General features: G+C 49.3%; 3 protein-coding genes across 4 annotated transcripts in view; 1 reads left to right on the top strand and 2 right to left on the bottom strand.

Moving 5' to 3' along the window:
• The first annotated feature begins 5682 nt into the window (after window positions 1-5682).
• LOC144945115 (protein RCC2 homolog) lies at window positions 5683-29193 on the top strand. 2 transcript variants are annotated; one of them, XM_078873382.1, is made up of 12 exons: window positions 5683-6164; window positions 11487-11580; window positions 13435-13578; window positions 15445-15576; window positions 16600-16688; window positions 21399-21513; window positions 23558-23724; window positions 24695-24875; window positions 25258-25363; window positions 25747-25810; window positions 26716-26793; window positions 28295-29193. In XM_078873382.1, exons 1-12 carry the CDS (start codon window positions 5796-5798, stop codon window positions 28397-28399), a joined length of 1644 nt encoding a protein of 547 aa, XP_078729508.1. In that variant the 5' UTR covers window positions 5683-5795; the 3' UTR covers window positions 28400-29193. The 2 variants fall into 2 exon arrangements, with proteins under 2 accessions (XP_078729508.1, XP_078729507.1); XM_078873381.1 differs by having other exon boundaries at window positions 25738-25810.
• Window positions 29194-30915: 1722 nt separating this feature from the next.
• LOC144945151 (chymotrypsin-like elastase family member 2A) lies at window positions 30916-57401 on the bottom strand. Its single transcript, XM_078873436.1, has 10 exons — window positions 57345-57401; window positions 40879-40966; window positions 39273-39367; window positions 38156-38218; window positions 37813-37910; window positions 37237-37362; window positions 36253-36389; window positions 33764-33909; window positions 33122-33291; window positions 30916-31021 (listed from the first exon to the last, which is right to left on the bottom strand). The coding sequence occupies exons 1-10, from the start codon at window positions 57399-57401 to the stop codon at window positions 30916-30918; spliced, it is 1086 nt and encodes a 361-aa protein (XP_078729562.1).
• A 3637-nt stretch (window positions 57402-61038) lies between these two features.
• LOC144945179 (chymotrypsin-like elastase family member 2A) overlaps window positions 61039-65652 on the bottom strand; it is a 7224-nt gene continuing 2610 nt past the window's right edge. Inside the window, exons 4-8 of the mRNA XM_078873473.1 lie at window positions 64664-64789; window positions 63547-63683; window positions 63054-63199; window positions 62249-62401; window positions 61039-61095 (exon numbers count right to left, since the gene is read on the bottom strand). Of these exons, the coding sequence (XP_078729599.1) occupies window positions 61039-61095; window positions 62249-62401; window positions 63054-63199; window positions 63547-63683; window positions 64664-64789 (619 nt within the window). The remainder of the gene's footprint in view (window positions 61096-62248; window positions 62402-63053; window positions 63200-63546; window positions 63684-64663; window positions 64790-65652) is intronic.

Raw genomic sequence — 65652 nt, 5'->3', positions numbered from 1 at the left:
TCTTTGCTCTCAGGATCGCAACATAGCCACCTGGGCACAAGTCTGACTCGACCTACTAAATCACAAGTAACATCCACAATAAGGAAAGTTGCAGGCTTCGTTGCTAACTAGGCCTCGTATTTACCACAACAACTTAACGGTACCATAAAGGCATTTACATCACTATAACGGTCATTCCAACATTACAACAGCATTGCCAATATTATAAGAATATAAACAAACTTACAAACAATGCTTCTCAAAGTCCCACGATGGACAACTGCGTCTGGCTTCACTGAGACGCGATGTTTGCCGACATCTTGACTTATCTGTGTAATGGCCGACGCCCGCGTGGTTCAGTGGAAATCTAAAATCGTAACTTCCTGGTCACGTGACCAAAATTTGCATCAAAAACAGGAAATTCCTGTGTACATACGCCCCCCCCCATCTGCCGTGAGGCAAAACTCCTGCCGTGAGGCAGAACAAAGACGCTGTCTTTCCGACAGCTCTGTTCTTCACCTGAGGACGGGTGGCTGATTGCGTTCCCTTCTACGTGACTTTACCGAAAGAACCAAGAATACTAAAATACATGTTTGACTGGATCTATGAATACATCTATGACTAGGTTTGGACAGTACAGTACTTGCTTTTTGAGCAAAACAATGAATGATGCAATCTGAACCTGATATTGCATCATACATGAAATGAATTGCATCATGTTATTCCGAAAAGTCATGGATGATGCAATCATAACTCGGCTTTTACATCCCTCTGCTGAACAAATTACCCTATATCAGCTCTAGAAATCATACAGTGTCGTGCTCTCTTATTTGTAAGTGTTTGATTTTGCAAAGGGACACATTTATGTTTAGCCAAAGTGAGCAGAGATGCCTCGTACTTGTGTAAACAAAGCAGGTAACTTCTGCTATGTTTGTGGTGAAGTGACTTTTGCATCATAAAAGCGTAGTAGAACCACTATGGTTAAGAAATCCTATCACCTTTATTTTGGCTGCAAAATTGGAGATCAGGACAAGATGTGGGCCCCACACATATGCTGCAACACTTGTGCAACAAATCTTCGCCAGTGGTTGAAAAGGAAATCTATGCCTTTTGCAGTGCCAATAATATGGAGAGAGCCAACAGATCATATTAGCAATTGTTACCTCTGTATGGTGCCTCCAGTTGGGAAAGGTGTGTCAAGAAGAAAAAGTGGAATGTGTATTATCCAAACATTCCATCAGCTATAAGCCCAGTACCCCACGGAGAAGGACTGGCGGTTCCTGATGCACCAGAATCATTATCACTTGAGCCAGAAGAGGAAAATGATGAAACTCCTAGTGCTGAACCATCAAGGTCACATGACCCAGAATTTCTCCCATCCTCCTCCTCTGAACCCCACCACATAACACAAGGTGAACTGAAAGACCTTGTCAGGGATTTGGAACTACCCAAGAGTAAGGCAGAGCTGTTGGGCTCCAGACTACAGCAGTGGAATCTACTGGCAGGTGTTAGGGTTTCCATGTTCCGTGATCATCAAAAGGATCTTGTTCCATTCTTCTTCATGGAGGGTAATCTTGTAGCCTGCAACAACATCGATTGTGTGATGGCAGCCCTCAACATCCATCATGATCCAGATGAGTGGAGGCTGTTCATTGATGTTTTGCCACATAATGGCAATGTTTTGCCATCAATACCAGTTGGTCATGCAGTCCATATGAAAGAAACCTATGACATGAAACAACTTTTGAGGGACATAAACTATGACCAACATCAGTGGCAGCTTTGTGGCGATTTGAAGGTCGTTGCTCTCTTGCTTGGTCTGCAGACTGGATACACAAAGTACTGCTGTTTTATCTGCGAATGGGATAGTCATGCGAGAGATTCCCACTACATCAATATAGAATGGCCACTCCGACAGTCATTGGAGCCTGGGAGGAAAAGTGTTCAGCATCCACCACTTGTTGAATCAAGGAAGATTTTGTTACCACCCTTACACATCAAGCTGGGTCTGATGAAGAACTCTGTCAAAGCCATGGACAAAACACAAGCAGCTTCCAAGTACCTCCGTGGAAAATTTCCAAGTTTAAGTGAAGCTAAGATAAAGGAAGGTGTCTTTGTTGGTCCTCAGATTTGTGAACCTTTTCGAGATTATGCATTTGACAGCGCACTGTGTGGCAAGGAAAAGACGGCATGGAAAGCCTTCCAGTTAGTGGCAACACATTTTCTCGGAAACAACAAAACAGACAACTACAGGGAGTTGGTGGAAAACCTCCTCAAGGCATACAAAAGCCTCGGTTGCAATATGTCACTAAAGATACATTTTTTGCACTCTCATCTAGATTTTTTCCCACCGAACTGCAGAACAGTGAGCAACGAGCATGGCGAGCGATGTCACCAGGACATTGTAACAATGGAAAAAAGCTATCTGTGGAAATGGAGCCCATCAATGCTTGCAGACTATTGCTGGACTGTGACAAGAGATGCTCCATTTAATGAATACAAGAGACAAGCCAAGAAGGGGCGAGTAAACACTGAATAAGGACTAAACTATATAATAGTTGTTTGCATTTTGTTTAATAATACATTGTATTTATATCACTCTTTTGCTGATTTTTTTAAGTATTACATGAACAGGAGACCTGTTATCATGTAAAGCAATCATAAACACATGAAATGACCTAGGTTTACAATTTATTAGAAACTCTATCTACACAATATACATAGACGTAAAATGTAAACGTTAATATCTTGGGAACAGTAGCCATTCAGTTGTTTTAATTGTCATATTTGAATTCAGCACATCAAAATCCATAACAAACAACAGATTTCATCTCTGAAGCAGACGACGTCTAAAATAATTGTCGACCAGTGTTATGTAACTAGCTCGGCACACTGGTGTGTTGGAGAGTAAACCCGCAAAATTGACAATTCCAGTAGTGTGACGTTTGGCTGGCCAGCTGTATCGGGTGGCGGCGGGTTTACGACACATATTTACGCGATCTCATACGCAACAAAAATACCTTTACTATGGATATTGGTCGATAAAGCCTGCTTACGGTACCGCTACGTGTTAGACCAACACGCGGCATTGTTGGACAAAGAGTGCCCCCTGCTGTTATAACGCTGGCATGCCACAGAACGACTGGAGTCGGGACCACTCGTGGCTTGGTGGATGGAGTTACGCATCTAAAAGTTACATCATTAATAATAATAATTGTTTCAAGCGTCATTCGTGCAATTGCATCTCACAGCGCTCTGCAGCATCAATTAGCCGGTCCATTACGCAGATGATACAAAACAAACCCCCAACCGCTGAGATCACAAACTAAAACGGTGAATATGTTAAATAACGAGACGCGTGTCTCCGTTTGTTTCCACCCACACAGTAAATATAAAGGAGTTTTCTTTTTACTCATCCTGTCAGCCACACCGCCCTCTCTGTATGATTTTTCATTTTTGGCAGCATTGGCTTGTTAATACAGTCCAGGTAAACTCTGGACTCTAATATAGATTTGGAGCTTTCGTGACTGCAGGAATCCATACTCTTTGGTTATTTCGGTAAAGTCATGTAGGTAGAAATAAAATAAAAGAATGCTTTATTTTATTTCTACCTACGTGACTTTACCGAAAAAAACAAAGACTGGACTCCAGTTTCGACTTTCAGCGTCTCATGGGCAGTCAGGCTGCACGATGATTGGACACTAGATTTGGTTTAGGGTTGAACTAGTAACCGTCCTCCCCTATGAACATATGGCAGTGTCACAGGCATTCGTTTCAGCAAATCTGACTCTGCTGATGTTCAATTGTGTGTATGTGTGTTGTAGCAGATACAGGTAAGGCCGCACTAAGCTATGGATATCTTTTTAGAAGCAATTTGGCTACAAATGATAGCTCAACGAAGTGGCTTATCGTCACGTGGAAATGTACAGCAGCCAAACACTCTAAACGCGTGATGTTGATTACTAAATGTGGAGGGGGAAACTGGAGGACCCGGAGAAAATCCACGCGACCACGGGGAGAACTTGCAAACTCCAAATATACAACAGCAGGCGTCAGGGTCGGGATGGAACCCACGACCTCCTGTATACCACGTAAGGTAGTTAACATCTCCTAGCCACCGTGATGATGAAAGAGACACGCAAACTCCAAATATACAGCAGCAGGCATCAGGGTCGGTATCGAACCCACGTCCTCCTGCATACCAGGCGAGGTAGTTAACATCTCATAGCCACCGTGATGATGATAAGAGACCACGCAAACCCCAAATATGCAGCAGCAGGCGTCAGGGTCGGGATCGAACCCACGTCCTCCTGTGTACCAGGCGAGGTAGTTAACATATCATAGCCACCGTGTTGATGATGAGAGAGGAGAGAGACGCAAACTCCAAATATACAGCAGCAGGCGTCAGGGTCGGGATCGAACCCACGACATTCTGTATACCAGGTGAGGTAGTTAACATCTCCTAGCCACCGTGATGATGAGAGAGACAAGCAAACTCCAAATATACAGCAGCAGGCATAAGGGTCGGGATCGAACCGACGACATCCTGGGTACCTGGCGAGGTAGTTAACATCTCCTAGCCACCGTGAAGATGAGAGAAACACGAAAACTCCAAATATACAACAGCAGGCGTCAGGGTCGGGATCGAGCCCATGACATCCTGGGTGCCAGGCGAGGTAGTTAACATCTCATAGCCACCGTGATGATGATGAGAGAGAGACACGCAAACTCCAAATATACAGCAGTAGGCGTCAGGGTCGGGATCGACCCCACGACATCCTGTGTACCAGGCGAGGTAGTTAACATCTCCTACCCACCGTGATGATGATGAGAAAGAGACACGCAAACTCCAAATATAAAGCAGCAGGCGTCAGGGTCGGGATCGAACCCACGACATCCTGGGTGCCAGGCGAGGTAGTTAACGTCTCAGAGCCACCGTGACTTGTGTAAGTTTGCTGGCCAAGCATTATCAGGCAAAAGCCTCCTTAAAACATCATTCTTGGACTCAGTTGAAGCTCTCTCTCTCTCCCTTCAGGATCTTCACTCATTGTGTAGCTCTGTTGGTTCAAACCACTGCTTGTCGTGAGGGTTATATTTGACCATGACCCCGCAGGTCAATGTGGATTCGGCGAGGGCGTAGAGCATAGCAGTACGGTACAACAATGTGCATGCAGTATTGGTTTTTATCCGGTCTCAATTCCTAGCTGAGCTTTAACAGAGCTTCTGACGAGATATAGTTTGTTCATAGATAGGTATAGTTAGGTGTCATCCATGTTACTGCTGTTCAACTACTCAAACAGCATTATTATTATAATGTATACAATACGATAACGAAGTGTGTTCGGTTTAATGGCAAGTCTGATTTTTTTTGAAAACATTAAAGCAAACAAAAAACACGTTAACGGTATGAGGACATTTGTTTTTAGTCAATGTTGTCTATTTAGCTGCATTTGTTTAAGGCGGCAAAGTCTGCACCGGTTTCGACCTCCGCGTGTCTCATCAGCGGTGTTAAGATGATGCCGCTGCCGCCGCTGCGTGACACTGCGAGTGGCCACGCTGGGCCTTGGGAGAAGGGAGGGGAGAGAGAGAGAGTAAATAATAAAATAACTCTTTACAGAGGGGGGGAAAAACCCTTAAAATAAAAATATTAATAAACATAGAGAGACAAACCTTCCTCTCTCACTCACTGCAGCAGACACGGACACACAACCCCCCCTAGAGTGATAAAGTGTTCCACGGCGGATAATACTTCACTACGATCGGGCATTGTATCATCATCAGCATCATCATCAGCAGCAGCAGCGGCTGCAACCGACATGCCGAGACGAAAATCATCAGCAAAGGATGACGACGACGATGAAGATGATGATGCTTTGGAAGAAGAGGATGATGATGATGTTGGTGATGGCGAGGAGGACGACGACGTTGATGGTGACGATGACGATTCGATCATCCGCCGGGGCGTGAAGCGAGCCCGGCGAGACGACGGGCGAGCGAGCGGCAGCGGCGGCGTCATCATCGTCACCTCGTCATCATCGTCACCGACACCACAGCCACCATCATCACCACCCGCACCACCATCGTCGTCCTCATCATCATCACCATCGACATCATCATCAGCAGCAGCAGCGGCGGCGGTGGCGGAGCGGACGGCAGCCAACGTCGTCGTCGGCAGCAGCAGCAGCGTGAGTAGCGAGACGCCTCCAACTTGACACAGACGCAGGAGGGGACGATGATGATGGGAGCCCCGGGGGGGGGGGGGGGACAAAGGGACCGGCAAAGACAAAGGACGACTTGGCGACCCCCTTTGTGTAATCCACTGCTGGATGAATACCCTTTACCCCCCCTACCACCCCCCACCTACCCCCCCAGGTCAGAGACAAAGATCTCTCCCCCCCCCAATAACAGACTGTTGGGGCAAGCGCTGTGCGGCAGGGAGGGTGGTTCAGCAACTACGCCCGGCCGCCTTTGTCTTCCCGGCGGCGATGCTTACACACCGCCGCACCAGGCTACTAATTTTGAGGCTAAGCCGACCTAGTGGGGGGTGGCCCAGGACGGGTTCGCTTGGGGTTGTCGGTGGCCGTGAGCGGGAATCGAACTCGGGAACCGCTGCCCAGCGGGTGTCGTCGTGGGCGCAGCGCGCTAACCTCTGCGCCCCCCCCACCACTCCCCCCCCACCACCACTCCCCCCCCCCCACCACCACTCCCCCCCCCCACCACCACTCCCCCCCCCCACCACCACTCCCCCCCACCACCACTCCCCCCCCCACCACCACTCCCCCCCCACCACCACTCCCCCCCCATCCCACCACCCCCACAACCCCCCCCCACACCCCCCCCACCAAACCCCCCCACCCCCCCCCCACCAAACCCCCCCACCACACCCCCCCCCACAAACCCCCCCACCACCACCCCCCCACCACTACTCCCCCCCCACCACCCCCTCCCCACCACCACCACTCCCCCCCCCCTTCAATGTAAAGTCCGAGTGAGGAGCTGACAGAAGAGTTGTGTACACACACACGAGGTTTGTGGAGTGAGGGAAGCTAGCGGAGAGGCAAGAGAGATGTAAAACTACGTTTTGTTCATTTGACCAGGTAAGGCCCCAAATCAGTTGCGTGGTGGCCCTATTTTTAAGATGCGAGCTGGCTATCGCAAATGATAGCCCCCAACAAAGTGGGATTGTCGTCATGTGGACAGTTATAGCAGTCAAATACTCTAAGCGCGTGTTGTTGATTACTGAATGTGGAGGGAAAATCCGGAGGACCGGGAGATAAATCCACACGACCAGGGGAAGAGACACTGAAAACTCCAAATATACAGCAGGCGTCAGGGTTGGGATCGAAACCCACGACCTCCTACATACCAGGCGAGGTAGTCAACATCTCATAGCCACCGTGATGATGATGATGAGAGAGAGACACGCAAACTCCAAATATACAACAGGCATCGTCAGGGTTGGGATCAAACCCACGACCCCCTGTATACCCGGCGAGGGAGTTTTCCCTGCACATTTAGTAATCAACATCACGCGTTTTTGAGTATTTGGCTGATGTAAATGAATGTCCACAGGAATGTCCACAGGATGATAATGCGCTCCTTTGAGAGCCAGGTCGCTCCTTGGCTGGTAAAAAATACAAATAGTGTAGTAGTTTAGATAAGACCTAAGTGCAGTGAAATGAGAGAGATAGCGCGGTGTGGAAGAACAATTGTTGGCGTCGTGTGTGCCTAATACAGGTTTATTTGGGGTTAGATTTCGCGTAAATATGTAAATGTGTCGTTAAACCCGCCACCACCCGACACAGCCAATTAGAAAGATTTGTCACGTAAACAGAACGTGCCAATTCGTTACTCGCACAGCAACGCCGGTTGTGTGTTGGAGAGCTTTGTTAATGTGACAACCCTAACTCATTGTTTGTGTCGGGTGGCGGCGGATTTAACGACACATTTTTAGTTACGCGATCTAACACCCCCCCCAAAACAAACTTTGTTACGGATATCGCTGTCTCGTTATGCCTATTTGAATTTGTTTGTGAGATTGTATTACATTATACTGGTAGGAACCTCCTGGTTACACCAGCCCACAGGGGATTATTGTGTCCGTCCGTCGTGCATCAAAAAATGTGAGGGGTGGGGCTGGGTGGAGAGGGAAGGGTGGGGGGGGGCTGGGTGGGGAGGGAGGGTGGGGAGGGGCTGGGTGGGGGGTGGGAGGGATGGGGCTGGGTGGGGAGGGGCTGGTCACCCCGTGGTGCCCTTATAAAACTCAACGTTTAACCTACTCACGCCGGTTTGTGCCCGCCCTCACAGTCGGCCATATTTGCGGAATACACCACGCCGCCGTTGACCCTGGCCATTGACCGAGCAACCCAACGTTCCTACCAGCTCCCTCCGCAGGAGGAATGTGTTCATCCCACTCCTCTCTCTCTTTATTCGCGAATCCTGGGGCCCCTTTTGCAGCGACTTTCGTGACTTATTTTTGTTCTCTTCGCTTTGTGCCCAGCACCGCCACCCCGAGCACTTTTTCCCGACATCCGAACGACGCAGACGTCAGTAGACACTGTGAACAGGTTTCTAAAGTCTCTCATCTGCGTTGCTTTACTGATTCACTCGGACCGGAGACTTTGCAAAGCTTGTGCGCAGCGGAGGGCAGCGCCGTGTAAGTGCACATATCGGTGAAGTATGGTCACATAATACCACCACCACCACCACCACGCATACAACCACGACGATGGGCGTGGGCGGCCTTCATCCAGCAGTTGATTGATCATGTCTGATGATTCACAGTCTACAATACAGTCTATATACAGTGTACAATACAGTCTATATATATAAAACAGTGTACAATGGAGTCTATATAACAGTGTACAATACAGTCTATATACAGCATACAATACAGTCTATATAACAATACAGTCTATATACAGTGTACAATACAGTCTATATAACAATACAGTCTATATAACAGTACAGTCTATATACATATAACTGTACAATACAGTCTATATAACAGTACAGTCTATATATATAACAGTGTACAATGCAGTCTATATAACAATACAGTCTATATACAGTGTACAATACAGTCTATATAACAATACAGTCTATATAACAGTACAGTCTATATATATATAACTGTACAATACAGTCTATAAGTTAACCACCGCCAAAAGACAGTAATGACACGTAAATGTTGTATTTTTTACAAAACGATCGCTTACGATTCGTTAATGTTTGATATTTGATTCGTAGTGCGTTTAAATTGTATAAAGTTATATGAATAAATACCGCGCGTTGCTATGGTGACGGTACAGTACACTGTACAGCCTCGATATGCATTTGTTCGGGACAATAGCGACACGGACCACGCACACTTACACTAAATTAACGTCTATTTTCTTTAAAGATATCTAAATTAACATTTTTCTCACACAAAATTACAACTGTACGCAGTGCCGAGCGCGCAGTGTTGAGTACAGTGGTGGTGCATGGGGCCAGCGTTGCCGCGGGGGGTTTTGGCCTTTGCAGGTTATAAACTTAGCAAGCTGCTAAGTTTATAACCTCGCGGTTGCTATTGTGTTTGTCTTCTCTGCAAGTTTGTCTATTTTAATGTGTTTCGTTTGATTTCCCCGTGGTGCAAAGACGACACCGCCACGACCGTGTTCGCGTGCCATCTTGCCACTGTATGTGGGCATTGCCACCCGTCTCGTATTTTGCGGGACGCTTCTAAGCGTTCCCATTACTTTTAAGTAGGAACCCACTGGTTCCACCAGCCCACAGGGGATTATTGTGTCCGTCCGTCGTGCAGGGAGGGGCTGGGTGGGGAGGGAGGGGCTGGGTGGGAGGGTGGGGCTGGGTGGGGGGGCTGGGTGGGGAGGGGCTGGTCACCCCGTGGTGCCCTTATAAAACTCAACGTTTAACCTACTCACGCCGGCTTGTGCTCGCCCTCACAGTCGGGCATATTTGCGGAATACACCACGCCGCCGTTGACCCTGGCCATTGACCGAGCAACCCGACGTTCCTACCAGCTCCCTCCGCAGGAGGAATGTGTTCTACTGTGATGCTGGTGTACCATTGCCATACTTCACCACGCTGGGTGTCCCATGCACGCACATTCTTATAGGCTACCTTAATATTAAAAATATATATATAAGATGCGACGTTTTGGGAAATAGGCCTTGTGCAGCACTGCCAACGCTACGTGTTGGCAACGGAGGGCAGTGAATGAAAGTCCACTGCTTTACTTGTTGTACTGTACGTCTTTATACACCGACGCGTCTGTAGGCTCGCATCCAGCAGTGGATTGTCATAGGGATGTCAAGTCTACAGGTAGTGTGTGTACTCCAACGCATTTCATTGTGAAGCTCCTCGCTGAGGCTCACGGCTCGTTTTCAGCAAAGGTTTGTGCATTTTGGGCGCCCGAGTAGGTGCATTTTAAATAATTTTTCATCAGTTAAAACCTCTGTGACAGCAGGCGTGGGTGAAGTATGTCCAAACAGCCTCCACGAGTGGCACGGTGTGGGGGAGGAATGAATCCAGCAGTGGATTGACAACGGGCCCACAAACGTAAACAATTCCCAGTCTCTGACCTGACCATTAATGGGTGACCGGGGAGAGAGACAGGGGATAGACACCCAGACCTAGGGCTAATAAAGCCACGAGGTTAGTATTGCTGCTAAGTGTCTCTGACCTGGTCATTATTAAGCAGTATGCTCGACCTCAAAGACAGCTTCAAAATAAATATATCCAACCCATAAAGCCAAAAATACATTTGGGTTGTTTAAATAACATAAAGCGGGCATTGTCATGTTAACTCTTTGTAATCTTCATAACAATAATGATCTTGATTTGAAGCTTTAATGACTGCAGGAATTCATACTCTCTGGTTCTTTCGGTAAAGTCACGTAGATAGAAAAAATAAAAAGAACACGACGTTTTGGTGCCAACAAGCTCAATCATTGGAAGGACGTGATAAACCACGTCAAGTTTTAACTGCTGGGATTTTCACTCACCCACCCGTGCTGTTTTCGTTTACTAATTCAAGCTCATTGACATGCTAATTTATCCAGCCCCCACCCGTCCCTGCACGCCACAACCCCCCCCTCCCGTGCCTATATAAAGCCACAACAGCAGATCATTATTTCTCACCTGATGACGGACGCTTGTGTTGCGACCGAAACGTCGTGTTCTTTTATTATTTTTTCTTCTATCTACGTGACTTTACCGAAAGAACCAGAGAGTAACAATAATGATGTGGTGATTTATATAGCGTTGTCGTCCATTCCGTGCAAATTGCATCTCGCAGTTGCTGGGGAACCGCAGGCAAGCTGTAAGGCAGCAGCCAGGCGGTAACCTGGCGCTATCAACAACTGCCCAAGTTCTGCAGTGCTCTTTTTATCAAGATGTTTTCAGGCAATATTTGGAAAAGTTCATGCTTTTTTCCACCTTTGCTCGTGCTACTTCACGAATCGGCCCCATCGTTGTGTGCATTGTCTCCTTTGATCCTGCAGAGTCTCGAAGGTGCAAAGTTCAGGGGGCAGCTGCTGATATGCGGAGCCACCAACTGGGATCTGGTTGGGCGGCGGGAAGTGCCTAAGCAACAAGGTCTCCCAGATGCTCCCCCCCTCACCTTCACCCCTCCCCCCCAAAACCAACCACACTTTCACATGTGCTTCTCCATTTCCACTAATGGGGGGCTCTTGTTCACTGCAAGGGACTGGAAAAATCCCTCTTCCTTAAATGTATCAAAAACCGCGGGAAGGCAGCTGTGCCAACTGTACTTGTGAGTCCTAACGAGAGCGAAACCAGTCTACAGTTGTCTTTGTTTCACTGCTGCTGACTGGAATGGACACATTTTTTCAACTCATTTGGTCGGTGATGTAAAACCACAAAATGGTCACACATTCAGTTATTTTGAGCCGGTGGTCTAGGCTCTAGAGCCTTTGCACATTGAATGTTGCACACCTCTGTGTGTTGTTAAATAGACACATTTAAGTGTGTGTCTGTGTGTGCTGGCGAGGAGCTGGTGCATCTGCCAGTCATCTCAGTCAACCCATGGCACCTGCTGGGTCTGTCCCGTGACCCCCTGTCACGTGGCCTCACAGTGCACGTGGCCTGGCACAGGCACCGTGGTGACATTACCGTCACTAAGTGGCGAATGGCGTGTGTTGGTATATTGGTGTTGGTGCGAGGAGCTGGTAACCCTGCCACGTTAAATTCAGTGACCAACGGACTAGGGAGAGAAAATCTTAATTCAAAATAAGCATGCACCTGATACCCCGAGGCGACGAGCTTCCATCGTATTCCCCGGCCCAACCCCAATCGGTGGAGCAGGAGACTGACACCACATTCTCGGGGAGCCACCAGAAGCAATAGGCAATTGCTAGAGCAGGCCACATGGAATTTCAGATTGCTCGCTGGTGAGGAGAGGTCGTGTTCTTCCTCTGTTGGGAGCTAGATTGTTACTGCCTAGACTTCTGTGGGAGGCAAGGAGGTCTGGTGGATTGGTTCTGACTAATAGAATAACACAAGAGGTGAATAGTCCTCTACACAGGGCAAAATGCAATGCAGCAACAGTGAGTAGCTCTTCTGAATAAAATAATGAGGATAACAGAGTTTGGTGTTGGGATATGGGAGGCTGTGAGTCCTGAGCCAATGCAGACTTCCTTCCCCATCAACAGGAGGTGAGCAATGGTGGTCAATAAATCTTTATTATTACGTGCCAATATCGCCCTCAATAAAGTAGGCATCGGTGCACATTACAGCAGAAATGGAACGGTCCAGGGGCACTAGATGAATATTTGAAGAGGGATGAATCAGATGCCTTCTATGACCTCTTGTCCCAGGTGTTGGCTAAAGTGGCCCTTCGGAATACAGTCATCTTATTAGGTGACTTTAATGCTCGACCGGGTCATGACACGAGCACTAGGGGTGAGATTGATTGCAAGGCATGGGTCAGATCAGTTCAACGATAATGTTAGCAGGCTGATAGATTTCTGTGCAGTCCATGGGCTTGTAAGGGCTAACATATTGTGTAATTGGATGTATGTTGGATCACACCAAGAAAAAACTACTGGACTGTGTAGTGGCTCATGGCCAACAGCGGCGAATATTTGAACCGGTGCTGGGCCTTCCCTGGGTCGACTCAGCCTTAAATGAATAACTGGTGTGGTGTGTAAGCATCAGCACTGGGGAGACAAAGGTGGTCCGGCATGGTGTTGGTCACACCATCCCCTCAAGTGCCGTGCCAGCCTTCAGAGGTGTTTGCCGCTAACAGCTCTCGCCCCAACAGCCCGTTAAAGGTGACACAGAGGATTTTTTACTTTGTTATGTATACGAATGTTTGTGTCTGTATCTATGTGTATTATACGAGTGTCTGTGCGTGCTTCAGCATGTTTTCCTCTGTGTCTGCGAGTATATAGCTGTATTGTCTCTCTGTTTACATCTTGGTCTTTGCAGCTGCATTCCGGAATTTGGGCCAGAACCTGTGGGCCCCTCACCGCTACGGAAGTCTCCGTGACATTGCTGTGAGCCGTGTCATCACGGGCCCGTGTGCAGCTCACAGCCTCCTCATCTCCACACGAGGGCTCGTGTACAGTTGGGGTGACGAGCACACGTGTGACATACACAAAGACAAAGATCCCTCCCGTATAGCCTTCACAGACTGTTGGGGCAAGTGCTGTTAGCGAGCACCTATAATGGCCGGCACAGCAACCGAGGGGGGTGGGTTGCTAGCAACATGCACGAAGGCCTTTGTCTCCCGAGTGGCGATGTTTACACACCGCACCAGGTACTCAATTGAGGCTGAGTCGACCTATAGGAGACCCAGTACTGGTTCAGATAATCATCACTGGTGTTGGCCATGAGCAGGAATCAAATTCGGGTCACTGTGTTCGTAGTGCAGTACGCTAACCACTACACACACACACTTGTACAGTTATAGATATTCACAAATGCACACGGATACAAAGGCACTTTTACGCACAGACTTATAAAACATAATGCACTGCATGCATGCAGGCGCACATGCATTGTTGGGATGAGTCTTGGATGAAAACATTTCTAATTTCGCAATTACGAGACAATTAAAGATATTTTTCATAACATCATTTTGCATTCATGTAAAATGTCTTTGTACTAACAACAGTGACATCACCTTTACTAAAAAAAAGCACAAAAGTGGCGGAATATTAGTGACGTCACTTCAGGTTTCTCAGATCAATCTGAATCGATGTAAAATTTTATATCTAGGCCTTATTTTGAATTTTGTTTATATTCACAGTAGTCTCTCGATTATCAATGCTAATGTCGGAGAGGATGGATACAGATAATTCAACATCGTGGATAATCAAAAATATAAATTTTCCGTGGATTTCTATGCCAAAAAAACACTAACATAGGTAAAGTTAATAAAATACTCTTTCTATTTATAACAAATACGAACGATCGATGGACCGATCAATGCGCGTGCACAGTAATAACACTTTCCTGCTCCCGCACAGAAGACTCGGCCCATTAAGTGGATGACAGCAGCAGAACCATGCCAATCAGGATCACGTAGATTTCGGATTAACCGGAGCAACATATTTGGTCAGTTGAAGCACTTGACTTGTAATACACGTTTCCTAGAATAACAATGTATAACTTTTTAGATTATTAATTTGGGCTTAAGGGAAAATCCACGAGTTATTCATTTATGTCAAAATTTCAGGTGCGCGGTTAATCAGCAAATCGGATAAACCGCATGCGGATAATCGAGAGTCTACTTTATATAAAAAAAAAATCAGGAGCAAATTCCTAGTAATAATAGTGAAATACTTCAAATCTTATTATGATTACACTTATTTAGCCAGGAAAGCCTCACTCAGTCTGAATACTTGTTCAAGAGGGTCCTGCCAAGTTTTACGCAGATGGGGATAATGATGTTTGCTGTGTAATCCTAATTGAGTAATTTTCCGGTATTTTGTTCAATATTGGGATGTTTCGTCAGCAATGGGTTACATTGTATGTTATTTTAGCCACTCCAACAGCCTGTGTGTCTTTAGAGAAGGACCTTTGTCTATTTTGTGTGTGTGTGCGCACGCATCTAAGTGCTCACTAACAGCACTCACCCCAACAGTATGTTAAAGGTTTTAGGGGGGATCTTGTGTGCCCCATGGGGGAGCGGTAGTGTAGCGATTAACACACTGCACTATGCATCTGGTAACCTGAGTTCTGTTCCCGTTCAAGACCAATACCAGTGCAGAATATTTTAACTGGTTCAGGGCCTCCCCTAGGTCACCTCAGCCTAAAATAAGTATCTGGTACGGTAGGTAAACATGAGCACTGGGGAGACAAAGGCAGTCGGGCACGGTACTAGCCACCAACCCCCTTGTGCACCATGCCAGCCTTCATAGGTGCTCGCTAACAGCACTTGTCCCCAACAGCCTGTTAAAGCTATACGGGGGATCTCTGTATTTACCTTTGCAGGGCGGGGAGAGAAAGGGCAGCTGGGTCACGGAGACACATGTCGTGTGGACGTCCCTCGAATCATCGACACGCTCAAGGAGTGCGTGATCGTAGACGGGGCTTGTGGGAGGAGTCACACGCTGTGTCTCACAGGTGAGCTCACCTGTGCTTTCACATCCTCACCCCCTCATCTGTGAGTGCAGTTAAAAGCCAACGGATCCCTGTCAGGTTAGTCACGTGTCCCTGTCGTGCGGCAGGTCACCCGCTGGTAACATTGCTGGTATCTCTTGCGGTAACAACCATTGAATTGTTACACGCCCACCCTCCCCTCCGACCCCGCCCCTGGTTGTGAAACTCCCCACTGGTGCTCCCCCCTCTGCCCCCCTCTCTCTGCCCCCCCAGCTATGGAATTCCTCACTGGTGCCCCCCCCCTCTCTGCCCCCTCACCCCCCCAGCTGTGGAACTCCCTACCGTCAACCCATACGGTTTACCCCTTATTTTTGTACAGGGAAATTGAGTTTTCAGGTCCATTCTGCATACAGCTGTTTCAATACGGGCAAAGAAAAATCGATCTTAAAAGTAAATTTTTTGTGTTTCTCCCTTGTCATGGGACTTTGTAGGACGAATGTTGACATTTATAAGGGCACGGGGTAACCAATAAGGTCTGAGTTGGTCTGTAAAAAGGGGTTGTCAGGTATGCTCCTAAGTCCCAACTAAAAACAAATTTTAAAGAAATAAAAAAGATTCCTTATATTTGGCATTGCACCTCTCTGGCCCAATTTCTATTCCCACCAAATTCGTTATTATCTTCGTCCTTTTCACGCACGGCAACTTGACACATTGTGAAAGACGCCCGATAAAGTGCATACTATGATTTTTACGCTGCCGGGTGGACAAAGAAAGACAAAAAAAAAATAGAAACTTGCCCCATTGGTCAACTGCCGTGCCGAGAGATTAAACCACACTGGCTACATATCGATTAATTGCAAGTCCAGCTTTCTGACCATTTCTTCACTGTGGCAGCATCTCCTCTTTCCTGAGTAATTATCACACGAAAAAACCCTTGAGATGTTCTGCATGGGAGGCACTGTATTTATAGTAAATGGTGATGCTAATGCTGGTGATGACGACAACGATGATGATGGTGATGATAATGATCCGTTGGCGTGACCTCAGACACGGGGACCGTGTATGCGTTTGGAGAAAACCGTCTTGGGCAGCTGGGTCTGGGAAACCAAACGGATGCCGTGCCAAGCCCAACGCAGGTAACGTCAGCACTTTACAAGTGTGTGCTTGCGTGCGTGTTTTGGCACATGCCCAACCACCACATGCCTAAGGAGCTTCTGTTTGACCAGATAGAGGGAGCTAAACGGGCACGACACGGGCTAGAGAAGAGATGGACTGATGCGGTATGGGAGGATGTGGAGCTGAGTGGACTTGCTGTCAAGATCGGCCTCGATGGAGGAGGCTCGTAAAGGACGCTGCTGGGCAGTTGGAGGCAGTCGCCCTCTAACAATAACGGAGGGCAGAGAAGTGATGCTCACAACAACGAGAGGAATTTCGGGTGGCTAAAACGCAGCAAGTTGGCACAGTAGGGGGCACAGCTGGTGCATCTGCCTGTCATCTCAGTCAGTCAACCCACGGCACCTGGGTCTGTTCCGTGACCTCCTGTTAGCGAGCCTTGGACACTTCACATGGCTTCAAAGTGCACCTGGCTTGATACAGGTGCCGTGGTAACGTCACCGCCACTTAGAGGCGAATGGTGGCTGTTGTTGGCACAGTGGGGAGTACAGTTGGTGCATCCGTTGTGCCATCTCAGTAAATCCATAACACCGGGATCTGTCCCGTGACCTCCTGGATCTGTCTCCTGCCAGGAAGCCTTCCACGCTAGACGTGGCCTTGAAGTGCATGTAGCCTGGCACAAGCGCCGTGGTGAAATCACCGCCACTTGGTGGGAAATGGTGTTGTATATTATTATTATTAATAATAGATTTTTGGCTGATGCCACGCAATAATCTGACTAAATTGTGTAGTAAAGACCCTCCACCACCCTACGCGGCCAAGAAAATGTAATTGTCGAGTGTACAAATGTTTAGTATGCCAATTATTATCGTTTCAGATCACCGGCAAGTTTAATAACATTCTCACAGGCAAATGTAGTAATCGGGTATGAGGTGTCATTTAAAACTGCACTGGTCATAATTAGGACAAGATCCAGGATTGTATTGTGACTTCCTGGCTTCTGACTTCCTGGATTCTGGGTGGTGGAGTGTTCTTAATGACACAAATATGGCAAGACACAAATATGGCCTAGTGCAAAAATATATTCTAAAACTGCACATTGTTTCATGTTTTCCACTCTTGACTTATTCTGACTTCCCAGGCCCTGTCACAGTGAGGCTTGATGTACTTGATCTTTACAATGTACTACTATTTAAACACATTCCTGCGGAGGGAGCAGGTAGGAACGTTGGGTTGCTCGGTCAATGGCCAGGGTCAACGGCGGCGTGGTGTATTCCGCAAATATGGCCGACTGTGAGGGCGGGCACAAGCCAGCGTGAGTAGGTTAAACGTTGAGTTTTATAAGGGCACCACGGGGTGACCAGCCCCTCCCCACCCAGCCCCACCCCTCCCACCCCCCACCCAGCCCCACCCTCCCCACCCAGCTCCTCCCCACCCTCCCCACCCAGCTCCTCCCCACCCTCCCCACCCAGCCCCTCCCCACCCTCCCCTCCCCACCCAGCCCCACCCCTCCCAGCCCCACCCTCCCCACCCAGCTCCTCCCCACCCTCCCCACCCAGCTCCTCCCCACCCTCCCCACCCAGCCCCTCCCCACCCTCCCCTCCTCACCCAGCCCCACCCTCCCCACCCAGCCCCTCCCCACCCTCCCCTCCCCACCCAGCCCCTCCCTGCACGACGGACGGACACATAATCCCCTGTGGGCTGGTGTAACCAGAGGTTCCTACCAGTACTATTGAGTATATTACCATGTAAAGCCCACTGCGCAGTATAGCTCTTTTTCAGAAGTGACCTGGTCACAAAAGATAGCTCAACGAAGTGGCATATAATGTAGAAACTTATAGCAGCTACATTTCTTGAAACGCACGTTGATTTTAAATGTGGAGGGGAAAATCAGAACGCCTAAAGAAAAATCCACATCACCATAGGGAGAACATGCAAACTCCAAATATATAGCGGGCATCAGGGTCGGGATCAAACCCACGACCTCCTGTATACCAGGCGAGGTAATTAACATCTAGCCACTGTGGCGCCCTGTATTGATAATATGAGTAGAGAGATGCAGTGGGTTCGATCCCGACCCTGACGATCCCCACCCTGTTTCTCTTTCTCCCTGTGGTCACTTGGATTTTTCTCCAGGTCCTCTGGTTTTTCCTCCCACATTTAGAATCGATATGCCTTTAGAGCAGTGGTTCTTAACCTGGGTTCGATCGAACCCCAGGGGTTCGGTGAGTCAGTCTCAGGGGTTCGGCGGAGGTTAAGACACACACCCGACTCATATGATTCGTGATGACACGTCCGGCTTGGCCATCATTGGCTGCAAGTGATCACGCTACATCGCTTGGCCTATCTGTGCTGCAGGGAATTTGGTGCGCTCGGTAGTCGACTTGTGACTGTCGTGATGGTACGTCGTGTGATGTTTCTTAATATTTTAATCCCTTCATACTAACTATGTCGAGCAAAAAAAAGAAAGTGGTCGAACGAATATGTACAATATGGATTCACATATATAACGGAACGTGATGGGAGTCAGCGTCTTAACTGCATGATTGGCAATGCCAAGTTGAGCAATTCTAGTCTAGCACCGGCAAAACTAAGGGAACACTTCCTTAAGCTGCATGGAGGTGGGGAATACAAGAACACAACGCTCGCTGAATTCAAGGTAAAGAGAGCCAGATTCGATGAAAAGGCTACTCTGCCTGTTCTCGGCTTTGTACCCATCAACAAACCGATCCTCACAGCATCGTACAAAGTTGCTTACCTGATCGCAAAGCAGGGCAAACCACACACCATTGGTGAAACACTCATAAAACCAGCTGTGTTGAAGATGGCGAATATCATGCTGGGAAAAGCGGCTAAAGTTAAGTTATCCCAAATTCCTCTTTCAAATTACACCATCAGCGACAGAATAGAGGACATGAGCAAAGACATCTTGGCTCAAGTAGTTGCAGATCTGATTTCAAGCCTGGCAAAATTCAGCCTGCAACTCGATGAGACCACAGACGTTTCCAATCTAAGCCAGCTTGCTGTATTCGTGCGCTATGTGAAAGACGACGTGATAAAGATTTTTTATTTTGTAAGCCTCTTACAACAACAACTAAGGCAGCCGATGTGAAGAAACTTGTGGATGACTTCTTCAAAGACAACAATCTTTCGTGGGATATGGTTTCTGCAGTTTGTTCGGACGGAGCTCCAGTCATGCTGGGAAGAAAGTCTGGTTTTGGTGCGCTATTGAAAGCCGATGCACCACACATCATTGTTACGCATTGTATTAAAAATTGTAGTGGAATGCGTGAACTATGTGCGAAATAGTGCTCTGAGGCACCGCATCTTCAGTGAGCTGTGTAAATAAATGGGCTCTGAATTCGAGGTACTTCTGTACCATTCTAACGTTCAATGGTTATCCCGGGGACAGGTGCTGAATCGTGTTTTTGCCATGCATGTGGAATTAGCCCTGTTTTTGCAAGAGCACCAACATTGTCATGCAGATTGCTTCCAAAATTCTGAGTTCATTCTCATTTTAGCGTACATGGCTGATATCTTCGCAGCTCTCAATCATCTCAATCAGCAGATGCAGGGCGGTGGAGTCAACATCATTGAAGCGGAAGAAAACCTGAAGGCTTTTCAAAAAAAGCTACCGTTATGGAAACGACGAACAGAGAACGATGACTTCGCAAACTTTCCCCTGCTGGACGACTATGTAAGTAAGATTGAAGATGTATCTGAAATCGGAGACATTTCTGTACCCGCGGAACTGAAGCAAGCAATTGCCACGCACTTAGATGAGCTTGCAAAGTCTCTCGACGGATACTTCCCTACAAGAGAGTCATATCCAGCATGGGTGAGACAGCCGTTCACGTTTAGTGTTGAGACAGCAGATGTCAATGATGAATACCTCGACGAAATCATTGAAATTCAGCAGAGCCAGGTTCAACAGCAACTCTTCAGAACAACAACGCTCTCAACGTTTTGGTGCCAACAAATGGTAACGTACCCTGTTATTACTAAGAAAGCCCTGGAGATTTTCATACCGTTTGTTACAACATATCTTTGCGAACAATACTTTTCGAGGATGCTGGACATAAAAACGAAGAAAAGGAACAGACTTTTTTGCGAAAATGACATGAGAGTGGCACTTTCCAAGGTGAAGCCGTGCATTTCTGAACTGAAAGGCAACAGCAGAAGTCACACTGATTTGCAGTAAGTATTCATTATTTTGTTTTTGTGTGAAAATCATGTTTTGCTGGTTTTGTTCTTTGAACACAGTGATGTTGATGCACGGTTCATTTTATGCACCAGTAAAACATATACCTATGTTTTGAATTTTAAAAAATCATATTTTATTTTTCCAATTAAGAAGGGTTCGGTGAATGCGCATATGAAACTGGTGGGGTTCAGTACCTCCAACAAGGTTAAGAACCACTGCTTTAGAGTATGTTGATTCTGAAATATACAGGCGTCAGGGTTAGAATTGAACCCACAACTTCCTGTATACCATCTATGCCACCGTGGCGCCCTTAAACGTCGTGTATAATTTCTAAGTTGGGTTGTTGTTATTTTTCTATACATTAAGAAGCTGTTAAAGTGCGTGTGACAAGGTCCCATCCGTGAACAATACAGGAAAATGATTGTTAGACAATGGGTGCGGACGGTTAACTTCCTTTCCCCTGCCACTCATCCCCCTGCGTCTCCCCGCCCCCCCTACCCACCCCCCCCCTGGCCCCCGCCGCGTGCAGATAGTCTACAGCGGGAGGCAGGTTGTGAAGGTGGCTTGCGGTGCGGAGTTTAGCGTCTTCATCGACTGCGACGGGAATCTCTTCTCCTTCGGCTGCCCAGAGTACGGACAGCTCGGTACGGCCACGCCACAAGTGGGGATCATTGCGGCACTCCCTGGGCTCTTACAGGCAGCTCAGTTCACTTCAGTTTATTTTGAAGTACCCTGTGAACTAAGAAGCTCTCGTTGAATCGGGTATCATCAGCAAAAATCGGTTCCCTGCCACGCATAAGATAATGGTCGCAAGGAAAATGGCAATAAAAACAAATACGTGAGAAAAAAATGGCAAAAAATCACGTAACGTAGCATCCTACCAACATTCTTAATTTGGGAGCTTTCGTGACTGCAGGAATTATTCTTTGGTTCTTTTCGGTGATGTCTGTCTGCTTGTATGCCGGTCTATAGTTTTCTAGTTAGTTTTTTGTTGCTATTTCTTTTATGCCTGATGATGATTGCTTGTGTTGCAATCGAAACGTCGTAATGTGTTGTTTTATTTTGATTTATTATTTTATTTTTAGACGTGACTTAACCGAAAAGAACCAAAGAATCCTACCAACATGCCAACCGAGACGCTGCGGTTGTAACGGTTATCACGCCGGACTTACGATCCAGAGATCACCGGTTCAGGTGTAAACGATGCCGCAAAGTTTATGCAAATCCTCAACCCCTCAATCCCCCAACGCCTCTATCCACCTGCAATGGGCCCACCACCTTTAGGCGGTGGCGGTAGTGGGGTAAAGCGTGGGGCACTCCCAGCCTCTTACAAGACGCGTGGCCAGCGTGGAAGAGTAGGCCAAAACACCCTCTCGAGTGGCTGTTTATAGTTGCTTCTTAGTGTGGAGGCCCCTACTAACAGCAGTGCTCCACCTTTATATGTGTACGTGGAGGTCAGCCTATGACCGTATCACTCGGGATGCAGTCAATCTCGTCAGATTCTCAGAAGCTAAGCCGGCTTGAGCCTGGATAGGGCTTGGATGAGCGATTACAATGAACGCAACTGGTGGATTTTTTTTCTTCCCAGGGGGCGTAAAATCTGTTGTTGCATTATACTTCTACGCTATCACGTCTATGTTGACTTCACCTACCTGCACTGACCAGCGCAGTGAAGTATGGTCAAATTGTTCCCACGTCACGTGTGGCCCTCATCCAGCAGTGGCTTTATAAAGCACTGTGAGTGTAAATGTACACATGGTACAGTGCCAAAATGTCACTCAAAGTAATTAAGTGCCTGAATATATCAATGTCTTCATACTGTGCGTGTGTGTTACCGATGGTTGGAGCGGTAGTGTAGCAGTTAGCGTGCTGCACTACGAACCCGGCAACCCGAGTCCAATCCCGCTCACGGCCAACACCAGTGATGATTATCTGAACCGGTCCTGGGCCTCCCCTAGGTCGACTCAGCCTCAAATGAGTACCTGGTGCGATGTGTAAAACATTTCCACTAGTTAGACAAAGGCGGCCGAGCGTGGTGCTGGCCACCTAACCCCTCGTGTGCCGTTTTGGCCTCTATAGGTGCTCGCAAACAGCACTTGCCCCAACAGCCTGTTAAGGCTAAATGGGGAATCTTTGTCTTTGTTACCGATGGTTGGAGCGGTGGTGCAGTGGTTAGTGCACTGCACTTTTTCCTGAGTTCGATTCCTGACCACGGCTAATATCAGTGGCCAATGACATCTCAACTTGTCTTGGGCCTCCCCAACGCGGTGGTGAGATGATGACTCCCTCACCCGGTATGCAGGAGGTCGTGGGTTCGTTCCCGACCCTGACATCTGTATATTTGTTGTTTGCATGTTCTCCCCATGGTCATGTAGATTTTTCTCCGGGTCCTCCGTTTTTTCCCTCCACTTTTAGAAACAATTGTTTTTAGTATTTTTGGCTACTAGAAATTTCCACGTGATGATAAGCCACTTCGTTGAGCTATCATTTGTGGTCAGGTGAAAAAGAGCGATATTGCTCGGGGGACCTAGCCTGGAAATATGAAACATAGTTTAATTGTTTTAGATCAACTCAGCCTCATCATGAACCTGGCCACACCATTCCATATTTCTTAGGTACTCGATAAATATAACTCGGCCCTACAGCGGTGCTCGTGGTTTCAAGAGGGATCTTCGTCTCTGTGTTCAGGCCACAACACAGATGGGCGCTACATCGTGCGGGCGCAGAGGATAGAGTTTGTGTGCGAGCTCGCTCCGCGTCGACTGGCGAGATTCATCGAGAAAACGCGCGATGGGCAGGTGCTCACTGTGCGGGGGGTGGTGGTACGAGACGTGGCATGTGGGGCCAACCATACGGTACGTGTGTGTGTGCGTGCCCGCTCACGGCCAACACTGGTAACGATTATTTGAATTGGTCCTGGGCCTTCCCTAGGACGACTCAGCCTCAAATGAGTACATGGTGCGGTGTGTAAACTTCGTCACTGGGCAGACAAAGGCGGTTGGGCGTGGTGCTGGCCAACCACCACCTCGTGTACCGTGCCGGCCTTCAAAGGTGCTCGCTACAGCACTTTCCCCCAACATTCTGTTAAGGCTATACAGGGAATCTTTATGTGCATGATTTACCAGTTCATGGCCAGCTCAGATTTGGCAGTGGAGGTGTCACATCAAATAATTCGAGCAGCAGTGTCTATTCATCGGTTGTCTAACGCTGTGTGGCAGCTGCTGCCTGGCTTGTCGCTCGACACGAAGCTTCGGGTCTTCTCGGCCACAGTCATGCCCTCCCTTCTCTATGCTTGCGAGACGCAGACCCCTTTACAGAAACATCTGTGCCGGTTTGAAACATTCAGGGCAGGCTTGCCTACGATCCATCCTGGGTGTAACCAGGGTGTAACCAGGATGGATTGTGTGAGGAGCTCACAGATCCTTGAAAGGTCTTGACACTGTCTCATCAGTGAGCTCCTCCAGCAAGCGAGGACACATTGGCTTGGTCATGTAGCCCGCATGCCCAGTCACAGCATTTCCTAAGCAGCTTCTGTTTTGCTGGATAGAGATGGCAAAACGGTTTTGGCATGGGCAAGAGAGCTGGGCTGATGCGGTATGGGACATTTTGGAGCTGATTGCACTTGCCGATGACCGGCACCAGTGGTGTTCAGAGTGGCCACCGTGGAGGAGGCTCACGAAATATGTCACGAGGCAGTTGGAGGCATTCTCCCTCTAGCAACGAAAGAGGATGGAGGTTGCGATCTGCTAACATAGCATACACACTTGTTGTACTGAGACCAATAGAGGTCGACCCTAATGCATGCACGCGCACGCGTACGCGCAGATCGCGCTGGACACGCGGGGCCGTGTGTTCACGTGGGGTTTCGGAGGCTACGGCCGCCTGGGCCACGCCGAGCAGAAGGACGAGCTGCTCCCACGTCTCGTCAAACTGCTCGACCGGCCGGCGCCCGCGGTCAACTCGGTGCGCGCCGGCTACTCCTGCACCTTCGCCATCAACGTCGTCGGTGAGCGCTGGCGGTTTGACGGCCGCGGCGGCAGTAACGGCGGTCGCAGTGGTTTCCCATGCGCCATCCCGCCGGCTGAGTGTCTTCGCGCTCGCCGGTCGTCCTTGAGTGATGACGGTTGACGGTCCAGGACACCGGTGGTTTTACGGCGACTATTCTGAGCATTTAAATAATGGTTCTGAACTACCGTGTTAAACGATGATCATTCTGAACAAAGGTCGTACTGTGCAGTCCTGAACAATTCTGAATGACGGATCTGAAGAAAAGCACTTCTGTACTCCCGTTACCCTTAATGATGATTCCGGTGAATGATTTTGAATAGCGGCGGTGGTGAACTGCGATGGTTGTTAAACCGTCTCACGCTTGTGAACACTGCCTGCAGGAACGCTTTACTTCTGGGGCTCCACCAACACGTCGCGTGACCCGACCATGTACCCCAAGGCCGTCCACGACCTGTGTGGCACCCACGTGCGCAGCCTCGCATGCGGGTGAGGCTCACTCGCCCGTCTGCTCGCTCGATCGCTTGTTCCACACACTCGCTCGCTCGAGCAACCAACTTGCTCAACTACTCCCTCGTTTGCTCACTCACTAAACAACATCACTCAATTGCCTACTCCCCCGGCCCCCGTTACCCAATCACCCGCAGAAAATGGATCGCACGCATCGTCACTAAATGGCGTGCTCGCTGATTCACTCGCTGAAACGTTCGCTCCGTCCAAAAACCTCACGCGCAATCTTTCGCTCGCTCGCTCAAACAGCGTGTGCACACACACATGAACACCTGTACATGCTTGCCTGTGCGTGCATACCTGTGCGTGCTTGCCTGTGCGTGCTTGCCTCTGTCCGTGTGTCTGTGCATCAGTAAAAGCAGCATCCTCATCACATCAGATGACAGCACCATGAGCTGGGGCCCATGGCCAACGTACGGAGAATTGGTGAGGCCCTTCCCACCATGTAAAATGTGCACACACACACGCACGTATACACAAATTGCTCCATTGAGATTACGCGCGATAATCATTGCCAGACCAATACCAATTTGCAGCCCCGGTGCCGAGTCACCTAAAGCCCACAAAGGGGCAGCTGCCACTAGGGGGGTGCCACCCTTTTGAAATGCGTTGAGACGGTGAAGTCACTCGTTGCATGTGAAGCGTTCTGAGATGCTCCAGCATCTCATCACTACGTACGGCCCTTTTAGTCAGTCCACTCCTGGATGAGCGCCTTCCCTTGTCCCTGTGGATCGCGGAGGGTTACTTTATCACAATTCAGTGTGGGTTGGTGGACGTGGGGAGCGTGGGGCCGGAAGCATGTAAGTACAGTACCGCTCTCAGCTGCCCACCAACATAGTTCAGCAAGCCACCTGTGGCACGCTGTTTGTTTTTTTGTGGTCGTCCGTGTGAGCGCATCCAAAAGACGTGGAGACTCGGACCCAAGCTCTTATTTGAGCCGGGCACGGCCCTATTGAGCCCAAGCATGACCACAGCCCAAGGCCTGCGACTGCAGTTGCTAGGAAACGGCGCAACTCTCTTCGGACGACGACCCGGGTTCCTTAGCATCCACCTGCGTGGCAGACGGCGCGCGTTATTTTTACGGTTTCTACGCGCGTTTGCAGGTAATAGCCGGGGGTGGCCAGCCGGATTCGAATCGCGAAGCTCCGCGCCAAGCGGCGAACCGCGCCACCACTACGCTAGGCTGCCCACCGTAAGCGAGTGAATCTAAGGGCGGCATTTCCTGCTCCTGCGGGCTGGCGCAGGAGCACGCTTGCTCCCGTAGCGGCCACAGCGTCTGCGTTTCGCTCCCTCGTTACCCCGCTTGTTGGTTTCTGTTGTGTTGTGCGCAGGGCTACGGCGAGGGAAAGCAACGCTCCTCCTCCGTGCCCCAGGAGCTCAAGAAGCTGAGTGGCATCCACATTCACGAGGTGACTCCCCTCACAGCTCATGGCTACAACACTGGCAGGCATGCGATGACAACAATACCGCTTACCTCTTCTCTCTTATCACCCACTCTCTTCCTCTGCCCTCCATTCTTTGCTGCCCCTCCGCTATAATTCCATGGTCCTGGTACAGATGGGCCAATATAACAGTGAATCGAACCCATGCTCTTCTTTGCTGCGAGCGTTGCCGCTGCGCTGCCGCCCCGCCCCTGGAACACGACACGACACATCCACCGCTAGGCCTTTTTGACAATCCGTTGCTGGATGGGGGCCTCCCCATGTCGTCGTGAAGGGGTCGTGGGGGGGGATCTGACCACACTTTACCACGCTGGTCAGTGCGGGGTTGGTAAAGGCGTGGAGCAAAGCTGCGTGAGCATAGAAGTACAGTACAACGATGATTTTTATCTGTACTGCCTTCTGCTGTAGTCGCGTAGGCTATAGCAACCTGTTGTGCACAGTGGTCACCCATCCAAGCGCTATCCAGGCGCAAAACCTGCTTAGCTTCGAAGATCTGACAACCATAGCATTTCAGGTAAATTGGAATATGATTGGAGATGCACATTCAGGCAATTGTTAATGTATACTTTCCAACTAAAATTGAGAGCATTCATGCATTAGCTCTGTCCATAATAACTCTGGTAAAGATGGTCCAATATAATTGAAACTCCAGGACAGTGTTTTTCATTGCAAGGCCTGCGGGCCACTGGCGGCCTTTAGTGTGGCCCTTCTGACAAATACACAAATAGTGAAAACAACCCCCCCCCATCATCATCGTGCTGCTGTCAAACCCTCAATGGTTTCAAATAATGTGTGTAGCGGACCTCACACTGATGATGTCTTATTGGCGAAAGTGGCCCCCTCCCCGCCTCTGAACATTAGTGAAGAACACCGCTCTAGCATAACGTTGTGTTGCCTTTTAGGGTGCTACCCTATAGAAAACTGGGCCAGATTAATCTAACGGTTGACCTAAAAACAGCGTCGGCGCCCCAGTTTTGTCGCCTCTGCTGCCCTCCTGCTCGACCCTGCCGCCCTCCCCTCCCAATGACGTCATTACTCTCGCGAAGGAGTTTTCCGTGAACGTCGCGCGACCTCGCCCGGTTTGTTGCACAGCTGTCAACCCATACGGTTTACCTGGATTCTTGTACAGGGAAATTGAGTGTACATCCGTTTCATACAGACGTTTCAATACGGGAAAAAAAAATTGTTGTTGTCGGTTTGTGTTTCTCCCTTTTGATGGGACTTTGTAGGATGAACGTTGAGATTTCTAAGGGCACGGGGTGACCAATGAGGTCTGAATTGGTCTGTAATAATGTATGGCACTAATAAGGGGTCAACAGGTATGATGGTGCGACGTCACCGGCCGCTGATTAAACGATGCCCCAAGGATGGGAAAAACGCATTTGGAGAGAGAGAGGCCAGCCGCGGAAGCCGTGAAATGTTACAGGATTTCCTCCCCCCCCCCCGGTCCTCGTTTTGTGCGGTGCAGGTGGCGATGGGATTTGCGCACTCCCTGCTCTTGGCGCGGGACGAATCGGAGGAAGACAAAGCTCTTGTCCATCAGATCCCAGAGTACTGCCCCCGTGCCCTTTGATGAAGTCTGCCACTAGCACGCCGGTGTTACTGTCGGGGAAAAGATGTCCCGACTGTTGAGGTGGCTGGGTGGCTCAGCGGTGCAGAGCGCTGAGCTGGAACCGCTGACAATCCTCTGGGTACAGAATCCAGGTGACAGCCGCCTGTGATTTAGCCGGGTTCTCAGGTGCAGTGAGTTTGGTGGTCTCAGTTCCGGTCACCAACGAGTGCACACACGCACACAAAACAACATCGCCATGAAAATGAGCTTTGACACTCCATTTAGCTTAATTACGGCTCTGAGAATGAAAATATCGGTTTGGCTCTCTTGTGACAAACATTGGCCTCAAAGGCAGAGTGAGTGGGAAATTGCTATCCCATCTACTGTGTGGACCAGAGGCCACTGAAGGGATCTCAGAGGAAGCTCGGTGATATCTGCTTCCGTGGGCTGTTTTTAAACACGAATGGACGCACTGCTCTGCGTCTCATTGACGCGATGCGGATAGCGCAACCGGGGATAAAATCGGGGAAGATTTTCCCCTAAAAAGAAAGTGATCTCACTGTTTGCCGCTTCGAGGTCAAGAAGCTGTCACAGGCAGTGGCCCACCTATACCATCACACAGAGCTGTCACTTCCTTTTCACAGTTCCCACATCTGCTGCACAGGTGATACACCATCTGGAAGGTCTGCCTCTATAGTACCACCACCCGGCTTTGTCTCCCACCCGTCACGACGTCGATGTGTCCTTTGAGGGCCGCTGTTACAGTCTCGTGTACAGCCCATTTGTCGCTCCACTGCTGGACCCCCCCCCCCCCCAGGACATTTACGCCGGTAGGTGGGGCGCTGTGTCTTTCGGCTTTGATGAGCGTTGGGATAAAGCAGGTGGGGGGAGGAGGAGTCAAATTTCGTCAGGGCCTAAGTGGGCTTTCACGCGATGTTGATTCTTTCATGGCCCGGTATAAGTGATGCAACAAAATATATTCGTCGATGGAGCGACGGTGATTTTTTTTTAACGATTGTAGTCGACGATGACCGCCGATGAGCAGACGAGAATCATTGTGCGTGACGACGGCAGCGAGGCCAAAGCGCGACCGAGCGTCGTGACGAGACGGGACGGGACTCGCGGAGTCCGAATGAACGTGTAAGCGGGCCGAGATGGTTGAGTAGCGTCGCCCTAGATGAGAGACTCCGTGCACTGAGGAGACCAAACTCTCTATGACCGTATGGTATAGACGAACGTTCACCGAGTTAATCGATTGGCTGAACTGATGATTTTAATGGGAGGGCTGGAATTGCTCGCCCCTTACCCCCATATTGAAGAACTAAGAGTGTTTGACTGAATGTTTTGAGTTGACTAGACCCAAAGAATGACAGGTAACTCACAATCTTAAGACTTTCTCTAAAACTCCAAAAGGCTACCTTTGACTAGTCCAAAACTATGACCAAAATGACATGTTAAAAAAAGTTAACACTGTTAGCACAGTGGATTGACAAAAGCGGCTGTACATTCACAATAAACAAACATGTTAACAAACAAAAATATCTAATTTGTGCTGTGCTTTAATGACCAGGACACATGGGGTTATTTAATGTATTGGTCAACAAATCACATAGGGTTATTTAACTCTTTTATCAAATGTTTAAACGGACTTATATTAACATGAATGCGTACATGAATTGTCTTTTGAAATTAATCTCGGACTTGTTCAAAGACTGCTGGTGTAATCTTCTTGGTTCTTTCGGTAAAGTCACGTAGAAGGGAAGTAATAAAATAAAACATAATAAAACAATTCTCACGACGTTTCGGCTACAACGCAAGCAGCCGTCTTCAGGTGAATAAGACACTGCCAAGCTTGGAGCTTATATATAAGCTGGGTTGGAGGTGGAAGAAGAGCGCCTTGACAAAACAATGTGCATATCAAGAGGAATTTAGCATATTCATGGGAAATGCGTAGGAGGTGGGCGGGGGGGTTTCAAAGTCATTATGCCCATGCATTATGCAGGATTAGCAGCATCAAAGGGAGAGAGTAGCGGGTAGCATTAACAAGGCGCTCTTCTTCCACCTCCAACCCAGCTTATATATAAGCTCCAAGCTTGGCAGTGTCTCATTCTTCACCTGAAGACGGCTGCTTGCGTTGTAGCCGAAACGTCGTGAGCATTATTTTATTATGTTTAAGTTTTATTATTTTATTACTTCCCTTCTACGTGACTTTACCGAAAGAACCAAGAAGATGAATCCCTGCAGTCACGAAAGCTTTAAATCGAAATGTAAATGCTGGTGTAATCTTTGAACATTCATCAATGGTGTTTTCGTCTCAATTCATTCAGGGTTCTTGATCGAGTTTTGTACGCAACGTGTATGAGGTGTCCCCCACAGGAAGCATACAAATAAATATTAATGATGATAGCTAAAAACGTTAACTTAAACGATAAACAAAGAAGGCGTTTTAATGCCAGTGTTGAAATAAATTAAACAACCCTGTTTCCTGACTTTTGGGCTACCCCTGTACATCAATTGCTGACGCAAATTCAAGAGGGTTACTGCCACGTGGACCTTTGGCGGTTGAGCCGGAGAAAACTCTCCCGACGCCTTTTCCCGGTGCCGCACCGTGCGTTGTTCGGCACGAGGAAGAAGTTCACCTGCCTGGCGTGTGGAACGGAACGTCGGACATCGCGCCGTGCAGGGTGCAAGCGTGAAAACGCCCCTCCCCGCCACACGGCTGAGGGAAGCTGAACCGTAGGGATTGCTGCGGTCAATAATACATCGATGCCGCTGTGCTTTTGCCATTTTTGTTTTGAAAGTCTTCGGCCGTATCCCCACAGTTTGATTTGAGTTCATCGATGGCCTTCACCCAAGCAAGAGAACCGTTAAGAGATGCACCGTTCCCCCCCTTTTGCAAGGGGGGGGGCGACCCTCGGTGGGTGTAGTCGCAGTGTCAAGTCAAAATCCAAAGCTACGGTGCCTGCAAGTAAACCGCGAGGCGACTTGGTGACCTCGTCACTCGGGTTGACAAGAGTGGCACTGCCTTGTCGGAAGTCAACAGACAATTCTCCTTTAAAGGAGGAATGGACGAGATCCACTCTGCTTCTGAAAACACAATTGAGTGAATAACAAATCTAAAATGGCATTTAATCTGCTGCTATTAATCCATAATAAAGAAGAAGTCAACACTGCTTTTAAGTTTGTTCCAGGTGAGAACTCAGAGACCAGGATGGGAAGTTTCATTTGCCAGAGTGACCGGGGGCCCATGAGTGTGCCAGTAGGGGGAAGATGATTGCTGCTACTGTGTAATCCCAATTGAATCATTTAAGGTGTCATTTTCGAATTTGGAAAAAATGTCCAATGGAGCCCTGTGTGTGTACGCAAGTGTACGCTGTCACTTTAACCGCTCCCGTAAACAACTGGTTGTAATAAAGCAGCCACACATGCAATTACATTTTCAGAGATTCATTTTTAATGAGTAAATTCAGAAAGAATAATCACCGGCTTTCGCTTCACCTCCGCTAATGAGATGTTAATGAGAGGTCATAACGAAAGCACGCCCGGCGATGATGAAGAGGGAGTGGGGATGAGTGGACTTCGGTGGGGAGGACAGGGGAGGGGTTCGTGGGAGCCCCCCCCACCCCCTTCTGTTTCCCCCATCTCCAACGCCTTCACCCGCCACTGGCGTCTGCTTAGACACGGTTGATACCCATGATCTGGAAGAGGGTTGGGGAGAGGGTCACGAGGGCAAAAGTGAGATCCTTCAAGCGTTTGGCAGGGGTGATCGCCGGCAACCGACCGATTGTCACGCACATGTAAATCTCAATCGTAGTGTCGCCAAGTCAACGCCCGACCTCAAGGGTCTGATGGACCAACCATCACCACAGTCTGGTTTTTGGGTCGTCCCCTCTTGTTATGCAGTCCACATTATTATGTATTACGCTTGTTTACCCAGGGAAGATTCACCAAGCCTCAAGATTAATTTTCAGTGGGGTCCTGACTTATTTTAGCATTCGGGGGAATATGCTGCTGCTACTGTGTGTCGCCCCATTGAGTAATTTACAGGTCGCATGTCATCTTTATAGCGATGGGAGGAAACAGGAGAACCCCAAGGAAAGCGATGCGAAACAAGGGGAGAACTCGCAAACTCCAGATGGAAAGGCGCTCAGTTTGGGAATCGAACCCAAGCCCTTCTTACTATGAGATACGAGCGTTAACCATTGTGCACCACACTGCCCTCTCTGACACGACAAATCGCACTGCTTGCTGCTTGTCATTTTTGCCGCCCAATATCCATGTCCTTCGAGGGCTGCTCTTTCCGTCTCACCACCAAGACTGGATTTAGGGGTTTCCCCCTTGGCAGAACGGGACCAAGGTAACAGTTGGATCACTGGGCTCAGTGTTAATTCCTGAGGCTGAGACGCCAGACTAGGGCATATTGAATGCTGCTCGGATTAATCTTCAGTGCCAGACAGGCTTCTAGAGGTAGATCAGGGGCGCCTGTGTTGTTCCTGGGGCTCAGGTGTTAATGCCAGAGGCCCCCTGCCGTCCCAACCAATCCCTACGTTATATCAATTGTCGCATCCCTCCGGCACTCGCACCAGCAATTACGTTTGACTCACGATCCGTTTTCTCCTGCGGCGGCATTTACGATCGCAAGACGACCGCAGCCCCACCGGAGTTGCGACAAATCTTAAAGGCGACTGCCGGGTGGGGATGGGGGAGCGGGTGGGCGGGTTTGTGCCCAAGTTCTCCCAGTACCCTCCCGTTGAACTCACGCTGTTGATCCAGTCGTTGAACGCCGACACGCGGGTGAACACGGTGGGCTTGCGGATGTAGTTGCAGCCCATAGAAGACACGTAGCTGGTGATGCCGTGCACCTCCCACTTGCCGGCAGAGTTGATGCAGTTCAGGGGGCCGCCAGAGTCGCCCTGAAGTTGGCCCGAAGGCAAGAGAAACGGAACGGGTGAGAGAATGAGAATTGTCCCGGCGGCCAGTTGACGTGGCGATTGATCGTAGCGAATGGTGGAGTGATGTTGTTGGCGATGAGAAAAAGGTAGCGATGTTGATCGTACGTTAATGCAGCCATGGGTTTAGTTTGTTTAAACAGATGGTAAACTCAAGTGGCCCGAATATGGTCTCATTTGCATGAGCAGCCTGCGTGTGAGAGAGATTAACTCGATGTCAATTGGCTTTTATTCATTCGCATATGAATTCGTACTGATTATTGATGCACCCGTATTTTGTTCTTAATATGTATTCAATCCGGGGGGGGGGGGGGTGGGGGGCTTTAGCTACTTGGGGACCCTAAGCTTTTGCTTGGTTTTTCTCACGATTCTCTCCATCACCGACCACCGACTGTGCGAAGGGTAATTCAAGGTGCCCCCCGCCTCTTCTCCTTACGTTGCACCCAGAGTCGTATCCGTCTCCTCCGGCGCAGACCATGGTAGTCTTGGCGTTGGTCGACCACCAGTTAGACTGGCTGCAGGTGGCGTGGTCCACCACGGGAAGGTTGGCCTGCTGCAGGGCATCAGGCAGGGCGCCTCCAGCTTTGGGTCACAGCAGAGGTGGGAAGGATAGAGGGGGGATACAAAGAGGGCAGGGGAGGGGAAAGTGAAGTCAATTTTCATTTTGTTTATGAATGTGGCGCCTTTCTGGCACAAATCTGCCACTCTAATCGCCATCAGAAAGGGAATACAATACTAAACTAAACTTTTTTTTATTTTACCAGGTAAGGCGCACTAAGCTATATAAGCAATTTTTCAGCAACGACCTGGCCACAAATGATAGCTCAACGAAATGGCTCATCATGTGGGAATTTATATCAGCGAAATACTCTGAACACGTTGATTGGAAATGTGGAGGGGAAAACCAGATTACCCGGAAGAAAATGCACGCGACCACGGGTAGAGAGAGATAAAGATAGAAACACGCAAACTTCAAATTTACAGCAGCAGCAGGCGTCAGGGTCGGGATCGAACCCACAACATCCTGCACACCAGACGAGGTAGTCAACATCTCACCACCCCTTAAGGCAAGTCCGTCAACACGTTAGTGGTGAGCTCCGTTACGTTGCTACGTTACGTTAATATGTTACGCTGCTACATTATCGTTGCTACGTTATCGTTGCTACGTTATCATTGCTACATTATCGTTGCTATGTTACGTTGCTAGGTTACCGTTGCTGCATTATCGTTGCTATGTTACGTTGCTAGGTTATTGTTGCTACATTATCGTTGCTATGTTACGTTGCTAGGTTACCGTTGCTACATTATCGTTGCTATGTTACGTTGCTGGGATATTGCGGCTACATTATCGTTGCTATGTTACGTTGCTAGGTTATCGTTGCTACGTTATGTTGATATGTTATCGTTGCGACATTATCGTTGCTACGTTATATTGCTACATTATCGTTGGTACTTTACGTTGCTACGTTATCGTTGCGACATTATCGTTGCTATATTACGTTGCTAGGTTACCGTTGCTACGTTATCGTTGCTATGTTACGTTGCTAGGTTATTGTTGCTACGTTACGTTGCTAGGTTACTTATGATGAAATTGTCGTTGCTTGACGCGTATTTTGCACTTTAAGGAATTCATCTGCTGCGTTATTCGAGACAAATTTGGTTGCCGTGTGAATTTCCACGCGATGGGAAGCCACTTAACACCTTGGGGGCTATCATTTGTGATAGCCGGGTCAGTAGAGCCTTATCCGGTAACATAAACTAGTTTAGTTCAAAGAACTCCCGGTAGTTTATATTTGTCGCCACCGATGTGTGGACTGAGACGAGCTGAATCGAGCAGCTTCCCCCCATTGCTGCAACTGCCGCGCCCCGGAGATCGAACTGTCGACAGCTGAAGTGTAAGCCTTGTGTGTGTGTGTGCTGACCAGTAACAACTCTACCGGCACATTTACCTCAACGTTGCGACGGGAGTGCAGAAAGATGAAGTTGTATTGTAACTGTACTGTACTTTCTATGGTTCCACGTCGGATTGCTCCCTCGCACTCCTTAACCAACTCGCTTTGACCAGCGTGGTGAAGTATGGTCAAATAGAAGCCCCCCCCCCTCCCTCATCCAGCAGTGGATTGACAAATACGGCTGTACCTTAATAAACATACAGTATATAAACTAAACATCGACTTATGCTGTGCTTTAAGACTCTAGCTATCTTTTCAACAATTAGAACTTAATTAAACAAAACAGTTTTTGTTTACTTACAAAGGCAAAATCATATTTTACATGTATTCATCACCTGCCATGGGAATGTGGAATTCACCTCACAAATCTTGCTTAACTGCCGCGCCTGGAGATCGAACAGTGAACGCCTTGTGAGTAATCATCATTGAGTATTGTGCACGTGGTATCGGCACTATTCGTTCTAATCGTGCGAGGGCGATCGTCAACCAAGCAAGGCGCCGCTGCGTGTCACGGACACAATCTGCGCTAGTTTGACTGCAGGGGACGATGCTGCTGCTGTGGTCTAGCCTAGGGTACCCCCAGTGGCAGCTGTCCCTGTGTGTGGCACAAGGACGATCATCGCACAGAGGAAGGCGCCGCTGTGTGTCACACAGTCCGCAGGAGTTTGCAGGGAGGGAACGATGTTTCTGCTGTGTGTGAGACCCCTATTGAGTGACTTCCGTTGTCATTTTTCAAATTTTGGTAAATGCAGAACTGTGACGCCACCCGGCGCGCAGTCGTCCACTCTTTTCAAATGACGGCTCTTTTAAAGGTCCGCTGTGAGTGCAGCAGACGGCGCGGAGTGGTATTACTTTAACAGTCAATATGCAACACCGCAGTAATAGCCAACACGGCCCGCCGCCGTGGTCGAACCGCGATACCTCTGTAAACCGCTCGGCCCTTAATAGGTGCTCGCAAGAGACACGCACGTACTGGAGAGACGGCCCCAGCCCGTGATGTAGCAGGGGTAGTTGTGGGACAGCACCACGCCCGCGGGGGGCAGGCAGGACGGCTGCACCTTGTTGCTCAGGACCACGGGCTGTGCCAGGCGGATCAGAGCGATGTCATTCCTGGTGAGAAGGTCACAGTCGGAGGTCACGGTGAGAAGTTACGGTGAGAAGGTCACGGTCAGAAGGTCACGGTGAGAGGTCACAGTGAGAGGTCACGTTGGGAGGGTCACGGTAAGAGGGTCATGGTGATAATGTCACGGTGAGAGGTCATGGTGAGAGGTCACAGTGAGAGGTCACGTTGGGAGGGTCACGGTAAGAGGGTCACGGTGAGAAGTCACGGTGAGAGGTCACGTTCAAGGGGTTACAGTGAGATGAGGTACATTTCGATCTAAGGTTTATGGTAAGATCTTGTGGATAGACGTGGCGAGTGACGCGGGTCAGAGGTTATGATTATATATAAATTAATATATATTGTTATGCTTATTTAGCAAAGACTAAAAATACGAATCTCAAGACTCCTTTTCAGTACGGTCCTGCCAAGTTTGTTTTTGGTTATGCAGTAAGGGGGAGGGGGGTGATTTTGCTGCCATTTGTAACCCCAATTGAGTAATTTTATGGTAATTTTTCAGCACTGGGATGTTTGTGTTTATTGTTGCGCTATGCAGTACTTTACAGGAGGAGAACAGCACACGCCTGGCCTACTTTTTAAAATAACGTAACGAGGATCTTGAACGTGGCGTTTGCCCGATGGATACGCCCCGGTGTTATTAACTGGGGCATCCCGCTGATCTTTGAACCGCGATCCTACCACTCAGTAGTGTCACCGCCCAATTAAGTGACACAAACCTGGCTCATAAACCGAGTAGCTGAGAACCTGATATAGCCCATGACCGATTGATTAACCGGCTGAGTGACTGCCTTGTTACTATCAAAACTGGTCGAGTGACTGACAGGTCGAGGGACTCACCCGCCAGCCACGTTGTTGTTGTTCCAACCGGGGTGAACGGTGATCTGGTCCACGCTGTGGAACTCATCTCCGCCCTCCTCCACCGACAGGAGGTGCTCTCCCACAGCCACGCGGTACGTACGTGAGCTGGCACCGACAAACACAGACGGATACACGCGGACACTTATGGACACGTGCAGATGGGGGTTATATCTGTTTAGATGGTGGTCGTGGTAATGGGATGATGATGATGGTGATATTAATTAAGTGACGTGTGTATACAAGGACACATGGACAATTATGGGCGTGTTGAGATGGTGGTGATATCTGCTACATACCAGTGGTGATGATTCGATGATGGTGAAATTATAAAATGGTGGGGGTGGTGGTGTTGAAATGATGGTAGTGGTGATAATGAGGAGGAGGTGGTGGTGATGAGGTGGTGTGGAACTCAAGAGAAGCAGTGATGATGAGATGTTGATGCAGGTGATGATCATGAGATGGTGACGAAATGATGATGAGGTGGTGAGATGTTGATTCTGGTGATGATGAGGTGGTGGTGATGATAGGTTGTAATGAGGTAGTGGTGGAACTCACGAGATGCAGTGGGCCGCCGTGAGCACCCACTGGGGGTCGATCAGGGTCCCGCCGCACGTGTGGTACCAGGACCCGCTAGACAGGTACTGCAGGGAGATCTACAGCAGCCACAACAGCCACAACCACCACATCAACCACAGCAACCACAACAACCACATCAACCAACACAACCGTAATCTCATCAAAGGACACCAACAAAACACACCACAAAATCAACCACAACCACTTCATCTACAACGACACTATCACACACACATGACAGATCTCTGCTGGCACAGCACATATTTCCGTGGTAGGCTCTGGTCTGTGCGTCTCGTTTCTCAAACGAGCATTTGCCTCTCACCGTTGGTGACCTTGACCCAGAGATGCGTAATGGTCCGCTCCCCTTGGCTAAGACAACTTGTCTCTGTGTCGGACGTTAAAGCACTGCCCTGCCCTGCTTGCAAGCTCCGTGTCCTGACACCTCAAAGTTTAAGGAAGATGGCAACTCCCTTGTGGCCACACAGCTTTGGCTTGCATAATACATGTGTTTGTTTGGGTTAGATCGCGTAAATATATCAATGTTTAATTCATCCCGCCACCACCCGACACAGCCAATTAGTAAGGGGTTTGTCACGTGAACAGAACATGCCAATTCGTCACTAGTACATCACAACGGTGTGTTGGAGAGCCAAGCCACAACAGCAGGCTTGAAGCTAGCGAAACGTCGTACTCAGATTGTAAATGGTGTGGCTTTGCTCTCCAACACACCTGTGTGCTGTACTAGTAACGAATTGGCACGTTCTGTTTACGTAACAAACCTTACTAAGTGGCTGTGCCGGGTGGTGATGGGTTTAACGACACATTTATATATTTACGCGATCTAACCCAAATAAACCTGTATTATGGGTGATATTGGTCACGAAAGCCTCCATCGTGTTGGACTTTAGCGATGGCTTGTGCTGCGTCCCACGTTGTCTGACGCGAGGAAACTAGTCTTGGGGATAAATGGCCCGCACTGCATGGTGGATCACGGAACACGTTCCAACGTGCGTTAATTATCCCTGGAGGTGTTTAATTATACATTATATCATTATACATTTTCCTGGAGGTGTTGATTAGCGAGCGCGGAAGCCAGTGATAGGTGGTAGCTGTGGGGCCCAAACCATGTTCTCATATTTGCAAATACTGTAGTCCCTTTTAGCACTTTTTAAAATATTCTCATTCACAATGCTTAGAGCTTGTCCCATGTTCTAAAATGTCTCCCCATACTTCCCCGTCTATTCCGATGTCCTGCCCTATCTCTCCGTGTGTCCCCACATCTCACCGTGACAACAGGATAGGACACGCAGCCTTGGTACTTCTGAACAAGGTAAAACAACGACGAGATTTTTTTTTGGGATGGCCTCTTCGTTTAAACTGCGAAACGCGAATCGGAACGAACAGTGGGGGCTCGCGGAGCCATGGCACGAGACACGCACCTGCCAAGGCCAGCTGTTGGGCTTCGCCTCCACCCCGTTGACCACGCGGCTCTCGATGGGGGGGTAACTGGGCACCCCGCAGCCCTGGGCGGTCGCTGTGCAGAGACACGCAGGGGACGCGGTTAGACATGGAGAGACGCATGGGGAGACACGCGGAGTCGTGGGGCAACATGGGGGAGACACGCGGGGGACGCGGTTAGACATGGAGAGACGCATGGGGAGACACGAGGAGTCGTGGGGCAACATGGGGGAGACACCGGGACGTGGTTATACATGAAGAGACGCATGGGGAGACACGAGGAGTCGTGGGGCAACATGGGGGAGACACGCGGGGGACGCGGTTAGACATGGAGAGACGCATGGGGAGACACGAAGAGTCGTGGGGCAACATGGGGGAGACACCGGGACGTGGTTAGACATGAAGAGACGCATGGGGAGACACGAGGAGTCGTGGGGCAACATGGGGGAGACACGCGGGGGACGCGGTTAGACATGGAGAGACGCATGGGGAGACACGAGGAGTCGTGGGGCAACATGGGGGAGACACGCGGGGGACGCGGTTAGACATGGAGATACGCATGGGGAGACACGAGGAGTCGTGGGGCAACATGGGGGAGACACTGGGAGGTGGTTAGACATGGAGAGACGACACGCGGGGAGACGCGCGGCGAGACACGAGGAGTCGTGGGGCAACATGGGGGAGACGCGGGAAGTTGCGATGGACCATGGAACACGTGGATGTTCGCAAGAGATACCGAGGGAACATGGGTCGTTGAGACACGTGGACACGTGGAACGATGTGGCAGGACATGGGGAATAGATGAGAAAGCATTGGAGCATGCGGCATGGAGATATGTGAATAAAATTGAGGGCCATGGAGAGGCGTGCGCAGACAAAGAAGAACACGAAACACAGGGAGAGACGTGGAGAGACATGGGGACGAATGGAAAGACATGAGGGGAAATAGGAATGCATGTGGAGGCATGAGGAGACACGCTGCAACAAGCAACACGGACCATAAGGAGACGGGAGACGTGAGAAGAAACGAGAGTACACATGGGGAGACAAGGGGAGGGAATCCTGCAGGATGCGGGCAGACATGAGACAGAGGACACAACGAGAGTGAGACACGGGAATGATGATGATGATAATGATGATTTAGGAACGTTGAGAATTACGAAAATAATTATGTTGCTTCTGTAGATGGTGATGTTTCGGATTATACAGATGCAGATAATTATTTTCGATTTAAAGCTTTCGTGACTGCAGGGAATCATCTTCTTGGTTCTTTCTGTAAAGTCACGTAGAAAGGAAAGACAGACGCTTTCCGACAGACCTGTTCTTCACCTGAGGACGGCTGCTTGCGTTGTGGCCGAAACGTCGTGAGAATTGTATTTTATTATGTTTTATTTTTATTATTTTATTATTTCCCTTCTACGTGACTTTACTGAAAGAACCAAGAAGACAGATAATTATCGCTAATGTTTGAAGAATAATGATGAACAATATGTTTATTGGTGATGATGAGAATGGTGATGCAGGCGAGATGTTTCTCATTGTCCAGACAGATGATCATGTCGATGATGACGATGATGGTGACACTCACCCTGCACCAGGAGGAACACGGAGGCAATGAGGGCGAACATCTTGTCCAAGTCTCGTCTCAAGTCGGTGAGTTCCTCCTCATCCAGGGCCTTCTTATAGAACCCCGGGGTGGGGGGGGGGGGGCGTTGGGAGAGGAGGGAGGGCATCATCAATATCCCCTCCCAAACCCCCTTGATCCCCACTATCACGCGAGATCATCGATAAGGGCGACCATGAAATTATCGATTAAGGCCAGGATGACATTGATTGGCTGGCGGCGGGGATCGGTTTGGTTCACGAGATGGTGCTGTCTGCCTCCAAAATGTTGTCCATATGGTCCTAATGGGTTATGTGTGTGTATGTATAAAAAGTCAAAAGAGCCTGCCCGTATCGCTTTTAACAGACTGTTAGGGCAAGTACTGTTAGCGAGAACCTATGACGGCACACGAGGGGGTGGGTGGCTAACACCATGCCTGGCCACCTTTGTCTCCTCAGTGATTATATTTATACACCACATCATGTACTCATTTGAGGCTGAGTCGACCTAAGGAAGGCCCCTGACCGGTTCAGATAATCGTCACCGGTGTTGGCCATGAGCGGGAATCGAACTTGGGCCGCCGGGTTCATGGAGCAGTGCACTAACCGCTGAACTACCGCTCTCCATACACACAACGCGCGCGCGCGTGTGCGCACATATGCTCAAACACTCTCTGACTCATTACATCTCACTGAGGTTCGCTGCACTGAACAAAATAGTTCTGCGGTTCAGTTTGCAAGTGCAAGTGCGTGTTTCAAGTCAATGTTAAATAAATACATAATGCTTAAAAAAATTTAACACCAATATGGGACTATTGTTTTTAATGAAAAAAGAACATATAATACACTGTAACATGATAAAATGTAATGTTAATAGCGTAAAAAGGCAAAGAGTCTCCACTTGTTCGCCATCATTGTCAACACACGCCTGGAATATTCTCCAGGTGGCTTCCAGAGCCCGGAGGCACATTTCTCCTGGTATCGTTGCAAATTCTCAGAAGTGTTAACATTTTATGAAGCACCCTGTATATGTTTCATGGAAGCTGGTTCGTAAGTGCGGTTGTTCGTAAATCGAGCACTGCCTGTATACATATGGTGTTTTGCGCAACTGCGCGACCAACCCAGCAAATATTTGAACTAGTCGTGGGCCTCTCCTTGGCCGACTCGGGCTTAAAATGTATATGTGTATGTACGTTGAACTTCTTTCGCACCGTACATAGCTGACCACGCTAATCGGAGGTGACAGGAAAAAATGAATACCTGGTGCGGTGTGAAAACATGAGCACTGGTGAGACAAAGGCGGGCCGGATGTGGTGCAGGCCACCCACCGCCTCGTGTACCGTGATGGTGTTCATCGGTGCTCGCACACAGTACTTTCCCAAACAGTTTGTTAAGGCTGCACGGGGGATCTTTGTCTTTATGCATATGCATAGGGAGCGGTTGTGTAGTGGTTAGCACACTGCGTCACAAACTCTGACCCCATTTCTAATTCCCAGCTCTTAATGTTCACACAAACTTTGACACCTTATACATTACTATAACCTTTACTAAAACCCTTTGTGTAACCCTAACACTAACCACAACTTATTCTAGTCTTCACCATATCCTAAACCCTAACCCTCAAACCCTAGCAACTCAAACTCTGCATTTTTCATTAACCCCAACCCCAACTATTATCCTAACCATAGCCCTGACTAATCCCATCGCCAGCCTCGAACCCCTACCTCATTTGACCCTCGCGTCCGTCTTGCGCCTGCTGTTCACGTTCCCATGAGTGTTCCGTGACCTCTCCATGGATGAGATGATAACGGAGGCAGAAATAGGGTTTAGGTCTCCCTCTTTGTGCCCTCCGCACACACCTGTACCATGCACAGGTGTGCCAATCAATAACGAGATGAGTGATAAAGCAATCTGTATGAAAAAATAAGAATAGGTTGTACCCTTTATGGCAATAAAACAGATGTTCAAACACAAAACACAAATCTTTTTCCAGGAATCAAAAAGTTTATATTTGGTGCTTTATTTCCAGAAAGGGTAAAACCTATTATTATTTTTTCATACTTTGATACTGGGAAAAAATGTCACATTTTTGTAAGCAATGTGTATCGACCTTAACTAAAGTGTGCATATCTCTGTTTGTGTGTGTTACGGGAGCTGTGAGCCAGATCAGCTCAATAACAACGGCAGGATGCTGCTAGACTTATGTGCAATCAATGGGCTTGTAATTGCCAACGCGCTGTTCCAGCATCGGCGCATCCACACAACATTGTATACTAATGTGATTTAAATAGCACTTTAACCAAGGCGCTTTCCAGAGAATTAAGAATAGCACAACGTATGAATGTAGTGGTGGAGATGAGGTGAATGAAATAGATGAGGGGAAGCAATGGGGGCGAATCGGTGATGATGCGTGAATTCGTTGAAAGCGAAATTGAAGACCCTAAACAATGATGAGTGGATTCAATGAATGGGGAATGAGTGAGAGCCGTAAAATGAGAATGTAAAGAGGGTACATGAATCGTGGTGGTTATGAGGGGGAGATTAATGGATCGTGGGTTGAGTTATGGAACAATAAGTGAGTATTCATTGAGTGGAAACGAATGAGCGAATGTGACTGTTTAATGTGGAGAAGTTTGCTCCAGTGTATCTTACTTGCACCCCTGGTCCAAGCAAGAACATCTGCTGGACTAGTTCGTAATGGACCAATGGATGCAGGCCCATGTCCTTGACACCAGGACCTACCATGGAGCTGATCTGCCCACTGACCATCGGCTTGTTATCTGTAAAATGTGCCTACCATTCTTCCACTGCGATGGTGGGTGTCTAATTATGATCCCAATCAAACCCACAGTAGTCTGATAATATTATCAGCAAGCTGATGACAGTTGCAAGCGAGAATTTCATCATTGTTTGCAACTGGGGTTGGCATCGTCCTGATTCCGAGGGGAAATGGGTGAGGTTCAGGGCTGTGGCTCATGCAGGTGCAATGGCTGGATTAGGTACGTGGTCTAGACGCTGGCTGGCAGAGGGGGTATTCCGGCTAACTGAGAAAAAGCGACAGGCCCACTCTGAATGCCAACCGTATGGCATATCAGAGAATGAGGAGGCCTACCACAGCCTTCAGTCTGAGGTCTGAAGAACTGGGTGGCGCTGCAAGGATGATTGGTGGATGCGGGTTGCTGAGGAGATTGAATCTGCCTCAGTAAGTCGACTATCCTATGGGAACCTCATTTGCCAGTAAAAATATGATAATTGGTTCTTTACCCTTCTATCTGGCAACAAAACTGACACCTTTTTACAAGGAGTCATGTTTGCATAGACCGCAATACCTGCAGTCATAATACAAACAAAGAACATAACTCTGATAATGTGCACTGTCCTTAAAGTTGATTGATCCACACCCGAGACAGCTTTCCTTAGAGCCTAGTCTCATATGGGTTGGACCAGATGACGCCAAAAGGCGCACAACTCAAAGACAATGCACCATCAGAGTATGAGAGCTCGGGGCAAGCATCTACACTATGGGAACCTCATTTGCCAGTAAAAATATGATAATTGGTCCTTTACCCTTCTATCTGGCAACAAAACTGACACCTTTTTACAAGGAGTCATGTTTGCATAGACCGCAATACCTGCAGTCATAATACAATCAACTTTAAGGACAGTGCACATTATCAGAGTTATGTTCTTTGTTTGTATTATGACTGCAGGTATTGCGGTCTATGCAAACATGACTCCTTGTAAAAAGGTGTCAGTTTTGTTGCCAGATAGAAGGGTAAAGAACCAATTATCATATTTTTACTGGCAAATGAGGTTCCCATAGTGTAGATGCTTGCCCCGAGCTCTCATACTCTGATGGTGCATTGTCTTTGAGTTGTGCGCCTTTTGGCGTCATCTGGTCCAACCCATATGAGACTAGGCTCTAAGGAAAGCTGTCTCGGGTGTGGATCAATCAACTTTAAGGACAGTGCACATTATCAGAGTTATGTTCTTTGTTTGTATTATGACTGCAGGTATTGCGGTCTATGCAAACATGACTCCTTGTAAAAAGGTGTCAGTTTTGTTGCCAGATAGAAGGGTAAAGAACCAATTATCATATTTTTACTGGCAAATGAGGTTCCCATAGTGTAGATGCTTGCCCCGAGCTCTCATACTCTGATGGTGCATTGTCTTTGAGTTGTGCGCCTTTTGGCGTCATCTGGTCCAACCCATATGAGACTAGGCTCTAAGGAAAGCTGTCTCGGGTGTGGATCAATCAACTTTAAGGACAGTGCACATTATCAGAGTTATGTTCTTTGTTTGTATTATGACTGCAGGTATTGCGGTCTATGCAAACATGACTCCTTGTAAAAAGGTGTCAGTTTTGTTGCCAGATAGAAGGGTAAAGAACCAATTATCAAGTCGACTATCATTAATAATTTTAATGCCATCAAAAAATGTACTTGCAGTGCCACACCGATTACCATCCGTAGGGAAAAGAAAGGTGATCCGATCTCTGAACCCCAGCAACAAGTTTGCAGTTTCGCTGACTTGCTTTGAGGTCTTGGGTGAGGTGAAATCCCTCCACTCAGATAACACTGAGGCAAGGTCAGGATGATCCTTCTGGAGCTGCGGTGCCTCAAATATTGGAAGTAGTCAAACCCTGTCAGTGGCTGGTTGAGGTGCCATCTGTTGAGGATGTATAGATCTAGAGTCGTAGACCTGGAAAAACGCTGGCCAGAATTGATGTCCCAAGTGAACTGCTGAGAGAGGGTGGCGTTTGTGCGCAGGCTGCCCTATATGACATCATTACAACAGTCTAGACCAGTGGATCGGTTCCGCAGGTTTGAAAGGATGACTTAATGGTCACCCTCTTTGAGAAGGGGGACCGCACAGGTTGTAACAACTACAGGGGCACCTTCCTCCTCTGTGTGCCAGGAAATGTTCTGGCAAGGATTGTTTAACATCACCTTGCCAAGCACCTGCCTGGGTATTTTGTGTCATCAAACACTCCACCCCCTCAATACGCCATTGTTGTTGGGGCAGTTACGGAGAAAGGGGAGAAGTTAATAATTCCTGGACAGTGTACTTATGACCAGCTCTGGTTTGACAGCAGAGGTCTCACTTCGAATCAGTCGGGCGCCATTATCTTTTCATCGACTGCGTAACGCTGCTGTGTGGAAGCTACCTGTCACTTCACACGAAGCTTTGGGTCTTCTTGGCCACAGTAATGTGTTCCCTTCTCCATGTGTTTATGGTGAACTTATTTTCCCTAATGGAACATCTGCGCAGGTTGGAAACGTCCAGCCTTTCCTGCCAACGATCCATCCTGAGTTTAACCAGGCTGGATTGTGTGAGAAACTCACAAATCCCTGAAATATCTGGATACAGTCCATCAACAGGTAGCCCACATGCCCAGTCACCGCAAGCCTAAACAGCTGTTGTTTGGCCGGATAGAGGATGATAAACGGGTGCAGCACAGGCTACAGAAGAGATGGACTGATGAAGTACAGGAGGAAATTAAGCTGAGTGGACTTGCCAAAGACTGGTACCAGCGGTGTCAAGATTGGCCTCAGTGGAGGAGGCACATGAAGGACGCTACTGGACTGTTTTAGGAAGTCGCCCTCCAACAACAGCGAAGGATAGAGGAGCAAAGCTCACAAAAACGAGTGGAATGCCGAGCGGCTTTAACACAGCAAGATGGCACAGCAGGGACCACAGGGCATTAATCTGTCGGTCATCTCAGCCAGTCCACTCATAACACCTGGGTCTGTTCCATGACCTCCTGATAGCAGCATCCTTCGACACTTCACGTGGCCTCAAAGTGTACTTAGCCTGGCACAAGTGCCGTGGTGACATCACCACCGAGCGGTGGTGACCTCTGGCGAATGGTGGCTGTTGTTGTACGAGTGAGTCAGTGTGTACGTTCCCCACCTGTTCTGCTGTGTGAGAGTACACCGCAACCGCTCATGGGGAGCCAGTGACACAGTGGATAAGCATAATGCGCGATAAACCCGGCGACACAAGTTCAATTCCCGCTCACGGCCAACACCAGTAACGTTTATTTGAAACAGTGTTGGGCCTTTCCTAGGTTGGCTGAGCCTCAAATTAGTATTTGGTCTGGTGTGTAAACATCGCCATGAGAGAGACCAAGGTGGCCTGCAGGTCATGGTGCTGGTTACCGACCCTCTCGTGTGCCGTGCCGGCCTTCATAGGTGCTCTCAAACAGCACTTGCCCCAAAAGTCTATTTGGGCTCTACGGAGCATCTTTGTTTTGAGAGTACGGTTTCCGAGTTTGGGAGTGGGCAGAGAAGCGACGCACAGAAGAACGAGCTGAGTGCCGGGCGGCTAAAACATAGGAAGTTGGCACAATAGGGGGTACAGGTGGTGCATCTGGCAGTTATCTCGGTCAGTCAACCCTTGGCACCTGGGTCTACCAGCGAACATTCGACACTTCACGTTGCCTAAAAGAGCACATAGCTTGGCACAAGCGTCACCGCCACTTAGTGGCGAATGGTGATTGTTGTTGAGCGTTTATGTAGGACTCGTACTGACGCGACAGCTTCTTTGTCTTTCTCGGTTCTTTATTAACACGTATAGTTCACATCTTTTCCGTCGGCATCACACAATGTCCCTCCATTCTCTTCAACGCAAAAACTCCCCATCAACATCACTCAATGTCCCTCCGTTCGCTCGCTCCGCTGGCTTCGCTCGCTCTCCCTCTGCTCCTGTCCTCCAGCGACCTCCCTCTCTGCTCTCTCTCTCTCTCTCCATCTCGGTCGCTCTTTGTTCTCTCTGCCGTCTCACTCCGTCGTAGCTTCTCCACCAAGGTCCATTACTCCGCTGCTACCCTACTATGTCTTCTCTTTGTCCACTGCTACCGTACACTATCACTCTCTGTCCACTGCTACCTTATACTATACTCTATTGTCCACTGCTACGGTATACTATACTCTCTTGTCTGCTGCTCCGTCTCTTCCTCTATCTGTCTCTTGTCCCAGGCACCAAACAACTCCCGTTTCTCACCATTGGAACCTCATTTGCCACCCTTCTATCTGGCCACAAAACTGACACTTTTTTTACAAGGAGTCATGTTTACATAGACCACGATAATGTGCACTGTCCTTGAAGTTGATTGGTCCACACCCGAGACAGCTTTCCTTAGAGCCTAGTCTCACATGGGCTGGACCAGATGATGCCAAAAGGCGCACAACTCAAAGACAATGCACCATCAGAGTATGAGAGCTCGGGGTAAGCATTTACACCATTGGAACCTCATTTTCCAGTAAAACATATGATAATTGTTTTTTTAACCTTCTATCTGGCAACAAAACTGACACCTTTTTTTACAAGGAGTCATGTTTACATAGACCACAATACCTGCAGTCATAATGCAAACAAAAAACATAACTCTGATAATGTGCACTGTCCTTGAAGTTGATTGGTCCATGTCTTGCCTCACGGCAGATGTGGAGCGTGTGTTCACAGGAAGTTCCTGTTTTTTTATGCTAATGTTGGTCACGTGACCAGGAAGTGACGATGTTAGATTTCCACTGTACCACGCGGGCGTCGGCCATTACAGAGATAAGTCAAGATGGCGGCACGCATCGCATCTCAGTGAGACCACAGCCGCACTTGTCCATTGTGGGAGCTTAAGAAGCATTATCTGTAAGTTGTTTATATTCCTATAATATTGGAAATGCTGTTGTAATGTTGGAATGACCGTTATAGCAATGTAAATGCCTTTATGGTGCCGTTAAGTTGTTGTAGTAAATACGAGGCCTAGTTAGTAACGAAGCCTGTGACTTTCCTTATTGTGGATGTTACTTGTGATTTAGTAGGTCGAGTCAGACTTGTGCCTATGTTGCGATCCTGAGAGTGATGACGAAGTATCTCATCCACAGTTTAGTGTTAAGTGTAATGCTGTACATTTGGGGTGCAGTGGGATGAATACACTATGTGCCTGTATGCAACACACCAGCTTGTGCCTTTGTCTAGTTGTTCAGGGGTAATGTGGGGGCCTGGTCCTTCCAAGATCTATTGTTATCTGAGACAATGTTCTGATGCTGTGGTGTTCATTGTGTGGGTGTTTCCGAATTATAACAGATGCTGTATCTGTGTTTTCTCACCAGTTTTACCTGTTACAATCAATAAATGACGATCGGAGTTGGACGGTCATCCTGGCTCCGAGGGTTTATTGAACACATGGTTATCTACTCGACTAGCGGTGCAACGCAGCGCACGGCGAGGCCGAGATAGTAAAAATATATTCTTCCTGAAGCTCCCAACCAGTGCTGCAGCCAGCTCTCTGCAGCCAAGTAAAAAGATACTCTTCTTAAAGCTCCCAAGAAGTCCTGCAGCCAGCTCTGCAGCCAGCCCTGCAGCCAGCTCTGCAGCCAGCTCTGCAGCCAGCCCTGCAGTCAGCTCTGCAGCCAGCCCTGCAGCCAGCTCTGCAGCCAGCCCTGCAACCAGCTCTGCAGTCAGCTCTGCAGCCAGCTCTGCAGCCAGCCCTGCAGCCAGCTCTGCAGCCAGCCCTGCAGCCAGCTCTGCAGCCAGCCCTGCAGTCAACTCTGCAGCCAGCTCTGCAGTCAACTCTGCAGCCAGCTCTGCAGCCAGCCCTGAAGTCAGCCTGCAACAAGCAAGGAGCTCTGCAACGAGTCTACATTAAAATCGTGCTGCAAACATCGCAGCATGGAAAGCCACAGTTCAGCAGGGAGAGATGCTGAAGAAGGTGAACCAAGCAATCCAGGATCTCCCATCCTGCCTCAAGAGGACCAAGGGAGTTCAAGGCCCCAGAGGTAGGTCAGGTTGACGCAACGGGCCTTGGAAAGCTATGAGGCTGAGAAACAGGACCTGGATGCCAGGATACAACGGGCATGGGACCGGGTCGAAGCAGATTTATCTGAAGCTTCAAACGCCTAAGACACAGTGGTCTCAATTCAGCGGGCCATCCAGCGAGTGAAGGTGAGCAGCTCAAGCTACAAGCTCCTGGCAAATAAATACATATCCCTCCTGACGAAGATGAAAACAGATGAGGGCATTGAGGGAGTGCGCATGCAAGAGCACTTCCTCGAACTGCTCGATGATAATGTGCAGGCAGTGATACAAGATGCAATGGACCGTGTGGATGGCTTAAGAGAGACAGGATCTCAGCACTCCATCTCATCCAGGTCCACCACAAGATCTAAAGCCTCAGCACACTCAAAGACATCATCTACTAGTATGGCAGCAGCTCAGGCACGCGCAGCAGCAGAAGCAGCAAACGCCCGTATTGCCTACATGGCTGAAGAGGAAGCCATGCTAATTGAAAAGGCTCGCATACAAGAAGAAGAGAGTACATTAGCAGCTACCGCCGCACGGAAGAAAGCAGAGCTTGAAGAGCAAGAGAGTACATTAGCAGCTACTGCCGCACGGAAGAAAGCAGAGCTTGAAGAGCAAGAGCGTATATTAGTGGCTACTGCCACACGGAAGAAAATTGAGCTGGATGCTAAGTTAAGCACCCTACAACTCAAAAGGAAAGCAGCTGCTGCAAGGGCCCAGGCAGAGGTGCTCGAAGCAGCAGCCAACTTGGATAAGGAAGAGAATTGGAGTGAGTTTGGCACGCAGATACCTGTCAAGGACCGTGATCAACTCACCAGAAAAAATATTTTGGACTGGTCTGAACAATGCATCAATGCTCCTCCACCAAACCTTACTGAACAAATGGTGGACATTCAGGCTTCGCCATCTCCACACCGAATGAACATGAATGCTGTCTGCAGGAATGGTGGAAATGCATATCCCGCTCTGGCAGTTAGTCGCCAACTCAGCGTCGCGCACGTGGGGTCAGACGTGGATGCACCAAGTCAGACCCACATTCCAGACAGTCACATAAGGGGATCCAACCAACGTGATCGAAACCCTTTGGGCCCACACTTCAACGCCATCGCAAATGACGGCATGCTAGGCAATACAGCCAATAATGCCGCCTCACAAGCGCCAGTATGGACACACCCTGGATCAGCAGGACTAGGAGACTTTGCTAGGTACCTGGCTCACCGCGAACTAATCAACACAGGACTCGTTAAGTTTGATGACCACTCTGAGAACTATCGAGCCTGGAGATCTACCTTCAGGAATGCAATCCGAAATGCAGACATCTCTGCAAGTGAAGAACTCGACCTGTTGGTGAAATGGTTAGGAAATGAATCTGCAGAGTACGCAAAGAGGATCCGGTCAGCAAACATTGACGACCCTGCCTCAAGCCTGCATGCGGTGTGGGAGAGGCTCGAGGAGTGCTATGGTAGCCCAGAAACCATTGAGAAGGCTCTCTTAAAGAAGTTGCAGAACTTTCCAAAAATCTCTGGTCGAGACAATAAAAGGTTACGGGAGCTTGGAGATCTTTTGATGGAGCTTGAATCAGCCCAGGCTGATCCCTACTTACCAGGTCCCATTTTCTTGAATACCTACCATGGCGTGAACCCATCGTAGAGAAATTGCCATTTGACGTGCAGGAAAAATGGAGAACAGCGGGTTCAAGATACAAGTCAGAGCATCAGGTTGCATTCCCCCCATTCTCTTTTTTCTCAAAGTTTATCCGCAACCTGGCTAAGACTAGAAATGACCCGAGTTTCATGTTTGGCACCACGGGGATGTCCAGTCCAGATCTCCCAAAAATGGAAAGGACAACGGCGAAACGAGGAACAGCGAGAGTGCCAATTTCCGTACACAAGACTGAGGTCTCTCCTGCGACATTCGCAAACTCCGTCCAGGCAACCACCACAAAGAAAAAGATAGAGGATCCAGAGAAGCAATGCCCATTGCATGATAAACCTCACTCCCTCCAGAAATGCCGTGAGTTCAGGAGGAAGCCATTGGAAGAGCGGACGAACATGCTGAAAGAATTTGGAGTGTGCTTCAAATGCTGTGCTTCTACTAACCTCCTTGCAAGGAATTGTAAGGCAGATATCAAGTGCGAGGAATGTGGCAGCGACAAACACGCAACTGCTCTGCACACATTTTACTCGAAACCCAGTAGCACTAAGGCTTCCGATCCCGAAGCAGAGCACGGCGGGGAGCAAGGCGAGACCGCCGCACTCACTTCGTCAATCACAACCAAATGCACAGAAGTCTGTGGAGAAGGCTTCAAAGGAAGATCTTGCTCAAAGATATGCCTCGTCCGAGTCTATCCCAAAGGACATCCTGAAAGGGCAGTAAGAATGTACGCCATAATGGACGACCAGAGCAACAGGTCTTTGGCAAGGTCAGAGTTCTTTGATCAGCTAAGTGTAGGTGGGAATTCCTTTCCATACACGCTCAGAACATGCTCAGGACTGATAGAGACAGCGGGAAGAAGAGCGAGCGGCCTCATGGTGGAAACCATAGATAGCACCATGAAGCTAGCCCTTCCTACGGTGACAGAGTGCAACGAGATACCGGACGACAGGAGTGAGATTCCCACGCCCGAAGTTGCACGTCACCACCCACACCTGAAACCCATAGCAGAGTTCATCCCGCCATTGGATCACGCGGCACAGATTTTACTTCTGCTCGGCAGGGACATGCTGAGAGTCCACAAGGTTCGTAACCAACGCAATGGACCTCACGACGCTCCCTATGCCCAGAGACTCGACCTAGGATGGGTCATCGTAGGTGACGTTTGTCTGAAGGGAATACACAAACCAGACCACATTAGCACATTCAGAACGAGTGTGCTCACGAATGGACGCACGTCGCTCTTCAAACCGTGCCCCAACCACTTCACGCTGAAAGAGGAACTCGGTGAGAGAAGTCAAGGCTGTACCGTGCAGACTTACGAAGAAACCACCATGACTTCGCTTGTGCATCCACCGTCTTCGTTGGAGTTTGTTCCTCCACGTTTCTCCAAGCCAGTCCTGACTGACGGGAAGAAGACTAAGGTGAAGCCGCTGCTCGTCGCTCTGCTGGTGGTCGTGGCGGTGGTCGCTGTGACCGTGGCCTCTCCGTTCCTCGACTCGGAGCTATCGTCCGAGTGGGAATTCTGAAAAGAGTTCCACGGCAAGGCCCCACAACCGGAACATACCATCTCAAGGCTCGAGCTGTGTGGAGCCATTGTTGCTACAGAGGTGGTGGAACTGATCTTAGACGAATTTGACGTCAAACTGGACGCGGTCAAGTTCTACACGGACAGTAAGGTCGTACTAGGCTACATAAACAACCAAACCAGAAGGTTCTACACCTACATCAGCAACCGGGTGGAGCGCATCAGGAGATCGACGCAGCCGGAGCAATGGAATTACGTTCCAACTGACCAGAATCCAGCAGATCTCGCAACTAGGTCCGTCCCTGCATCTCTGCTGAATCAAACCATCTGGCTGACGGGTCCAGCGTTCCTGTTACGACGTGACGTTGGCCCATGTACTACCAAGGAGACCTTTGGACTCTTAGAGCCCGAGTCCGACAAGGAGATTCGTCCTCTAGTGACAATTTTCGTAACAAATGTGCGACCAAGAAGTCCACTGAGTCCACACCATTTTGAACATTTCTCGAAATGGACGACGCTCGTGCGAGCGATAGCACATTTAACGCATATCGCAGACTGCTTCCATCGCCCGATGAGAGGCACCACTGGTAGCTGCAATGGATGGCATTACTGCACAGTGCCACGCACTGAAGACGAGCTTTCCAGAAAAAGGAAATCAATCTTCCGCTGTGCGCAACAGGCAGCTTATACAAGTGAGATCAAGGCCATCAACAAGGGAGAAGACCTTCCTAGGGTCAGCACCCTCAGGAAGCTAAACCCCGGGATGGACAAAGACGACTTGCTCAGGATCGGTGGTCAGCTAGGGAATGCAAAATTAGATGAGAAGGAACGAAACCCCCTCATAATCCCAAGCAAGAGCCACATCGCAATCTTACTCGTGCGCCACTACCACGAGAAGGTCAAGCACCAAGGTCGGCACTTCACAGAAGGAGCAATCCGATCTGCAGGGCTGTGGATCGTTGGAGCAAAGAGGTGCATCGCCAGCACAATCCACAAGTGTATCCGGTGTCGCAAGCTACGTGGAAAACAGGAAGAACAGAAAATGGCAGACCTCCCAGCCGATCGACTCAGTGTGGAACCTCCCTTCACCTCTGTAGGGATTGACGTGTTCGGACCGTGGACAGTCATCTCCCGCCGCACCAGAGGAGGGCTCGCGAACAGCAAACGTTGGGCAGTGCTGTTCACCTGTATGAGTACACGAGCAGTGCACATCGAAGTCATCGAGTCCATGGACTCTTCGAGCTTTATAAATGCACTCCGGAGATTCTTCGCCATCAGAGGGCCAGCCAAGCAACTCCGTTTTGATTGTGGAACCAATTTCATAGGAGCATGTAAAGAGCTTAAGATCAATACGGAGAATGTCGAAGATTATTCTGTCAGGAAATACCTTGGTGACCAAGGCTGCACATGGATCTTCAATCCTCCCCACTCTTCACACATGGGTGGAGCCTGGGAACGCATGATCGGGATTGCTCGACGCATTCTCGACTCCATGCTATGTGATGTCGGGTCCACACGGCTCTCTCACGAGGTCTTGACCACTCTCATGGCCGAGGTCTCAGCCATAATTAACTCAAGACCCCTGATCCCCGTCTCAACCGACCCGGAGTCACCATTCATCTTGACTCCTGCTACACTTCTTACCCAGAAGACAGATGTGCTCACAGCACCTACCGAGGAGGCCAGCACTGCAGACCTCTACAGACGTCAATGGAGACAAGTGCAGAGCTTCGCGAACACGTTCTGGCGTCGCTGGAAAAACGAGTACCTTACGACACTCCAAGTGCGCAACAAGTGGCAGTCTAATAGACCAGACATCCAAGAAGGCGACCTCGTCCTACTGAAGGACAACCAAGCCAAACGGAATGAGTGGTCAATGGGCCGCATCCTCAAGTCGATTCCAAGTGCCGATGGAAAAGTTCGAAAGGTCGAGGTTATGATTGCGAAGCAAGGTGTCGCAAGAACTTTCATCAGGCCCATAGTCGAGATAGTACTACTTCTCTCTCGCAAAGATATGGACAAATAAGTCGACCCGTTGAAGTTGTTATACACTTGTTTATGAGATAGGAAATAAATGGTGGTATCTCCTAGATACCAGATGGGGAGTGTCTTGCCTCACGGCAGATGTGGAGCGTGTGTTCACAGGAAGTTCCTGTTTTTTTATGCTAATGTTGGTCACGTGACCAGGAAGTGACGATGTTAGATTTCCACTGTACCACGCGGGCGTCGGCCATTACAGAGATAAGTCAAGATGGCGGCACGCATCGCATCTCAGTGAGACCACAGCCGCACTTGTCCATTGTGGGAGCTTAAGAAGCATTATCTGTAAGTTGTTTATATTCCTATAATATTGGAAATGCTGTTGTAATGTTGGAATGACCGTTATATCAATGTAAATACCTTTATGGTGCCGTTAAGTTGTTGTAGTAAATACGAGGCCTAGTTAGTAACGAAGCCTGTGACTTTCCTTATTGTGGATGTTACTTGTGATTTAGTAGGTCGAGTCAGACTTGTGCCTATGTTGCGATCCTGAGAGTGATGACGAAGTATCTCATCCACAGTTTAGTGTTAAGTGTAATGCTCTACATTTGGGGTGCAGTGGGATGAATACACTATGTGCCTGTATGCAACACACCAGCTTGTGCCTTTGTCTAGTTGTTCAGGGGTAATGTGGGGGCCTGGTCCTTCCAGGATCTATTGTTATCTGAGACAATGTTCTGATGCTGTGGTGTTCATTGTGTGGGTGTTTCCGAATTATAACAGATGCTGTATCTGTGTTTTCTCACCAGTTTTACCTGTTACAATCAATAAATGACGATCGGAGTTGGACGGTCATCCTGGCTCCGAGGGTTTATTGAACACATGGTTATCTACTCGACTAGCGGTGCAACGCAGCGCATGGCGAGGCCGAGATAGTCCACACCCGAGACAGCTTTCCTTAGAGCCTAGTCTCACATGGTTTGGACCAGATGACGCCAAAGGCGCACAACTCAAAGACAATGCATCATCAGAGTATGAGAGCTCGGGGTAAGCATTTACACCATTGGAACCTCATTTGCCAGTAAAAAATATGATAATTGGTTTTTTACCCTTCTATCTGGCAACAAAACTGACACCTTTTTTTACAAGGAGTCATGTTTACATAGACCACAATACCTGCAGTCATAATGGCAAACGGCCTCGGTGATGCTGCGTCGGCTGTGGTTCACAAAGCACAACTCACAAAACACACTCAAAGCGATCGTCAAAGCTGTGACCTCGAAGGGAAAAAAATATCACAGGCAATGCTACGAGCAATGGCCTTTCCTCATAGTACAGGTGTAATGAGAGCCTATGTCCGGCTCAAGTGGTGATTGGCTCTGCCGGTCCTGCTCTACAGCCAATGGAGGGAGAGCCTGGGAGCATGGCCCTGGCGTGATCGAGGGATGTCAGTTAGGATGATTGGTTCTGCTGCTCTTGGCCTCAGCCAATGGGAAGACAAGTCAGGGGCGTGGTCCCGGGAGTTGATGGAGGAATCTGGAACATTCAGCGCAGGCTATTAAGGATTGGCTGGAGCGTACCACGTGACCCAGGCATTAAATAAGGGAAGAGCCGAGGGACACGTGATCAGACAAGGAACGAAGAGAGAGAGAGGCTGCTCACAGATCAGGGACGTAACTTCTCCTCCAAATTGCTCAAGGAGGTTTGTGATGCGCTGGGCACCAAAAAAATCCGCACTTCCCTTTACCATCCGCAAACGGGTGGCATGGTGGAACGATTTAACCGCACCCTTTTGGCTATGCTTTGTCACACGGTGAGTGAAAAACAGACCGATTGGGACTTGCACATACCGGGCGTTCTAGCGGCCTACCGCATGGTTCCGCACGCGTCCACGGGATATTCGCCATTTTTCCTGATGTATGGTCGTGAGAATGCACCCCCCATTGATGTGCAACTGGGTACGCCGAGTAAACAGCCGTCCCTTTCCTTGCCTGATCACGTATGGGACTCGCTTGCACTGGTTGCAGAGGCGGGAGAGGCCGCCAGATGTGCGACGGCCCGTACGCAGGCAAGGAACGAGAGGTGTGTGCGTCGATCGCGTACTCACATGCCCTGGTCGGTGGGCGATCTGGCATGGCTCCACTGTCCTCAGGTGCCAGCGGGCACATCCCCTAAACTGCACAGGCCTTGGCGGGGGCCTGTGACGTTGGTGGACATTCGGAACCCACAAAGTGTTCGCGTCCAATACGGAAAACGTCGGTGGTACGTCCATTCGTCGCGACTCAAACCCTACGTTGACCCGCGTGCCGACCCCTCATCTCCACTTGTTGACCTGCCGGGGTCTGCTGTGCCGAATATGCCGCTTGCCTCGCCCGTTGATCCCCAGCGGGACTGTGTTGTGCCACCCGCAGATGAACAGGTTTTGAGGGCTGATGAGACCCCCGCCGTCCCTCCTCCAATGGGACCTACCCCGGATATGACTGAAACCGAACATTCTCCTTCTTCTTCACGTCAACCACTTCCTGCAGATCCGGCGGCAAGGCGACCATGCGCAGGAAGCAGAGAGGGTCCAGCGGCGCGTACGCGGTCGAAATCTCTTCCGTTTCAATAGCATTGATTGCCTTGCAGTCCCTTCCCTGTTGTTACTGCGCTGCAGGGGCGCCCTAATGTATGTCTGTTGTTCATGGGTGATTTTGTTTTTGTTTCGGCGCATAGACGCCTGTTTCACCCTTTTCCTTGTGAATGCATCTTAGACGCCCTAATAAGCAACTTTATGGGATCGACTTGTCACCCTTTTCCCAGCCGAGACGGCTGACTTTTTCACCGGGGGGGGGGGGGGGGGGTGGGGGGTGATGTGATGAGAGCCTATGTCCAGCTCACGTGGTGATTGGCTCTGCCGGTCCTGCTCTACAGCCAATGGGGGGAGAACCTGGGAGCATGGCCCTGGCGTGATCGAGGGATATCAGTTAGGATGATTGGTTCTGCTGCTCTTGGCCTCAGCCAATGGGAAGACAAGTCAGGGGCGTGGTCCCGGGAGTTGATGGAGGAATCTGGAACATTCAGCGCAGGCTATTAAGGATTGGCTGGAGCGTACCACGTGACCCAGGCATTAAATAAGGGAAGAGCCGAGGGACACGTGGTCAGACAAGGAACAAAGAGAGAGAGAGGCTGCTCACAGATCAGGGACGTAACTTCTCCTCCAAATTGCTCAAGGAGGTTTGTGATGCGCTGGGCACCAAAAAAATCCGCACTTCCCCTTACCATCCGCAAACGGGTGGCATGGTGGAACGATTTAACCGCACCCTTTTGGCTATGCTTTGTCACACGGTGAGTGAAAAACAGACCGATTGGGACTTGCACATACCGGGCGTTCTAGCGGCCTACCGCATGGTTCCGCACGCGTCCACGGGATATTCGCCATTTTTCCTGATGTATGGTCGTGAGAATGCACCCCCCATTGATGTGCAACTGGGTACGCCGAGTAAACAGCCGTCCCTTTCCTTGCCTGATCACGTACGGGACTCGCTTGCACTGGTTGCAGAGGCGGGAGAGGCCGCCAGATGTGCGACGGCCCGTACGCAGGCAAGGAACGAGAGGTGTGTGCGTCGATCGCGTACTCACATGCCCTGGTCGGTGGGCGATCTGGCATGGCTCCACTGTCCTCAGGTGCCAGCGGGCACATCCCCTAAACTGCACAGGCCTTGGCGGGGGCCTGTGACGTTGGTGGACATTCGGAACCCACAAAGTGTTCGCGTCCAATACGGAAAACGTCGGTGGTACGTCCATTCGTCGCGACTCAAACCCTACGTTGACCCGCGTGCCGACCCCTCATCTCCACTTGTTGACCTGCCGGGGTCTGCTGTGCCGAATATGCCGCTTGCCTCGCCCGTTGATCCCCAGCGGGACTGTGTTGTGCCACCCGCAGATGAACAGGTTTTGAGGGCTGATGAGACCCCCGCCGTCCCTCCTCCAACGGGACCTACCCCGGATACGACTGAAACCGAACATTCTCCTTCTTCTTCACGTCAACCACTTCCTGCAGATCCGGCGGCAAGGCGACCATGCGCAGGAAGCAGAGAGGGTCCAGCGGCGCGTACACGGTCGAAATCTCTTCCGTTTCAATAGCATTGATTGCCTTGCAGTCCCTTCCCTGTTGTTACTGCGCTGCAGGGGCGCCCTAATGTATGTCTGTTGTTCATGGGTGATTTTGTTTCGGCGCATAGACGCCTGTTTCACCCTTTTCCTTGTGAATGCGTCTTAGACGCCCTAATAAGCAACTTTATGGGATCGGCTTGTCACCCTTTTCCCAGCCGAGACGGCTGACTTTTTCACCGGGGGGGGGGGGGTGATGTGATGAGAGCCTATGTCCAGCTCACGTGGTGATTGGCTCTGCCGGTCCTGCTCTACAGCCAATGGGGGGAGAACCTGGGAGCATGGCCCTGGCGTGATCGAGGGATATCAGTTAGGATGATTGGTTCTGCTGCTCTTGGCCTCAGCCAATGGGAAGACAAGTCAGGGGCCTGGTCCCGGGAGTTGATGGAGGAATCTGGAACATTCAGCGCAGGCTATTAAGGATTGGCTGGAGCGTACCACGTGACCCAGGCATTAAATAAGGGAAGAGCCGGGGGACACGTGGTCAGACAAGGAACGAAGACAGAGAGGGGCCACGCGCGAGCGGGGCTCCGAGTGCCACGTGGCGGTGCGTCTCTTGCGATCTGTCTGCCCACTTCCCTTTGCCTGCCAGCAACGGGGAGTGCTTGTGAACTGAGAAAAGTAAATAAAAGGACCGATTCCACAAGCCGTCTCCAGAGTATTATTACACAGGGATAGAGGCCAGACAGTGGAGACGTATAGCCATGGTGTAAACAAGTGAAAACTCCAACTCTTAATCTATCCGCGATATCGCTCTACTGACCTCTTTGTGTGCTATGCAAATGGGTCATTGCCCCAAACATTGCCTTTCATATATTTTTTTTCCTTTTAAGGCCACACACACACACAGTGTGATTGACAAACGTGTGGAATGTTTTTTTCGTCTCTAGGAAACCCGCAATAGTCAGCTGTTTATTATCTAGGGTGCTGGGAGGATGCAAGCCTGAGGCTGTTCTGAATAAAGGAAATAGATCGTTGACAATTGGCGTGCGCATTTGGCAAAACAACCCATTTGCGTGGCCTAGCTGTAGCGTGTTCGCCGCTTGTTGTAGGGGTTCGCGGTTTTAATCTGTGGTGTAGGCCGGTTGTGACCCTGAGCCGTAATACGTAAAGCTGCAGGTTCTCCATCGCTGTCGTAAACCCAACACTGTGACGGCAAGGGCTGTAAAATTTGTAACGCAGGCTGCTTTTGCACAGAGTCGTAGGAAATGGCAAAGGCAGGAAGGCATCCAGAACCGGCGGAAATTATTGCCAAAGTTCTGTGGTCCTATATTGGGATATTTGACCTACATTAATGAGCGGGAGAAAATCCACATGTACGAGGAGGGGACGGTGGGGGGGGGACTCCATCATTGAAAAGTAGCAATGAGTGGGCTGGTGGCCAGGATATATGGTGGTGGTGCAGCAAACGGCGGCTATGCACATGGCCCGTAATCCAGCACTGGTGGAGGCAATGAGGGTTGGTGGATGGCATATATGTTGCGAAACTCCCTTCCTGTGGGCGTCGAAGGCAGTGCCCCTGCCCTGGCTCACCAGGAGAAGGCGGTACAAGCCAGCGTGAACAATGTTGCCCCCTCGCACGCATGAAGTTTATCCAGGTGCTCCAATCATGCCCCACGCGTAAACGCTCAAAAATTGACCAATAACACTTTCATACGCAGAGGATTGCAGAACTTGGGGAGGGAATTTGGTGCCGGATCATGGCTGCTGCCCTTCCCGCTTGTCTATAATTCCTCCTCGCGCCTCTGAGTTGTCCTCTTTATCTCAGAGATCGAGCAAATACTGGCTCGATCTCTGAGCGAGTATTTGCTGAAACTATTAATATGATTATGATAAATCAAAAGCAATCTTTAATCTCATTCGTAAAAAAAATGCCCATCACTCCGGATCACAATAAAACAAATCCTTTATTGAACCACGATTCCATCTCACTCATGATAATTATCATCATCAAACAATCACAGTTTAGCAATGGAGTCTTCAGTTTGTTCCGCACCAGCATACAAAGGTGCTCCGTCTATCCATTAGATCTGCTTAGTAGTAAGTGACCATCGCATCGGGACCATCACGGGCACCATAGACTTCCATGACCTAGTTGAGGGGGAGGAGCGGGAGGAGAGAGAGAGAGAGGCGTGGGTATCAGGTAAGTACAGGTGTACAGTGCAGGGTCGTCACAGTATGCGTGGTTTTCCACTGTTTGCCGATCTGAGCCAGAACCAGACCATTAAACTCTATCCTGGCAAGACGTGAATTTAGCTCGGTTGCATCTACACGCATCTTGACTCAGTTCACTGCATGTGACATCAGCGGCACGGTTCGGTTTCTGCAGTGGAAAAACAACGTGACATGTCTTGAGACCTCCTGGACTTTACTGCGCACTGTGCTGTAAGATTATTGGTGATGGCTAACATGAGTGGTGATTATTTGGATGATGATGACAAAACATTGTTATAGGTCTGTATGAAACATATTACAACACCGCTGCAATGTCATAAGTCTGGTTTACGGCAATAGTTTTGACGCCAAGTAAATAAAGAGTTACAGTATTTGAAATGTTTTGAGAAAATATTACGAGCGGTCAAGACCACTCGCAAGTCGACAATAACCGATAATAACTAAGAATAATATATTTTTTAAACTTGATTAGGTCAGGCGACCTGGCCACAATTTATAGCTCAACGAAGTGGCTTTTCGTCAAGTAGATATTTATAGCAACCAAATACTCTAAACGCGTGTTTATAAATGTGGAGGGAAAAACTGGTGGATTCGGAGAAGAATTCACGTGACCAGTGGGAGAACATACAAACTCCAAATATACGGGTCAGAGTTGGGATCGAACCCACGACCTGTATACCAGGCGAGGTAGTTAACATCTCGCCACCGTGGCGCCCATAATAAAGTAACAATGACCAACAACAAGGTGGATAATAACATTAATGACGCTCATGTCAACATTACAAACATCACCACAGTCATCGACATTCATAGAAACGTTCACACCGTGAGAGTGATGATGTTTCCCTTTAGCAACACCCTTAACATGAGAAGTTGCACGACCTCACCACGACTCCCCCATTTACTTTTGACTCGCGATCCGTCTTCTCGTTTTTAATCGCACTACGACCACAGCGGCTGGATTTACGACGAATCTTAAGAGCGACTGCTGTACTTGGGTGGGGGGGGGGGGTCGGCGATGGGGGGGGGGGGCGCCCAGGTCCTCCCAGTACCCTCCCATTGAACTCACGTTGGCGATCCAGTCGTTGAACGCCGACACGCGGGTGAACACACTGGGCTTGCGGATGTAGTTGCAGCCCATAGAAGACCCGAAGCTAGTGATGCCGTGCACCTCCCATATGCCGGCAGAGTTGATGCAGTTCAGGGGGCCGCCAGAGTCGCCCTGCAGTGGCACGGGTGGGGGGTATGGAGGAGAAATGCGGGATCACAGGTGAGGGTGCGATGGAAGGCGTGCGTGTGAAAATGTTAAAGGCGCAGCCCTGGAATTGCTCGCTCCACTAAATGGAACTCTGGAGAGCCCCACGAGACGGAGCTCTGGAGAGCCCCACGAGACGGAGCTCTGGAGAGCCCCACGAGATGGAGCTCTACAGAGCGTATATTAAGATATTTCAGCTGGTAAGAGTCTTTGAGCCAAGCAGATGTTTTGTATGAAGACATTCAGTAAATTAACGAGGAAACCGGCGCACCCGGAATAAACCCACGCATGCGAGGCAGCAATGCTCCATCCCAAAGAGACAGAAACAGATTATATCAGTCCGCACTTTTCTTCACCGCCTTCTCCTTGCGAGACAGTTATGACACCTCCTCGACGCTCACCCGCGGGAAGGGAGTTTCGTAACATCTATGCGGTGATCCACCAACCTTGGGTGCTGCCTCCCCAGCCACTGGAGGATTACTGGCCGCCACTTGCGACAAACCCACCACGTATCAGAGATGGTGATCACTCCATATCACGAGGCCATTCTCAAGCTGGCCATCCTGGGTTAATCGGGCCCAATTGCTCCGAGTCTTTTCTGAGTAGCGCTCCTCCTTACGTTGCACGCCGAGTCGTATCCATCTCCTCCGGCACAGACCATGGTGGTCTTCACGTTGGTCGACCACCAGCTAGGCTGGCTGCACGTGGCGTAGTCCACCACGGGAAGGTTGGCCTGCTGCAGGGCATCGGGCAGGGCGCCTCCAGCTGAACGTGAAATGAGAATGGAGCAAGGAGGGACACTCAATACATGACCACAGCGACGTGAGCACATGGGGGATGGAGGGTGGCATTGGTGCTGGTGGAAGTTCTGGCGGTGATGGTATTGGTGGTAGTTGTAGTGGCAGCAGTGGTATTGGTGGTGGTGGTGGTGATGACGGCGGTGGTGATAGCGGTAGTGGTGTGGTGATAGAAATGCGTTCACGAATGCTTGCAAATGGCTTTGAGACATCAGTGGCAGGGTATGTGTGGTGCTGGCAGATGGCCCCACCACCTCTGGACTTCATAGGTGTGCGCAAGCAACAGGATAGAGCAAGGCGTTGGTCCAGACTCACTGGCGATACGGCCCCAGCCCGTGACGTAGCAGATGTAGTTGTCGGGCAGAACCACCCCAGCGGTGGGCAGGCAGGCCGGCTGGATCTTGTTGCTCAAGATCGCGGGGTTGGCCAGGCGGATGAGAGCGATGTCATTCCTGGTTAGGGCACGGCCAGAGGTCATGGTTAGAGTTCACAGCTGGTGATGTAGTGGGAGGGGTGGGCTGGCCGGGCAGGCCGGCTGCTCCGGGCACCCCATTCCCAAGGATGGCGCCGCCAGTGGCGGCTGGTGGCTCAACTGTGGGTGGTGGCGGCGCTGCAGTAGAGACGGGGGAAGAGCAACGAAATGCCCCCAAGCGCCAAAGTGCCCCACTACGCCCTCTGGTGGTGGCCTTCTTGCTAGACCCGTCGCCTGCAATTTGTATTTATTCTGCGTTTATATGTGACGGCATCTCAAGTTGCTGGGCGCGAGTTAACCACGTGGCACAGGGGCCAAGAGTTGCCGAGATGGCGCTGCTGATATCCTGGGTTTGGATGCCAGGTTTCAGCCACTCGTGGTTAAATTGGGTTCTCAATTGCAGCGAGCTGATAAGAGTAGATGGTCTCAGCCCAGTCACCAGTTACTGAGCGTGTTGCGTTCTTCCACTTACAGCACTTTGCCTAATATCCAGCTCTGCGAATTAAAAAGAAAAAGCTATCGGGTTTGACTGCTCTGCGATGGACATTTATCGGTAGAGAGAGATGAGGCGGTCTTCAGATAAAAGGCTTTAGTTGAATCAATAAAACAAATTCCCTCATATTCTTGACACAAATGCGCTCTCGGAGGAAACAATCTCTCCCCCGAGCACGCGTCAACATCCCCTATTTATACTGGAGTAATCCGATGAGCCATGAAGCTATTTTTCACATATGTACAGCAGGGGCACGGGATAAAAAGAATAATCACCCAAACACACAAATACAACTAAACCCTATCCTACCAGGCAATGCCCACTGAGGTATTAACTTATTTTTCAGAAGCAACCTGCCTATCACAGACGAAAGCTCAACAAAGTGGCCCATCATTTGGACATTTATAACAGCAAAAGGACAATCTCAATGATCTCAAAGCACGTTTGTCAATGTGGAGATGACTCACCCGCCAGCGACGTTGTTGCCGTTCCATCCGGCGTGCACCAGGATCTGGGCCACGTCATGATACTCGTCTCCGCCCTCCTCGACCGACAGGAGGTGCTCTCCCAAAGCCACGCGGTACGTGCGGGAGCTACCACAGACAGTGTGACAAATGTGGTGATCTAACACTCGCTGTACCAATTCGAGTACCGTGACGTTTCGCCAGTAATTACAACCAGCATCATCAGGTGACAGCCAGAGTTGTAGAGAAATCCTATTGTTCCGGTCTTAAATTAGTTGCTTTGTCATTCGCAAATGGGTTTTGACTGCTTCGTCCTGAAGTGTTGTATGGTTTGACGATTGCTTCGATGTCTAACGTTTTCAGACAGGATGGTTAGGGGAAGGGGTTGATATAATGACCTCACTTGTACAGGTAGCCCTCGTTTAGTGGCTCAAGATGCATTCATCGATTTATGATTTTTCGGTTAACGTTTCGCCTCCCATTGGACCCCCCATGGTTTCGGTTCGCGTTAACATTGTTGACTAACAATAACATTGTTGATGTAACAGTATGTTTACATGATATGCATACGATGGCCAATTTCGGCCAATCCAAGCGCTCGTTAGTGGGGCTGAGCCGTGCCCTCAGCCAATCAGCGACGCCCATTTGTGAGCGTTTAGACGTCGACTGGCTTTACATTATTACGTTTTCTGTTTTGGCAGTGGAAACAACAGCTCTCTTGCAGACTAATTGTTTGAATTATTGATCAATTAATAAGTGAATTCGATTCAACAGTTATTTCGGTTAACAGTTTTCGTGGAACGGATTGACATACCTATCAACCCCTTATTAGTGCCTACTTTATTACAGACCAATTCAGACCTTATTGGCCACCCCGTGCCTTTATAAATCTCAACGTTCATCACACAAAGTCCCATCACAAGAGAAAACACACAAATATAGACGTTAAAAAACTGTTGCCCGTATTGAAACGGCTCTACGCTGTATGGACC

This window comes from Lampetra fluviatilis, chromosome 36 (genome assembly GCF_964198595.1).
Source record: "Lampetra fluviatilis chromosome 36, kcLamFluv1.1, whole genome shotgun sequence".
Classification (NCBI taxonomy): domain Eukaryota; kingdom Metazoa; phylum Chordata; class Hyperoartia; order Petromyzontiformes; family Petromyzontidae; genus Lampetra; species Lampetra fluviatilis.
This window is presented reverse-complemented; position numbering and strand designations above follow the sequence as displayed.

What these genes read in the sequence shown, in the direction of transcription:
- LOC144945115 (XM_078873381.1), top strand. Translation starts at nt 5,796, where the DNA reads ATGCCGAGACGAAAATCATCAGCAAAGGATGACGACGACGATGAAGAT. An exon ending in TCACACGCTGTGTCTCACAG is followed by an intron (nt 15,577 to 16,599) that starts GTGAGCTCACCT and finishes GCGTGACCTCAG; the next exon opens with ACACGGGGACCGTGTATGCG. An exon ending in GGCCAACGTACGGAGAATTG is followed by an intron (nt 25,811 to 26,715) that starts GTGAGGCCCTTC and finishes TGTTGTGCGCAG; the next exon opens with GGCTACGGCGAGGGAAAGCA.
- LOC144945151 (XM_078873436.1), bottom strand. Translation starts at nt 57,401, where the DNA reads ATGGTCGCCTTGCCGCCGGATCTGCAGGAAGTGGTTGACGTGAAGAAG. An exon ending in ACGGCGGCCCACTGCATCTC is followed by an intron (nt 37,363 to 37,812) that starts GTGAGTTCCACC and finishes TGTCGGTGCCAG; the next exon opens with CTCACGTACGTACCGCGTGG. An exon ending in AGCGTGAGTTCAACGGGAGG is followed by an intron (nt 31,022 to 33,121) that starts GTACTGGGAGAA and finishes TCCACACGCCAG; the next exon opens with GCAGGTGAACTTCTTCCTCG.